The following is a 72,089-nucleotide window of genomic DNA, read 5'->3' on the forward strand; positions in this document are numbered from 1 at the left end:
GCGTTCTTCTTCACCAGGTTAAGAGGTTCAAATGAGTTATTGAAGGTACTCATTTGATCACTCTTATGTTCTTGGAAAGACACAAAATCCAACTTTTGTCTTGGAATTTTGACTTTCCTTTGTGTGAGCCTTGAAAACACACTTTTCTTCTTTGGTGTGTCTTCCTCAGATGAGTGGAAAATTCCACTTTCCCGCCCCTTTGCTGTAATGGTGAAAGCGGGTTCATCATCATCCTCATCATCATTCATGTGAACTACCCTCTTAGGGTGGGATAGCCTCTCAAATACAGATAGTCTTGGTGAGTCCTTGACATCAGCATCCTCGCCAGTTGCAGGAATAATCACATTGGGGCGACGCCCTTTGGATGGAAGCCGCTGGACCCTGCTGTGGTCTCCTCTCAAGGTTTGGGTCTCCTTAGGAACCCTGCACCGACTCGAGATATGGTGCCAAAGGTCACCAGCCTCCCGCAGCTCCAAAGTGTTGAATGTGCAGCTAAGCGCTTGCACCCTCGGCCTTCGCCAAGGAAAATTGTGAGTTTTGGACTTCCAGATGTGGTTGAGTTTTTTTGAGTGCCATTTGTTCTTCGCTTTCCCGCAAAAACAAAAAAAGAAACATGATTAGATTTCTTTCATAGAATGTAGAACAATGCCTTTTACTTGTACTTTGGCCTCAAAGATGGGAGGAGGAATGGGTCCCCACCGGGCGTGACAGAATTTGTGGGATCGAAAATATGCATCCGGCATCATGAAAAGACACCGCATCAATATATCGAAGCACAAATGTCATATTTGTTTTTTGTGTGGGTTCTTTTCATTCCTAATAGGGGCAAGCCCCTATTATTAATTACCCCTAGATTAGAAATCTTAGGAACCTCCGATTAAGGGCAAAAAGTACAAGTAAAGGGACAAGAGAATTTTTTTGAATTTATTATATAAACATATTTATCACTTATATATATACATATAGATATATGTATTATTTTTTTAATTATTTTTTTATATTTTTTTATCACTGCCGCCTGTGCCTTTGTCACTCGCATTAGCGTGCCTCTATAGGTGTCTTGAAATAAATATTTCATACCCGCCTTTTAAATGAGTCATCGCCGTCAGTACTTTTTATCATCGCATTGCATGCTTTGTCGACCCATATTTGTTATGTGCATGATGGGGTCTTTTTTTATGGTGAGTACGTACACGCTTACATGCATGCATGTAACACTTCTTCCATTTTTTTTTATAACCTCAAATCCATCATTTTGGTATCCATAAAAGTAGATCCAAAAAGAATTTTTTTCATAGAGCACGGGTCATAACTTTAGTAGCATTCTTCAATAAGCTAGTCGGGTGAGGAAGAACCATGAGGTACGAGATGCGCTTCTCCCACGAAATACAATATTTTAAATCAATCCATATATCACCAACAAATATAGTTTTAGAATGTGCACCTTCTATTTCTCTAACCATCTAAAGAGATGCTAGATTTTATTGTCACTCACCATACTCTCCAGTGATTGCTTCAACTTCATGTTCTTTCTAATTGATGGAGGCCATATAGCATGCCTCTCATCATTTTTATATGTTTGGTGAGGGATGGGCACATCCAACAAGCATGCATGTAATGCCCTTTTTATTTACCGGATAAGAGGTTTGTTTCTTCAATATTCATATACTGATATTCACATATAATTGTGAGAAGAGTGAATGTAGGTGGTAGCTCATATATGTTCTCAACTACCTTTATCGCATCAAACCGCAGACTTTTGCATATACATTATTTTAAAATCAAACATTATGCATGTTCATCTGCTTGCATATTGTATTGAGTGCATGCTTGGATTTTTTTTATTATTTATTTTATTTTTTTATTTTTATTTGTTTTTACGTGAGTATGCACGTGCATGCATCTCATCAATCCTTTTTTTAAAAACAAAGTGAGCCCATATGCTATTTTTTTGTATAAATTTTTTTGCCATGCACTTATGCATTTTTTTTATCCTCTTTTTTTAATATGCACTTTGGATATGTACGTGCATATAATGATGATTTGTTTTTATTTTTATTTTTATATCATGCATGCATGGCATGCTTCTCATTCTTTCTCTCCAATTATAAAGCTTGTGCCTTCTTAATTTTCTCCATGACCTGGGACAGCCTTTCAATCAATTTTTTTCCTTTTTTTTTATTTTATTATTTATTTATTTATTTTCATTTCAGTTCATGCACGTATGCTTTGCATGATTCTCGTGCATGATAAGTTTTTTTATTATTATTATTATTATTATTTTAATTTTATTATTATTATTTTTTTAAATTTATATATAATGACAACGGATGCACTACATGTTCCATCCATAGATGCTTCTTATCTTGGAAATTTCAAGTGCATTTTTTTATGTTTTTTTATTTATATATATATATTTTTTTGCAAATGTCTCTTGCATGGTGTGGGACCCCTTTTTATTAAAGTTTTTTTTTTAAAAAAAAAACACGTATGCATGCTGCTTCTTCTTTTGCCACCATGTAATTATTTTCCCTCCATTTTTCATGCTTGCATAGTTGGGACCCTTTTGAATGTTTTTAATCAAGTGAATCATGCACGTGAATTCATATGGATGGTAGTGTGTATATGCTTGCATACATGCATGTAGTGCATGTTATGCATAGCCATAAAGACCACAGTTTGTGCATGAATGCGACTGACTATGAAATGAACTTTTTTGTAAACAAAGATTCATTAATGCCATGACATTGCAAATCTTAACAGAAATTAAAATGGGCATTATCAATAATCACAATATTCATATCTATATCATCTCAAGCAAATAGGAGTGGCACATGAGAAAAATTGTATATGAATATGTCTATTGTTCATGTTCATCAATATTTGCAAGAAGACATCTTTAATTTGTCTGCTTTCTCTTATGGCCATTCATCACCGCTCATTATCATCACTTTCTTTTGAAATTTCATGAGATCTTAATCACTACAATCTTCTTATTCAACCATCACATCATATAGTGTTAATTATTTCCTCACACTCATCCAAGTACTCATGTAATAGCGTGTGTATATATGAGAAAACAGTGTATATGATTTATCATTCTCTGTTTAGTTGCAACTCAGCAAACTCCACATTAGCATGAGGTTGACAGGCACTAACCCACACAACTGATGTTGGCTTCATTAATTAGTATGCTCTTCATCATATTTTATTCTTCATCTAATCAACTAGCACGATCGCACCTCTACCAAAGACGATCACACTCCTATATATATTTTTTTGGAATGTTTTTGCCTCATTCTTTCACTTCAAATCAGTATCTTCTAATTTCACCTGCTGGTACACTTGATATTGCAGTAGTCGCACCCATGAGGCTTGGCAATAGTGTTCCATCATCGAGTTTATCAGCTAGCAGTGCACAGGCTCTAACAACAGCTCCTTGGCTTTGAATAACTTGTGTTGGAGGGTGGCGTTCATACAGGCAAGGATCCTGTTCCTTTACAACGAAGTAAAGGAATCCATCATCCTCATCTTGGTTGTAGATTCTCTCTGCTTCTTCGTTTCTTCGCTTCTACAGCCCGGGACTTGAGCAAGGTCGACAACGGAAAGAATTGAATCAACAAGTATAGCTATAGATTGGCCGATCTTAAGCGCTTTCAAAGAGAGCTGATGGAGATAATCGGAGACGATGACGGAGATAATTTCATCACTAGCGAGCAGGCGTCCCTTGAACATCTTCAAGGAAGTAGAACCAACGCCCTCAATTGCGGGGCCTCGTGACATGGATCCGATTGCTTTTCAAAGATTCCTCCTCCATCTCTAGAAGAGGTAGTGGCAGTGACGGCAACGAGTGGCGGTGGCGGCATGCTTGGCGGCATTATCTCAGCCATCCAAGCATGCCGCGGTGGTGAACAGCGGCAACGGCGTCAGCGGCGACGAGCATCAGATGGCAAACAGTCCAAACAGCGGATACCGGACATGGTTGGCCGGACATGGTTGGCGGCATTATTTCAGCCATTCAACCATGTCCGCGACCTCCTTAACAGGCAGCAACGGCGACGGCAGCGGCGGTGGCAACGGCATCAAGCGGCGGCGAGCATCAGCGCTGGGAATTCTTCTCCCTCTTTTTATCTATACATTATATATATATATATATACGGGAGGATGGAGGAGGAGATAAAAAAAACCTTAGAGTCTTTCACTTTTTCCTTTTTTAGATTTTTCCTTCTTCCTCTTTCAGATTCCCTTTTTTTTTTTTACTTTTTTCCTCCCTTTCTTCTTTTCCCGATCTCCTCCCACCTTTTTAAAAAAAGAAAAAAACGGATCTTATCTTTCTTCCACCAACCCCTCCATCAAATCACAACAAAGGGGTGAGGATAAAAATTTTTTTAAATTTTTTTAATAATATTTCTTTTTATTTTTATTTTTATTTTTATTTTTATTATTTTTTTATTATTTTTATTTTTATTATTATTATTATTATTTTTTTAAATTTAAATTTGAATTATAATTTCAAATTAAAAAAAATTTAAATTTCGAATTTTTCTATTTTTCTATTATTATTATTTTTAAAAAAAATTAAATTTCGAATTTTTATTTATTATTATTTTTTTAAATTTAAAAAAATTTAACTTTCGAATTTTTTTATTATTATTATTTTTTTATTTAAATTTCGAATTTTTATTTATTATTTTTAAATTTAAAAAAATTTAAATTTCGAATTTTTTTATTATTATTTTTTTAAAATTTAAATTTCGAATTTTTATTTATTATTTCATTATTCGCATTTTTATTTATTATCTTATTAATATTTTTTTATTCTTATATAAAAAAATTCACTCTACCCTCGAGATACGTACTCGGTGCTTCGTGATTTGCATTTCTCCCATTGCCTCGAGATCCGCTCTCATGCCTCATAAAATTTAGGATTGCCTCGAGATGTGTGTTTGGGCTATCCAAGATTTGAGATTGCCTCAAGATAGGGGTTCTCGTGGGTAATCTTGTAATTTTTCACATTTATGCCCTCGAGATATGTTCTCAAGGGTAATTTTTGTAATTTGCATTTTGTATTTAACTTGGAATTTGCATTCTAGTCCAAAAACAATCAAATAATCAATTAAGATTAAGATTAGGACATTTAAATTTTAATTCTAAATATATCTAGGATATATTAGAATTAAATTGGAATTTGGTTTCCATTAGGACATTGAGTTTTATTAGGACATGCGTTATATTATTTATATAAACAGTGAGTGTGTGTAAATACTTAATCCCTCGCTCTCCCTATTCACGCCTCATTTAATGACTACCGGTGTTAGAAATGTTAAAGACGCCCTCAATAGCGAGTTAAGAGTCCTTCGGTCCACAGTCAACACTATAATTTCTAAGTGAATGCATGAAAGAGTTCAAGAGAAAACACATTTTTTTTTTATCCTTTTTTTCATTCATTTTTTTGTTTTTCGCTTTTCGAGTCCGCCTAACGACTCGCACAAAAATATCTTATAATCATTCGTAAGGATGCACATGCCGATTAGGGCACAAGAGCCACCCAACCTACTTGATTATAGTCTACATAGACGCATTCATGCTAAATTAGCAGAGGAATACTGACATAGACTCATTTTTTTTTCTCATTTTTTTTTTACATGTCTCCGGAGCACTTTCATGCAAAACTTCACTTAGGGATAAAGTAAAATGAAAAAAAGGACCAAAAGCTCTTAAAAGACCATTGAGGGATGAATTTACCACTCTAACACTTTAAATCAAAGTAGTGGGTTAGCCGGGGCAAACAAGGTAGAAGTACTATGTCAAAGCTGTGAAGAAAACACTAGAAATAAAACATGACTTCCTTATAGCACAAATAACACTACAACTCATTACTATCATTCATTCAAGCCAGGAGGTTCTTAACAATAAATCATAGCTATCACCGGTGAAGTAAGCATGCAAATAGCCCATCCCCACACCTAGAATTGTACATTGCCCTCAATGTACACTAATCAGCAGAACATGGTGTATAATTCATAATAATTAAATCAAGCATGAAAGGGAAGGGTAAAGAGACTGCCCCATTTTGTTGATGAAGATTGTGCAATACATGCATGAACAAGGGGTAGGTTCAATTCAATTCTTAAGGGGTGGTGAGAATGAAGCTCATGTCCTGATAATCCTGCAAATGTCAAAAAAAAAGTATAGTTCATCTCACCAATGAATATGTAGGGAGAACACACAAACAAAAACTCTAAAAAGCAACATTCAAAAGTTACTGTAGCACATACTGAAATTTGGCAAGAATTTCCCCAGATTTTGAAGCCCAAAAATTTACAAACCATGGATAAAAATTTAAATAAATTAAGGATCAAACAACCATACAACATTCCTCATGGTTTAAAGTAAGATATGCATGCACAATCAAGAAGAAAAGGCAAGGTTGCTCCAAAACAAAAACTAAGGCTTCAAAGCTTGAATCGATGAAGATCGGTGAAATAGATGGTAAAACTTCAATTAATCCACAAGATCTAAGTTGGAAGAGGTAGGAGAGGAGTGAAGAGGAAGAAAAATGAAGAAAAATGGTGAAAGAATGAAAGAAAACGGACGAAAAATGAGTGAGATCAAGGGAGAGAAAGGTGGCTACTTAAAGTCGGAAATTTCAGCCCCGAAAGCCATACGGGCTCCATGCGGGCGCATGGAGCCCATGAGGATTTCTGTCCTTCTCTAGCCCATGAGGTCAGAAGTCTCATCGAGTTGCCCTCACGGGTGCATGGCACCCGTGAGGCCCCTGGGGAGCAGAAAAATGGTCCATACGGGCCATATACAGCCCGTATGGACCTGGAAAAATAAAATTTTGGCATGGCTCCCATGTAACTTAGAACAAAACTAGTTTACAACATCTATAACACGAAAACATGCATTGAAACACAACCAAACAATGCCAAAGCACTAGATAAGATTCACAAATATAAGACAAGCATGGATCATTCAACAAACAATAATACAAACACAACACAAACACAAGCTTTATGAATAAACTCAACAAACATGTAAAATACGAAAAATGAAACATGAATACTTTGAAACTTGGGTTGCCTCCCAAGAAGCGCTTGTTTTACGTCATTAGCTCGACGTACTTTTTTCTTACCTCAAGGTGGATCAAATGGTGGGGACTTACCTCCAAGTCCAAGAGAAGTGCTCCAAGATGGGAAACTCATCGAGAGACATGAAAAGACACGGAATTTACCCTTCCCCTCGAAGAATAGCCGATCGATCTCCCATGGTGGTGATAGTGTGCAATTCATCCCCAATTTCTGTTTCTTGTCCCTCTTGCACTAAATTTTTCTAGTGGTTGATTTCTTCTTATTATTCGGCCACGGAAATGCCCCCACATAGCCTACCTGCTTTACTTGTGTGGGAGATGGATTGTTCCCCTTGCACTCATCGCCATCCATTCCTTCCAAGAATTCATCCAAGTGGTTAATCGCCAAGACCTCCTCGCACACAATCGAGTAATAATCATATCGGTTTCATCAAGAAAATAGAGGGATCATCATGGTCCATGGTGTGTTTCATAGTAGCGGGAGTGTAAGAATGACTTCCTCATCCCCCACTCTCAATGTCATTCTTCCCCTTTACATCAATGAGGGCACCGGCGGTGTTAAGAAATGGTCGCCTCGAGGATCAATGGGACTTCAACATCATCATCCACATCAAGAATAACAAAAATCCACCGGGATAATAAGCTTGTCAACTCTAACTAACACATCCTCAACGACACCACGGGGCTTCTTTATGGACCGGTCTGCAAGTTGTATTGTCATCCTTGTAGGCCTCATGTCTTCCAATCCTAGTTTCAAAAACAGCTTGTAGGGCATTACATTGATGCTCGGCCCCTGAATCCGCCAAGGCCTTTTTCTTGCATGCCTTCCCCAATCACACATGGAATAATGAAACTCTCGGGATCAGTTAATTTCTTAGGGAGCTTCCTCTGAATCACCGCAGAGCAGTTCCCGTGGTAATGCAACTGCTTTCTAATTCCTCCAATTTTTCTCTTGTTAGTCGCTAGGGTCTTTCATAAACTTTGCATACTTGGGCATTTGAGTTAACTCTTCAACAAGAGGGATGTTTATGTGCAACCGCTTGAATACATTAAGGAATTTCTTGAATTGAGCCTCTTCTTTATCTTGCTTCAACCCTAGCCGGATAGGGAATGACCCGGCTTTGTACTCGCACCCTTGGAGTTGGCGCTGAAGGGTTTCCTCATCTTGCTTTTTCCTTTCTTCCTTCAACTTCACTCTCGGATGGCTTAGGGTCTTCCTGTATGGCTACCCCATTCTCTTTAGTGCTTGAGCCCTCCTCGGCTCGTGCTTCCACCTGTTTCCCACTCCTGAGAGTGACGGCTTTCAAATGCTCCCTCGGATTATTTTCAGTGTTACTAGGTAAGCTACCCAGTGGGCGCTCCGAATTTGCCCTAGCAAGTTGCCCAACCTGGTTTTCCAATGATTGAATGGAGGCCTGAACATTCCTCAAAACAGTGTTCACTTCAGCGAATTGATTGTTGATGTTCACAAATTTTGCCTCGGTACTGATCATAAATCTCGCTAACACATCTTCGATGAGTGAACTTCTTCTCGGGCTCTGAAGAGATTGAGGTGGAAGTCCCCGTGGGTCATGGGGCCGATGTTCTAGCAGTTAACCCCTAAGAAAAAAATTTGGGTGATTCCTCCACCCCGGATTATATGTGTTTCCATAAGGATTCCCCGGGCCTCGGGAGCTCCCCCAACATAATCAATCTGCTCTCAACTGGGGCATCCGAGGCTATTGAAATTGGCCACCGAGCAAAGAGCATGCCCGACCCCATAAGTCTCGCAAGACAAAAGCGCACTGACTTTGAGCTCGTACCCAACACAAACCGATCGAATCTCTTTGTTAGGGGCCTCAACCTTGGCAGCTAGCGCAGTGTTGTCATTTATCTCATAAATTCCAGCTGCCTTTAGGGGGTTTTTGCCTAGTAGACCAATGACACTCATTACTTGCCATGTTTTTCAATCAAGATTTCAGAGCATCCTCGGGGGCTTTACTACTCAATGACCACCCTCGCCGCAGAGATCGATGAGTCATGTCGGTTGCATAATTCGTGCCATTGCAAAAGCATCCGGATCCTCATCCACGAGGAAAAAGCCATGATGGGGACACTTGCGTAGGAGATCCTTGAATCTTTCATGTGCCTCAAAGAGTGTCTCGTAGTCCCCTTGTCGGAATGCGTAAAATCTCTTGCCTCAATCTAGCGGCTTTGCTTGGTGGGAAATACCTCGCAAGAAATTTGTCCACCATTTCCTTCCAAGTGGTGATCGACCCCGGTGCCAATGACGTGAGCCATCTATATGCTGCTCCCCTTAGACTGAAAGGGAATAATCTCAATCTTATCGCATCATCGGACACTGAGTTAATCTTGAAGGTGGAACAAATTTGGAGGAAGCGAGACAAATGCGCATGCGGGTCTTCATCAGCTAGCCCGTCAAATTGTATGGAATTTTGGACCATCCCAATTGTGCTTGCTTTAATTTCAAAGTTATTAGCCGGCACGGTGGGAGCATGCACACCGAATTCCTCACCAGTAAACTGAGGCCTTTCATAATCAGACAAGGTACGCCTTGGTTCTGCCATGACTGAAGGTTCACTAATCTCAACCCGTGTTCCTTGATGTTCTGAACTCTCAGCCACCTCTCTCAATCTTTGATGCAAGGTTCTCTCAATTTCGTCGACAGGTTCTACTAGATTTGTTTGATATGCACGTGTCATACGATGGTACCTTCCACAATATTGAAAGCCAATAATCAGGATATAAGTACGAGATAATAAAATAAAATAAGAACAAGTGAAATGGAAATATATGTACAAAAAGAAGCAGATGAACAAAATAAAAGAAACAATGGCTAAATCAATAAACTCTAAGTTTTCCGAGTATTCCTTGTGGGTCCCCGGCAACGGCGCCAAAAACTTGATGAGCGATCCGCAAGTGCACGGAGTCGTCAAGTAATACTCCTCGTGCGAGCACGAGAGGGTCGTATTCCCTGGGCCCAAGAATCTACTCTTACTTCCTCTTTGCGTATTGTCTAGCCGAATGATTCGAAGGGTTTCTCTAATCTATTACTTGAAATAAAAGAACTACAAATGGAGTCTATGATAAGGTAGGGGTATAAAAATCGGGGAAGGAAATGGTCACGGATGCGGATTCCCTAGGGGCTACTAAAGTGCAAAGGATGCTAAGAATGTCATGCAATTGAAGGTTTGGACCTAGAGATTTCCTAAATTAGATCAACCCGATGGTCACGGCAATTAATCCCTAATCGGGTATAAGTATTGACACGTAATTCCTTCCCGATCAAATCCTCATACGATTGCATTAACAAGTGGGGAAATCCCTAATTAGGGCCGGAACACAACTTGGTCTAGCCCCTAATGGTGGAGGGGTGCAGAATACCCGATGGTCACGGCGTATTCAGTACATGAATCCCTTCCAAACTTGTGTGTCTAGTACAAGGGCGATGGTCACGCTACCAAGTACAACCTAGCAGTTGGTTTACAGAGTTCTCATGTAAGCAACACATCAAATGCACCAAGAATGAATCACAAACACACAACAATGGCAATAGACAAAATTAAATCATCCAAATACACAAGTTCACCCCAAGGTTCACCGGCATCCGGTGACCTTGGGGTCTACTCGTCCATGCAAACAAATACAAGCAACAAGTCCATAAAAACAACTACAAATGGCATAAGAAAACTCCCTCAAACAATAGAAGTAGGAAGACAAGCCAAGCTAAGTGGAAATGCTTCCACGGACGCCGCCATGGGGGCGGCTTCCCTCGTCGTCTACAAACTCCCAAAGAAGAGATCGATGAAGATCTAGTCAAAACCGAGCTTCTCCCTTTGATTTCCCTTCTCCAAAACGTGTGATCTTACCTCCTAAAGACTGGTGCAAATCGGCTCCAAGAACTCTCCCAAAAACTCCTTCTCTTGTCCTAGAAAAATCAGTTTCATTTATATCCCGTCAGTCCATGCGGGCATCCATGCGGGCGCATGGAGCCCGTGAAGCTCACAGCCAAATGCCCAGAAAACATGCCGGTGCTACAGTACTCGGTTACAGTGTTTTGGCTACAGTGTTTTGCTGTAGTAACCGAGGGTTGTGAAATTCCAGCAAACCTCACGGGCACCTATGCGGGTGCATGGAGCCCGTGAAGCTCACAGCCAAATGCCCGCAGCATAAATAGTGATCAGCTACAGTAATGCTACAGTGCTGGGACCCCAAAAATGCCGTTTTCGGTGTCGAATTCATCCAATTTACATTTTTGAGCTACATTCGGCACATTTATGATCTGCAACACCAAAAGAACAAATTTATACTCAAACGGGCATCAATTCATCAAGATATACACAAATAATACAAGATCAATACGTATAAAATACATACATTTAGGCGTTTATCAGTGAACTCACTCAAAACAACCCAAGGTATACTCCTCAAAGTTCTAAGTACAACGGACTTATTTATCTACAAAAGTGACAGCAATTTCAAAGATGGTAGTATCTCCACACATCCTCTAAGGTAGCCCTTTCCAAAGCGGCCGCTAAGGTGGCTTTCACACTTTCGAGGTGGCCGCTAAGGTGGCTTTCACACTTTCGGAGTGGTAGCTTTCACTCATCCTATGAGATAGCTCTTTCTCTCATTAGGGCATAGCTAGTATCCGACTTATGAGAGTATCTTCATACTACTTAGGTGGTAGCTCTTTTCACAAGCACAAATAAACAATAAAACTTATGAGATAGCTTTTTTTTTTTTAACACAAGAAACAGCTATAACTAGTCTCTTTAACATCGAACATAAGTTTCCAATAGAGTTTAAAGAGTGAGTAGTGCACCGAGTGTAAATCGGGTAAAAATTCCTAGAAATTCAAGCAAGAACTAGAGCATGAAAGCATTCAATGTTAAAATTTCTCCTAAACTCAAGAATACAATCATTGCAACTAAGGTGAACCGCCATTGGCTATGTGAGCATATATCAATCAAGAACAATACAAAGGATGTGTGCACTATGAAACTCCCCCCACACTTAAGATGTACATTGTCCCCAATGTACACATGCAAGCTCACTCAAAATGTATATCATTCAAAAGCAAATGTGGGAGAAGCAATCAAAACAATACTCCCCTGACTCCTAGTGTTGCGTTTGATGAAGCTAATTCCATAGGAGTAGTGTTCCGACGGGTTGTGAAGCTCACACGGCCAAGTGCCTAAGCACCTTGGCCGTGCCCATGACTAAGTCTCAATTCCCATGATGACAAGACCATCTACATGCATACACGAGGGGGTTCAGTGAAGCTCAATAAAAGCAAAATAACTCAAGTATATATAAAAGATAGACAGTGAATACAACTCGAGATGCAAAATGAAAATAAACTCAGAAGGAGAATCCTTTCTGAGTGAACAAGTCTAAAAATAAAGATTGCAAAATAAGGAAAATGCAGAAAAAATAAAGTCAAATGTCGGTGTCACGCTCGGGTTCCGGTGCTGCTGCTGGTGAAGACGCACATGGTGGGTCCACCAGTGCCGGGGTAGAGGATGGGGGTGCAGTAGATGCCGAGGGTCTGGATCTCAATAGATCTCGTAGAAAGTCGAAACGGGCTATAAGATCTGTATACTGAGCTGACTGTATAACGCGGAGCTCCGCTACCTCGGTCCGAATCTCTCTCACAACGCTCTCAAGCCTCTCAATACGGTCATAAGCTCGAGGACCCTGTGTTGCGGGGGGTCTGGGACTCTGCCGGGAATCCTCCGCAGTATCTCCTCCGCTCCTGGCGATCTCTGGGGTAGCTGTAGCAACAATATAGACCCCTGGTCCACATCTCCGTACCAACCCCATCATCCTGATCGTCTCAAACGCAAGAGGGGTAGGCACAACTGTCCTCTCAGTACCACATAAAGCATCCCCCAAACCCATTCCCAAGATGAGCCTGGTGATGTAAGGGCTAGCAAATAATAAACCCACTCTCACAGACTGACCCTGGTGTCTCAGAATATCCGCTAATATGCACCCCAAGTGAATCGGCACGTTGCGGGCCATGGAGTATAAAAAGAACAAATCCTGCCTGGTCAGAGCAGCTGTGTTATTGGCTCGACCTGACACAGACCTGCTGATAACTGCGTGCAAATACCTGTAGCTCGACCGGGGATAGCCTAGTGGCCTTCAACATCCCTGGTTCATACTCCCCATGTCCACACAGAATCCTATACGCATGATGTGGAGTCACTGATACCGGAAAATTCGCAGGTAAATGTCCATACTCCACTGTACCTGTATATGTGACATCGTACAGGCCCATCTGAATCGAAAACTCAGTGACACTCATGGAAAATGGATGTCTGAATGCCCGAAACTATATAGCCTCCATAGTGTCAAATCTCCCATGCATCAAATGAAACTCAAACGAAGCTAAAACCTCAAGCGTCAATGCGCGGTAAGCTGGCTCACTGATCGTCAGTAGCCTCCTCCAACTTCCTACTGCTAGCATCTCATCAATCTCATTAGCTAGCTCGTCACCCCGCTGAATATCTCTCAGCACTTGCAAATCCGTGAAACAAGTTTGACCAAAACCAAGTGCTGAAAGTCTCTCAAATCGAGCTTGATGCTCGGGATTTGAGAATTCCATGTGTATTGGCTCGGGTGGGGTGATTCTGAGACGCTTTACTTCGTTGTTCTTCACGCAAGGTGCCATATCTGTAGTACAAAAAGAGGAAAACGATCAAAGAAATCTCTCAAACGATCGCAAGGTTTTTAAGGAAAAAATCGTGTCTCATAGAATTCTGTGCATCCACACGGGCGTGCGGAAAATACCCACGCCCGTGCGCTTCATTACAAGAGAGCCACAGGGGCGCACGCACGCCCCTGTGCACTCTCGGGAAAACACTACTTCGACTCTGACTGCTTTTGCACGAGCGTGTGAAAAATACCTACGCCCGTCTGTCCGACCCACAGGGGTAGTCGCACGCCCCTGTGGCTTCTCTGGACATCCGAGAAAAATACCAAGTGTTATACACGCCCGTGCAGAAATTCCGCACGGGCATGGACATTCACATGCCCAACTCACAGAGGCAGCCACACGCCCCTGTGTTTTCTCGGGATGGAAATTACCCACGCCCGTGTGTAATTCACAAGGTCGCCCACAGGGGCGAGTCCATGCCCCTGTGTGCTCTCGGGATAATCTGCCCAATTCTGCAGGAATTTACACACCCGTGCGGAAATTAACCACGGGCGCGTGACAGTCACATGGTCTTTCACAGGGGCAGCCGCACGTCCCTGTGCCTTCTCTGGATGAGCTCGCAATACAAATCCACGGGCGTGCGGAAATTCCACACGCCCGTCTGTCTTCACTGGATGCCTTAGAAAAATCTGCAGGCTCTGCAAAAAATTTCTGAACATGTTCACACACTCAGTGCCTGCCTAATATGCAGGTTTTACCAATGAAAAACATGGAATAAAGCTCAAACAACATAACTTCGCCAATTCCACATAGAAACACACGATTAATATTCAAAGTTCACAAGGAAATCTCAGCACAAACATTTAAAAAATTAAGACACCAACACTTAACAATTTATTCATGCAAAACACTACATTATTCAACTAAGAAAAACAGTAACCACTTGGGTTGCCTCCCAAGAAGCGCTTGTTTAATGTCACTAAGCTTGACGTACCTTATCTTACCTCACGGGGGTTCATAAATGAAAGTTGCCCTCTAATCCATGGCTTGAAAGCATGATGTGCAAAGTCTCTTGAGGGTAGAAGGTGAATTATCAAGCTTCGGACCACCTAACAATGATTCATCCAACTTCTTCGGTTCACGTACGTCTCCAACAACTTTGGAGTGTTTTCGGTGGTGTCTCCTAGCCCTCTTCATTTTCTAGAGCACTTTCTTCAAGATCCCCAGGGTAGATGGTGCTTCTTCTGTCGAACCAAGCATCATTACTTCTTCATAATCCTCCTCTTGGTCGAACAAACCTTTATACGGATCCGGATTGAACATCTCCTGCATGTATTCATCAACAATTTCATCAGTAGTGTCTAGAAAAGATAAAGTATCATCGAAATCAAGAGAATGCCACATGGCTTCAACAAGGCGGTATGTGAGCTTGTCATCTTCAACTCTCAATGTAAGCTCTCCGCCGTCCATGTCAATCAATGCTTTGGAAGTCCGCAAGAACGGTCTCCCAAGTATCAAGGGTACATCCACATCCTCATCGACATCTAGTACTACAAAGTCAACCGGAAAAATGTACTTGTCCACCTTGACAAGTACGTCTTCAATGATGCTTCTCGGATGTCGCACTGTTCGGTCGGCTAGTTGCAAAGTCATCCGAGTAGGCCTAGGCTCGCCCAAGCCTAGCTTTTTAAAGAAAGTGTATGGCATGACGTTAATACTAGCCCCTGAATCCGCCAATACCATTTCCTCACCTAAATTGCCAATATTGCACGGAATGATGAAGTTTCCCGGGTCTTTCTTCTTGTTCGGTATGTTCTTTTGCAACACCGCCGAGCATGAAGCATCTAGAATCACTAAAGCACTTTCCTCCAACTTCCTCTTGTTAGTCAACAAGTCTTTCAAGAACTTCGCATACTTTGGCATTTGGGCCAATGCCTCAACAAAAGGAATATTGATGTGGAGTTGCTTGAACAAACTCAGGAACTTCTTGTACTGTTCATCCCCTTGGTCATTTTTCAATCTAGAGGGATAAGGGATTCTTGGCTTGAAAGGTGGGGCTGCCACCTCTTTCTCTTTGCTTGTCCCCACTTCTACCTCTATAACCTCGGGTGTGTGTTCTTTTGGCTTCTCACTCGAAAGCCTGCCTTCAACCTCATGACCACTTCTCAAAGTGATCGCCTTCACGTGCTCTCTAGGATTGGTCTCTGTATTGCTCGGCAAGCTTCCATGTGGCCTTTCAGAGAGAGACTTCGCAATTTGCCCCACCTGATTTTCTAGGTTATGCAAAGAGGCGGTGTGGTTACGAAGTGTAGACTCGACTGATTCAAACCTTGTATTTGCTGATTGTATAAATCTAGTCAAGTGCTTCTCTAGGTCACTCATTCGGGTTTCCAAACCTGAAACTCTGTTTTCGACCTGAGGGGCTTGTTGTTGTTGGAAACCCGGTGGCCCCATGGCCTTCTGTGGACCTTGATTACTCCATGAGAAATTGGGATGATTCTTCCAACCTGGATTGTAGGTATTGCTATATGGGTTTCCTTGAGTTCTCATGCCATTACCTACAAAATCAACATTCTCCACCGAAGAACCATCAATAATAGAGATCGGGCAATCCGAGGGAGCATGTCCTCCACCACACCCGTTGCAATTAATCACGGTCGCCACTCTATTTGAAGTTAGAAGATCTAACTTCTTACTCAAACTCTCCACTTGAGCCGCCAATGAAGTTACCGCATCTATCTTATGGAGACCGGCCACTTTCTTCTTCTCCCTAGCATTCCATTGGTAGCAGTTTAACCCCATTTCTTCAATCAACTGACGGGCCTCATCGGGGGTCTTGCTACCTAAGGTACCTCCTGCTGTCGCATCCAAGAGTTACCTTGTAATCGGGTTCAAACCATTGTAAAAGGTTTGAACAATCATCCACTCCGGGAATCCGTGTTGCGAGCACTTCCTCAGGAGCTCCTTGAACCTTTCCCATATAAAAGTAAAGCAATGAAATACAACTCGAGACCAAATAAAAGATAAACTCAGAAGAAGAATCCTTTCTGAGTATACAAGTCCAAGAGATAGTGCAAAACTAAAATATGAAAACATAAAGAAACTAAAACAAAAATGCATCATGCGTTGGTGTCGTTGACGGTCGGCTCTACTGCTACTGTTGCTGGTGGAGATAGGTCAAATGGTGCTGGCAGATCTGGTGATGGTGAAGTCACATCATGCTAAAGTATCTACTGTAGGAGGGGTCCACCATCTCATAACAAACGGTGAAGTCACGTCATGCTTAAGTAGCTGTTGTAGGATGTCAAGACGCGCCATCACCACTATATGGTTCATAGCCTGTGTAGTGCGAACCTCAGCCAAGTCTGCCTGTAGTACCCCTACCGCACTATCAAGCCTCTCAAATCAGTCATGGGCTCGAGTCGAGGAAAAAATCTGCACTGGATATGGCTCCTGTGCCGCATGTGGAGCCTCGGTCTCTGTCTGCTCAGGCTGAGGATCCCGCGCTAACTGAAACCCTTCAGCCGTGTCACCACCACCCTCAGCTATCTCTAGATCAGGTATAATCAGTACATGCATTCCCGGCCCATACCTGCGCAGCATCCCCATCTGTCTAATCGTCTCTACACCCAAGGGAACAGGTATGGTCGTCTTCTCAGTCTCCCTAATAGCGTCTCGTAGACCATTTCTAATGATGAGCCTAGTGATGTACGGGTCAGAGAAAAGAACACCGATCCTGGCATACTGACCCTAATGTCTCAGGTACTGTGCTAGTATGTGGCCAAGATGAATCAGCTGGCTCTGTACCATGGAATACAAGTAGAGAAGCTCCTGTCGGCTTAGAACACCTATACTATCACCGTGTCTGTTTACTGATCGGCTGTAGCTCGGTTGAGACAAACAAGTAGCCTTCAACACCCCCGGCTCATACTGACCACGGCCACATAATCTGTAGGAAGCTACTCGTACTCATCTGTGGTAGTAAAGTCTTCATCGTATAACCCCAACTAAATCGAGAACTGTGTGACACTCATACTATAATGATGCCTGAATACTCTAAACTGTATGGCGTTACCACTATCAAAATTGGAGTACGATCTGTCAAACTCAAATGATGCCAATACTTCTAGTATCAGCATACGGATGGCAGGATCAAGGATAGTGAGCAATCTGCGCCAACTACCCACAGCTAGCATCTCCTCAACCTCATTTGCCATATCGTCGGCCAACTGTATCTCTCACATAGCACTCGAATCCGGGAACTCCGTCTAACCGAACTTAAGCTTCGACAACCTCTCAAAGAGGACCTAGTGCTCGGGGATAGCGAATCCCAGATTCTCTGGCTTAGGGGATGGCTCACGCGGGAGCTTGTTAGCTTGCTTTTTCGACCGAGGTGCCATATCGACGAGATAAAGTTGACAAACCTTGAAAGCAGCCAAGAAACTCAATTAAAACTTCCCTAATCGATGGTGGGAAGTCGGGAGGGTGTGAGAGAGAGTTCTCTGAGTGCTGGGGAGTGTGATAATGAAAAAGGTTTGATAGACTTATAAAGGAAATCGCAGCCTTCTTGAGTTCTGTACATCCACACGGGCGTGTGGAAATTACCCCCACCCGTGTGTCTCCACAGGAGGGCTTCACAGGGGCAAACGCACGCCCCTATGTGCTCTCGGGATAACACTCTGAACCTCTGAACACAACCACATGGGCATGCGAAAATTACCCACACCCGTGTGCCTAACCCACAGGGACAGACGCACGTCCCTGTGGCTTCTCTATCCAACTGAGAAAACTCTCTAAGTATAACACATGCCCGTGCAGAAATTCCACATGAGTGTGGACCTTCACAGGACCAGCTCACAGGGGCACTCACACGCTCCTGTGTATTCTCGTGATGGAGGAGAAGTCTTCTGTAGAGATCTACACGGCCGTGTGAAAATTACCCACTCCCGTGTGTTTGTCACAGCATCATCCTTAGGGGCGAGTCCACGTCCTTCTGTCTTCTTGGGAAAAATCTCTAAATCTCTGCAGGAAGACACACGCCAGTGCGAAAATTACCCACGGGCATGTGATTATCGCAAGGTCATTCACAGGGGCGAGTCCATGCCCCTGTGTCCCCTTGGGATGAGCTCTCAGTAAAGACGCACGGCCATGTGGAAATTCCCACACTGCCGTGTGTTTTCCCTTGATGACTTAGAAAAATTACAGGCTCTGCAGAACATCTCTAAATGTGTATACACACTCAGTGCCTGCCTTGCATATAACATATACCAGGGAAAAACACAAGGAAACTCGCTCAAACGACCAATAACTTGGCCAAACACATTTAAGCACACGATAACACCAAATAATCCACAAGAAAATCATAGTAGAAGCATCTATAAATCAAGACACCAACACTTAAAACCTTATTCATGCAAACACTAAACTAAACACAAGAAAAATAGTAAAGACTTGGTTTGCCTCCCAAGAAGCGCTTGTTTAATGTCACTTACCTTGACGTACCTCGCCTTACCTCACGAGGGCTCATAGATGAAGTTTTCCCTCTTACCCATCACTTGGAAGCATGATGAACATAGTCTTTTGAAGGTAGAGGGGGAGTTGTCGAGCTTGTTACTGCCCAAGGGTTTATCACCCTTGTTCTGTTCTTACACATCCCCAATAGCTTTGGGGCGTTTCTTATGGCATCTCCTTGCCCGCTTCATCTTCCAAACCACCTTCTTCACTATCCCCCGGGTAGATGGTACTTTCTCCTTTAGACCAAGAGCTAATACTTCTTCTTCCTCCACTTCTTGGTCTAGCAACCCCTCGTACGGGTCAAGATTCAACATTTTCTGCACATATTCATCGATTAGTTCATCAGTAGTGTCAAGAAAGTAGAGAGTATCATCAAAGTCAAGAGAATGTCGCATGGCTTTGGCGAGGTGGTAGGTTAACTTGTCGTCGACCACCCTCAGTGTCAACTCCCCACCATCCATGTTGATCAGTACCTTGGAAGTGGGCAAGAAAGGCCTCCCAAGTATTAAAGGAACATCTGCATCCTCATCGATGTCCAACACTACGAAGTCTACAGGAAATATATACTTGTCAACTTTGACAAGCATGTGTTCAATGATGCCACTCAGATGTCTCACCGTTCGGTCTACCAATTTTAATGTTATCCGAGTGGGACTAGGCTCTCCCAAGCCTAGCTTCTGAAAGAGTGAATATGACATGACGTTGATACTGGCCCCTGAATCCACCAATGTTATTTCTTCATCCAAATTGCCAATGTTGCACGGGATGATGAAGCTTCCGGGGTCTTTCTTCTTGTTTGGCATATTCTTTTGCAACACCGCCGAGCAAGAGGTATCTAGAATCATGACACGCGTCCGAATATGCATGTAAACTGCAAGTGCACGGGTGTCGAAGTAATAATTACCCCGGTGAGTGGGTAGTCGAATCCACAGGGAACAGGGCTACTAGTACTAACTTCTTCTCTGCTTTCTAACCTAATGATAAATGGAAAGGTGTGGTGATCTAATGTGCGAAGAAATGAATACCGGAGATGAATATGCAAGTGTTAAATGGATGGAGATCTCAATCAGTAAAAGTGGGGTATACGGGCAATGCTCCCCCTAGGATTCAGGTATTAGGTACCGAATAAGCAAAGTGTTTCTATGATGAGTAAGTTAAGTCATGGAAATCCAAATATAATCGGATCCGGCCTCCCGATCACCGATACTAGTCCCCTACGAGGTCCTGGTGGAGAAATCGCTCAATCTCAACACCTCACACCACATATGACTGCAAAGCACTCTAGGGATTCCAAGAGGTGTATCCGATTCCTAAAGATTGATCCAACCCTAATTCCCGGCGAAGGATCCTAACCCCCTATAAGGTCCCGGTGGAGAAATCTCTCAATCTCATGCCTCACACCAAATATGGTTGCATAGAGCTTAGGGAACGGAGATAGAATACACTCAATCGGAAGGGAGAGGGAGCACTCCACTATCTCATGACTCACCTTCTCAACCCTCTTTAACCTTGAAGTTCTAACTCTAATGGAGACCTCTCTCACATCAAAGTAACAAATCACGCAAATCCAATCAACCACAAGGATTAATTAAACAAGCAAGCAATGAGAATACAAGATTAAAACTTAATCAAACTCGGATTAAATAGAAACACTAAGCAAATCCACAAAAGATGAGAATCCTAGGGTTCACAAGCCCAAATACCCTCTAGGGTTTTAGCTCTCCATGGAGCAACATACAAAACACACCATCAATGAATGAAAGTACATTAAAACCATAGAAATAAACCCCCTTATATATGAACTGATGGCCTTGATGGAGAGCTTCGACATCTTGAAGGACCCACTCCGAAGCTAGGTTCACCGGTGGCTTCCTTGATGCTATGACGGAGGAGGAATCAATCAAAGTTGGTGACGAAGCGTCTCCAAAGCCGCAAAGACCTCCTCTCCAAACCCTAGCCGTCTCACCCCTCAAGAGCCGCACAAAAGATGAGAAAGAATAGGGTAAAACGGCTATTTATAGACCTTAGATCGCGTCTGTCACGTGCCCTCACGCGCCCGTGTGGATTTTCCACGCGCCAGCGTGGGCTGCAAGAATTTCCACGCGGGCGCGTGGAATTGCTACAGTACTTTTCACAAAACGCGATCCGAACACTCTTCTCTTAAGGCCACATGTCCGGGCACACGTCCATGTTGTAGGCTATAAAACTTTTCTTCATCGACGTATATTTGAGAGGTCTTGCAATCTTCACAAAAGAGAAGGAATATGAAGATGTGCCTGCCTTTGTGCCCTTCCAAATAGTGAATTGACTTGAATCTTCTTGGAAGTTGGCACACATCTCCACATTTATGAACTGCTCTCGTGTCTTGGTCCTTGAATTGAACAAGAACTCCCAACATTGTGTCTTTATAGCCTATCTTTGCTTCCTTTTAACTCTTCAAGGCATTCACAACCTATATGCATAAAAGAACACCAAATACACAATATGAGACATAAACCACAGTAAAAATGATGCTTAATGCATGTAAAACATATATAAAAATATGTCTACTCAAGCACTTATCAAATTACCAATACACTCTCTTCCAACTTCCTCTTATTGGTCAAAAGATCTTTCAAGAACTTAGCATACCGAGGCATTTGAGACAACGCCTCTACAAAAGGAATATTGATGTGCAATTGCTTGGATAAACCCAAGAACTTCTTGTATTGCTCATTATTTTGGTCGTTCTTCAATCTTGAAGGATAAGGGATTCTTGGCTTCTATGGTGGGGGTACCACCTCCTTCTCTTTGTTTGCTCTTTCCTCAATCTCCATGACCTCGGGTGCTGCAACATTGGGCTTCTCACTAGGAAGCCTACCCTCGACCTCATGACCACTTCTCAAAGTGATCGCCTTCACATGTTCTTGTGGATTGGTCTCAATGTTACTTGGCAAGCTTCCTTGTGGTCTCTCCGATAGAGACTTCGCAATTTGCTCCACTTCATTCTCTAAATTATGCAGGGAAGCGGTGTGGTTACGAAGTGTAGCTTCGACCGACTGAAAACGTGTATTCGATTATTGAACAAATCTGGTCAAAGCTTTCTCTAGATTGGTCATTCAGGTTTCCAAGCCTGAAACTCTATTTTCCATATTTGGGGCTTGTTGTTGTTGGAAACCCCGATGGTGCCATGGCCTTTTGCTGCCCTTGGTTACTCCATGAGAAATTGGGGTGGTTCCTCCACCCTTGGTTGTAGGTGTTGCTATAAGGATTATATTGTACCCTTCCCGAGTTACCCACAAAATCTACTTGTTCAGTCGGGGCTGAAGTAGCAATCGAGATAGGACAATCAGACAGCATATGTGAACCACCACAACCATCACAACTCATGATAGCGACCATCCTCGGTGAAGTCAATGTATCCAATTTCTTGCTCAATTCCTCTACTTGGGCTGCCAAGGATGTAACTGCATCGATCTCATGGAGTTCAACCACTTTCTTCCTTTCCCTCGCATTCCATTGGTAGCTATTCATGGCCATTTCTTCTACCAACTGTCAGGCTTCATCAGGGGTCTTGCTCCCCATTGTACCTCCTGCGGCGGCATCTAAAAGTTATCTTGTACTTGGATTCAACTCATTGTAAAAAGTTTGAATGATCATCCATTCGGGATATCCATGTTGTGGACACTTCCGTAAGAGATCCTTAAATCGCTCCCACGTCTCAAACAAGGATTAAAGCTCCATTTGAACAAATGACGATATCTCATTACGAAGCTTTGTCAACTTTCTCGGAGGGAAATATTTTGCAAGGAAAGCTTCGACCATATCATTCCAAGTTATGATGGATGCTTTTGGAAAGGAATGAAGCCACTGCTTGGCTCTTCCTTTGAGAAAGAATGGGAAAGCCCTCAATCTGATAGCATCATTGACAAGATCCCCTTGCATATATCCCGCAAGTGCACGGGTTTGTCGAAGTAATAATCCCGGGAGAGCGGGTATCGAATCCACAGGGAGTAGGGAGTAAAGACACTTAATTCGATTCTTAGCTATGTGGAATATCAATAATTATAAGTGTGACAATGATTCAATTCTCAACAATTAAAAGCAACAAGTAAGAGAGCAAAAGTAAGAAGGAGGTAAGGCAATCGATAAAGATGGGGTACTCGGATGATGCTTCACCTAGGATAATCGCTTCAAGTGCAAGAACTCTCTATTATGCTTCCTAATCAATGCAATGGTGAGTCGTGGAAATCCTTACATACATAGTCCCAAATCTAAGGTCAACTATGCCTAACTCTATTCATGTCCCGGAGGAGAGATTAAATAATCTCTCAACCTCGCACTCGAATAAAGTTGCAATGAGCTCTAGGGATTCCGGGTGATAAATCTCTTCCTAATTATAGACCTAACCCTTTGGTCCAGGTGGAAGGTCCCTAACCACAATTAAGCCCTAGATACTAAGATCCCCTCAACGCTTCACTCCGTTGCACGCGCAACTAAGCCCCAGCGGAGATTCATCCCTTAGACCATTCACTCTATTATGGCCGCAAAGAACTCGAGGAACGGAGGTAGAATCTATCATGTCGGAGGGGAAAGGGGACGCTTCTGTACCTCTCGACTCACCCTCTCAACCCTCTCCAACCTAGCTTTGTCTAACGCTCATAGTGTGTCACTCACTCACAAGGTTACCAACAAGAACTCTCAACCCTAGTGTCACTCTAGGGGAAATGTTCATACAATCAAGCATTCAAGGTTGGAACTCACAATAAACATCAATTTATTGAAAGCATAATAAAGAAGTTCAAAGAAACGAATACATCCTAGGGTTCACAATCACCCAAGTACCCACTAGGGGTTTAGCTCTCCATGGAGCTAAGTACAATCAAAGAAATCGAATGTAAAAGCAATGAATCCATAAAGAAACCCCCTCGATGATCGTGTCGATGGTCTTGTGGAGAGTCCTCTACTCGTCGCAAGAGATCCTTTGTCCGGCCTAGGATACACCTCGCTGGATCGATGCCGATGAAAGCTCTCCCAATAACCTTCTTCCAAACGACGCACTATGTCAGAGCCATAGAACCTCTCCAAAAACCTAGCCAATATCCCTCAAAACCCTAGCCGAAGCCCTCTCGCAAGTTGGGGAAAAGATGAAGAAAAGAATACCAAAATCGGGGCTGAATCGGCTTTAAATAGGGCTAGAATCGGGCGACTCCACGGGCGTGGATGGTACATGCGCCCGTACGGAATTTCCACACAGCCGTGGGTAATTTCCACACGCCCGTGTGGATTCTCTGTTTCTCTGATTTCTCGGCCGGCTGTGAACAGTGCTGCTACAATACATGCTACAGTGGTGCATTATGATCCACATTAGCCTATTTCCTTCATACTCGGCCTCACAACCCTACCTGCATAAAAGTAACATAAAAACACACATATTAGTGTAAAGACCTGAGAAAAGTAATGCTCAACATAAGGAATGAACACTTCGCATTCATATCGCACAAGCACTTATCAATCATCTAAACTCCGTTGATCTTCAGTATGTCACAAACTTCTAAGAAGTTTTCGATGTGATTGTTTGGATCCTCATCGGTCAAACTATTGAACTGAGCTGACTGCTGAATTATCTGGATGAATGCCAGTTTTAGCTCGAAATTTGGAGTTGTAATCGGGGGTCACATAATACTAGATTGTGTGCCCAAAACTGAGGGTCTGGCATAGTCAGAAAGTGTTCTCTGTTATTCATTCTGCTTTGCCATATTTTCTGACCTTCAACTTCTATTTCAGCTTGATTGGACGGTTCTTGTATAGGTTCTTTATTCCTTCTTTTGAGTGCAGGTTCAAGTTCAGGATCACCTTCAATGAATATCGAAGGGTTCCCTCGGGTCATAACCTGGAGCTGTACCAAAAGAAAGAAAACAAATCAGAATGATGATAGAATAAAGAGATGTGAAATAGAATGAATGAATGAACAGCTAAGATAGCAAAGCGCAAAGTATCTCTAAACGCCTACTCTCTGGAAACGGTGCCAAAACTTGACACACCGCTTGCGTGTGACCCTCAAGTGCACGGGTTTGTCGAACTAATAAATCCCAGGTGAGTGGGGTATCGTATCCACTGGAATAAGGAATAGAAACACCAAGATTACTACTTAACCTAGCGAAGATAAAACAATGATTGTGTGGATAAGATGTAATGTAGAAAAAATAAAAAAAATAAGAAAAAAAGACACAAATAAGTGAGAGAAAAGGCAATCGATAAGAAGTGGGGTACTCGGATATTGTTTCGCTTAGGATTTTTTCTTCAAGTGTAAAACCATCTATTATGCTTCCTAACTAATGCTCAATGAGTCATGGATATCCTAAGATACCTGGTCCCAAACTTAAGATCAACTGTGACTAACTTTACACTATAACCCAACAAAGAAATTGATTAGTCTCAACACCTCACACTATGCAAAGTTGCAAGAAGCTTTAGGGATTCCAAGTGATAAACCCTATTCCTATATATAAACCTAACCCATTGGTCAAGGCGAAAGGGCCCTAGTCACAATTAAGCCCCAGATACTTAAGTTCACTTCAACGCTTCACTCTGTCGCTCACGCAACTAAGCCCCAATGGAGTTCATCCTTTAGCACTTCACTCTATTGTGACTACAAAGAACTCTAGGAAATGGAGGTAGGATAAATTAAATCTGAAGGGAAAGGGGATGCTCCGCTTCTCGACTCAGCCTCTCGACCCTCTCTAATCTAGCTTTATCTAATCCTCGTGGTGTGTCACACATCCACAAAGATTACCAATATGAACTCTCAACCCTAGTGTCACTCTAAGGGAGAAATCATTCAACAAGTATTCAAGATTGGAACTCAATTTAAAACATCAATTAAGGAAAGCATGATAAAAGGTTAATGAAACAAATACATCCTAGGTATAACAAATCCAAGTATCCACTAGGTGTTTAGCTCTCTGATAAGTGTTTATGTGTTAAGAATGTGAAGTATTCTTTCCTGACAATGAGCATTACTTTTATCAGGTTTAAGTGTTAATACATGTGTATTTGTGTTCTTTTTTGAGTATTTAGGGTTGTGAAGCTGAATATTAAGAAAAGAAGCCAAAAGTAGATCGTGAACGCATTATTTGGTGAAATCTTGGAAGGAACAAACACGAAGACACAAGTAGGGCTCTAAGATACGTGAATGTGTGCCAACCTCCATGTAGTCAAGGCATTATAATGTGTTGGAGGGGCACGAAGGCAGTCACATTTGCGTATCCCGACTTGTGCATTGATAGCAAGATCTTCTCCAATGAGGACTTTGATTGAAGAAAAGTTGCGATCTACGGCATAAACGTGTGCCCGTTTATGTTGCCTCGATGAAAAGTGTGAAATTGGGAATGTTTTGGCGGAGCACTGTAGCAGGACACTGTAGCAAATCGATGTAGTAATATACTATAGCAGTTACTGTTTACAGCTGGCCAAAAATCAGGTTTCCAGAGAATCCACACAGCGTGTGAAAATTTCCCACGCCCATGTAGAAATTCCACAGGCCAGTGTGGAGAATCCACAGGGGCGTGTGGATCCCCGATTCCAACCCTATTTAAGCCGCGATTTAGCCCGATTTTAGAAGAATATTTTCAACCTTTTCTCCAACTTTTCTCTATATTTTTGGAGGCCATCGGCTAGGGTTTTGAGAAGCTTTTGGAAATTCTTTAGAGTGATTCTATGGATTCGGCACCGCGCTCCACAAATATTAGGGGAGCTTTCGTCGGCATCGATCCGGCGAGGTGTGCCCTAGGCCGGAGAAGGGGACCTTTAGAGAAGATGAGGCTACTCCACAAGTCCATCAACACGAATACTGAGGGGGTTTTCCTATGGATTACTTGTTTTACTTTTGATTTCAATATTAATTGTATCTTGCTCCATGGAGAGCTAAACCCCCTAGTGGGTACTTGGATTTTGTAAACCCTACCATGTTATTGTTTCTTTGACCTTTTATTATGTTTCCTTAATTGATGTTTTAATTGAGTTTCAATCTTGAATGCTTGTTGAATGATTTCTCCTTTAGAGTGATACTAGGGCTGAGAGTTCATCTTGGGATACACCATGAAGGTTAGACAAAGCTAGATTAGAGAGGGTTGAGAGGGTGAGTCGAGAGGTAGCGGAGTGTCCCCTTTCCCCTCTGGTGTGATTTACCCTACCTCCAATTCCTAGAGTTTTTTGCGGTTACAATAGAGTGAAGAACTAAAGGATGAACTCCGTTGGGGCTTAGTTGTACGAGCAACAGAATGAAGCGTTCAAGTGACTTTAGTTTCTGGGGCTTAATTGTAACTAGAGGTCTTTCGTCTGGACCAAAGGGTTAGATCTGTACATAAGAATAGTGTTTATCACTTGGAATCCCTAGAACTTCTTACAACTTTACACAGTGTGAGGTATTGAGACTGAGAGATCTCTCTACTGGGACATAGTATAGAGTTAGTCACGGTTGACCTTAGGTTTGGGACCGTGTGCTTTAGGATTTTCATAACTCATTAAGCATTAGTTAGGAAGTATAATAGAGTAGATCTTGCACTTGAAACATTAGTCCTAAGGGAAGCATTGTCCGAGTACCCCACTTCGATCGATTGTCTTTCCTCTCACTTACTTGTACCTCTCATTCTTGTTTTTTTATTTCTATTTAAACCACATCTTATCAACACAATCTTTATTCATCTTTACTTCGTTAAGTAACAATTTTGGTATTTTTATTCCCTACTCCCTGTGGATACGATACCCCACTCACTTGGGATTTATTACTTTGATAAACCCGTGCACTTGCAGATCACACGCAAGGGGCGTTGTCAATTTTTTGGAACCATTGCTGGGGAGTAGGCATTTAGAGATACTTTGCACTTTGTTATCTTAACCATTCATCATTCATTCTACTTTACATCTTCTTATTCTATCAACCTTCTGATTTGTTTTCTTTATTTTGGTGCAGCTTCAGGTTATGACCCAAGGGAACCCTTTGATATTAATTGAAGGTGATCCTAAACTTGAACGTATACTCAGAAGAAAGGGTAAAGAGCCTATGCAAGAACCGTCAAATCTAACTGAAGTGAAAGTTGAAGGGTTTGACAACATGGCAGAACAGAATGAACAATAGAGAACACTTTCTGATTACGCCAGACCGTCAGTATTAGGGACACAATCTAGCATTGTGCGGCCCTCGATTACAGCTCTGAACTTTGAGTTAAAGCTAGCATTTATCTGAATAATACAGTAGTTGGCGCAATTCAATGGTTTAGCCGATAAGGATCCAAACAACCATATTGAGAACTTCTTGGAAGTTTGTGACATGCTGAAGATCAATGGTATTACGGATGATGCTATAAGATTGAGGGCTTTCCCATTTTCTCTAAAAGGAAGAGTAAAGCAGTGGTTATATTCTTTACCACGAGCATCCATCACGACATGGAATTAAATGGTCGAACCCTTTCTTAAAAGGTACTTTCCTCGGGAGAAATCGGCAAAGCTTCGCAATGAGATATCATCCTTTGTTCAAATGGAGCTCGAGTCCTTGTTGGAGACTTGGGAGTGATTAAAGGACCTATTACGGAAGTATCCACAACATGGATTCCCCGAGTGGATAATCATTCAGACTTTTTACAATAGGTTGAATCCAAGTACAAGACAGCTTCTAGATGCCACTACAGGAGGTACAATGGGGAACAAGAACCCTGAAGAAGCCCAGCAGTTGGTAGAGGAAATGACCATGAATATCTACCAATGGAATGCAAGGGAAAAGAAGAAAGTGTCCGGACTCCATGTAATTAATGCTGTTACATCTTTAGCAACCCAAGTAGAGGCATTGAGCAAGAAATTGGATACATTGACTTCACCGAGGGTGGGCACTATCACAAGTTGTGATGGTTGTGGGGGTTCATATATGCCGTCTGATTGTCCTATTTCGATTGCTACTTCAGCCCCGACTGAACAAGTAGACTTTGTAGGCAATTCGGGAAGGGTACAAGGTAATTCTTATAGCAACACCTACAACCAAGTGTGAAGGAACCACCCCAATTTCTCATGGAGTAACTAAGGGCAGCCAAAGGCCGTAGCACCATCAGGTTTTCAACAACAACAAGCCCCGAACATGGAGAATATTGTTTCAGGCTTGGAAACCCAGATGGCCGACTTAGAGAAAGCCTTGACTAGATTTATGCAATCATTAGATACACAGTTCCAATCGGTGGAGGCTACACTTCGGAACCACACCGCTTCATTGCACAATTTAGAAAATCAAGTGGGGCAAATCGCAAAGTCTCTATCGGAGAGACCACAAGGAAACCTACCGAGTAATATCGAGACTAATCTGATAGAACATGTGAAGGCGATCACTTTGAGAAGTGGTTGTGAGGTTGAGGGTAGGTTTCCAAGTGAGAAGACCAATGTTGAAGCACCCGAGGTCATGGAGGTTGAGGAGAAAGCTAACAAAGAGAAGGAGGTGGCGCCCCAACCTTACAAGCTAAGAATTCCGTATCCTTCAAGATTGAAGAACGACCAAAATGATGAGCAATACAAGAAGTTCTTGGGTCTAGTCAAGCAATTGCACATCAATATTCCTTTTGTGGAGCCGTTGTCTCAAATGCCTCTGTATGCCAAGTTCTTGAAAGATCTTTTGACCAACAAGAGGAAGTTGGAGGAGAGTGCATCAGTGATTTTAGATGCCTCTTGTTTGGCGGTGTTGCAAAGGAATATGTCGAACAAGAAGAAAGACCCCGTAAGCTTTGTGATTCCATGTAACATTGGCAATTTGGGTGAAGAGATGGCATTGGCAGATTCAGGGGCTAGTATCAACGTCATGTCATGCTCATTCTTTCAGAAGCTAGGCTTGGGAGAGCCTAGGCCCACTCGACTGACATTGCAATTGGCGGACCGAACAGTGAGACATCCGAGGGGCATCATTGAAGACATACTTGTTAAGGTGGACAAGTACATATTTCCTATAGACTTCGTAGTGTTGGATGTCGATGAGGATGCAGATGTTCCTTTGATGCTTGGAAGGCCATTCTTGTGCACTTCCAAGGCACTTATCGACATGGACGGTGGAGAGTTGACACTGAGGGTTGGAGATGACAAGCTCACATACCGCCTTGCCGAAGCCATGCAACATTCTATCGACTTTGATGATACTCTTTATTTTCTTGACACTACCGATGAGCTAATCGATGAATATGTGAAGGAAATGTTGAATCCGGACCCGTACGAGGGGTTACTAGACCAAGAAGTGGAGAACGAAGAGGTGATGATGCTTGGTCTAGAGGAGATGATACCATCTACTCCGGGGATCGTGAAAAATATGCTCTGGAAGATAAAGCGAGCAAGGAGACGCCACAAGAAACACCCCAAGGTTGTTGGGGAAGCGCAAGAACGAAACAAGGGTGACGAACCCTTAAGTGGTAACAAGCTCGACAACTCTCCCTCTACCTTCAAAAGACTATATTCATCATCCTTCTAAGTCATGGGTAAGAGGAGAACCTTCATCTATAAACCCCAGTGAGGTAAGACAAGGTACGTCAAGCTAAGTGACGTTAAACAAGCGCTTCTTAGGACGCAACCCAAGTTTTTACTGTTTTCCTAGTTTTTAGTTAGTGTTTACATGAATAAGGCTTAAATGTGTATGGTGAAGTTTCTGGTCGTTTGAGCATGTTGTGCGTTTTTCTCTGGTATAAGTTGCATGATAAAAGTAGGCTCTAAGTGTATTTATATATTCAGGAATTTTCTGCAGAGCCTGCAGTCTTTCTAACTCATCCAGAGAAAACGCACGGGCGTGTAAAATTTTCATAGGCCCGTGGGTTTCTATTGAGAAGCTCGACCATAGAAGGCACAAGAGCGTGGACTCGCCCCTGTGAGCGACCTAGCGACGGTCACACACCCGTGTGTAATTTTCGCAAAGGCATGTATCTTCCTGCAGAGACTTAGAAATTTTTCCCGAGAAGACACAGGGTCGTGGACTCGCCCCTGTGGATGATCCTGAGCGATATACATGGTCGTGGGTAATTTCCACACGCCCGTGTGGATCTCTACAAAAGAGCTCTCTTCCATCCTGAGAATACACAGGGGCATGTGAATGCCCCTGTGAGCTGGCCTTGTGATGGTCCACGCCCGTGTGGAATTTCCGCACGGGCGTGTGAAGTATATAGAGAGTTTTCTTGGTTGGACAGAGAAGCCATAGGGGAGTGCGTCTGCCCCTGTGGGTCGGGCACACGGGCGTGGGTAATTTTCGCACGTCCATGTGACTGCGTTCAGAAACTTAGAGTGTTTTCCTAAGAGCACACAAGGGCGTGCATCTGCCCCTGTGGGTCTCTCCTGTAGAGGCACACGGGCGTGAGTAATTTTCACACGCCGGTGTGAATGTACAGAAACGCAAGGGCCGCGGATTTTATTTAAAATCCTTACGTTCTTCTTCATTCTCATCCTCCTAATCACTCATAGAACACTCCTAATCCCTCTCCCGACCTCGCAGCGTTGATTTAAGGAGATTTACTCGAGTTTTCGGGACGAATTCAAAGTTTTTAACTTCATCCCATCAGTAACCCTTAATTCTCTCTTTTCTTCATCGTATTTGATTTTAATCGATTAAAATGGTGAATGTTGCTTCGTTTCTACAATTAGAAGGGGGGTATTCATATTTAGAAAGGAATTAGAAGTGATTTGATGATGTATTTTTGAGTTTTTAACTTGCGGCCATGCATTTTTCACACCCTGAAGATCCACACGGGCGTGTGGATTTCTGCTGTATTATTCTGTGAACTTCTTTGATCGATTGTTTTTTAATTTTTACAAATATGACACCTCGGTCGAATAGGCAAGGTGAGAAATGTCCGCGTGAGTCATCACCTGAACCCGAACAGATGGAATTCGTGATTCCCGAGCATTAGGCTCGATTTCAAAGATTGGCAAAGATAAGGTTTGGACAGACACATTTTCCCGACATGGATGCAGTGAGAGAGGTTCAGGGGACATGTAACATAGTAGAAGAGATAGAGGAAATGCTTGCGGTAGGCGGATGTAGTTGGTTGCTAGCCATACGGTATCTTGGGATACATATATTGACGCTCAAGGTGTTATCATCATTCGAGTTTGACCACACTTATTCGAGCTTTGACAGCGTAGACACTATACAGTTTAGAGCACTCGGACAGCATAACAGCATGTCAGTTACCTAGTTCTCGATTAGACTGGGACTTTATGATGCGGGATTCACAGATACAGATGACTATGATCAGTTGCCTACGGATTACCCTGGCGTATTGACACTACAGCACGCATACAGAGCACTATGTGGATGAGGGGCAGTATGAGCCCGGGGTGTCTAAGGCCACATGTCTCTCCCAACCGAGTTACGGGTACATACACGCCGTTCTGAGCAGGTCAGTTAATGGTCATAGTGACAACCCGGTGTGCTCAGCCAATAAGAGCTGCTATATCTCTATTCGATGGTACAAAGCACACCGATACACCTGGGACACATCCTACCAGAGTATATACGATATCATGAGCAGTATGGCAGATTAGGAGTGATATTCTCGGGCCCCTACATCACGAGACTAGTTATGGATATGGGTTTCTTGGACGCAATTCGAGGAGCCGAGAAGGCGAGTATACTCCCCTGTGCATAGAAACGATGAGGTTGATGGGGATGGTTTATAGAGTATAGCCGGGAGTGTATGCTTTGATTACACCCACCCCAGAGATAGCCGAGGTTGAGAGTGATGATGCCAAGGGTTCTCAGCCTGCCCCCGAGCCTCAACCTACACTGATGGAGACCGAGGCACCTCCTACGGCACAAGAGCCACCCCCAGTATGTATGTTTTCACCTTCTCGAGCCTATAATCATTTTGAGAGGCTTGAGAGTGCTGTAGGGGTGCTTCGGACATAGATCGCGAGGTTCGGGTGACACAAGTTATGCAATACACAGAGTTTATAGCACGTTTTGATACTTTATAGCAAATCCTTGAGCGAGATGTTGCCTCCCCATTTGTTTTGAGGCCAAGGACCCCTCAGGCATCTCCGGCACCACTATCACCTGTCCCTGCACTAGTTGATCCATATAGTACATCATCGCCACCAGCATTAGCAGCAGCGGAGTCCCAACTAGACACCGACGCTTGATGCAACTTTCTTTTTCTTTATTTCTTTCTTGTTTCTATATTTGATTTTGTATTATTGCTAGACTTGCACTACTCAGAAACGATTTTCCTTATGAGTATGTTTTTTACTTTCATTTTGTTGTCTTTAGTTGTATTCATTGCCTTATCTTTTATATACTCGAGCTATTTTTGTTTTAATTGAGCTTTACTGAACCCCCTTGTGTATGCGTGCAGATGGTCTTGTCAGTATGGGAATTGAGAACTAGTCATGGACATGGCCAATGTGGGTCGTGTGTGCTCCACAACCTGTTGGAACTTTACTCCCAAGGATTTAGCTCCATCAAACGCAATATTAGATGACGAGGCTACTCCACAAGACCATCGACACGAATACTGAGGGGATTTTCCTATGGATTACTTGTTTTTACTTTCGATTTCATTATTGATTGTATCTTACTCCATGGAGAGCCAAACCCCCTAGAGGGTACTTCGATTTTGTAAACCCTAGGATGTTATTGTTTCTTTAACCTTTTATTATGCTTTTCTTAATTGATGTTTTAATTGAGTTTCAATCTTGAATGTTTATTGAATAATTTTTCCCTAAGAGTGACACTAGGGTTAAGAGTTCATATTGGTAACCTTTGTGGATGGGTGACACGCCACGAGGGTTAGACAAAGCTAGAATGGAGAGAGTTGAGAGGGTGAGTTGAGAGGTAGCAGAGCGCCACCTTTCTCCTCCGGTGTAATTTATCCTACCTCCAATTCCTAGAGTTCTTTGCGATTACAATAGAGTGAAGAACTAAAGGATGAACTCCGCTGGGCTTAGTTGCGCGAGCAACAGAGTGAAGCGTTGAAGTGACTCTAGTTTCTGTGGCTTAATTATGACTAGGGGTCTTTTGCCTGAACCAAAGGGTTAGATCTACACATAGAAATAGGGTTTATAACTTTAAATCCCTAGAATTCCTTGCAACTTTACACAATGTGAGGTGTTGAGACTGAGCGATTTCTCCACCGGGACATAGTATAGAGTTAGTCACGGTTAACCTTAGGTTTGGGATCGTGTGCTTTAGGATTTCCAAGACTCATTAAGCATTAGCTAGGAAGTATAATAGTAGGTCTTGCACTTGAAACATTAGTCCTAGGGGGAGCATTGTCCGAGTACCCCACTTCTATCGATTGTCTTTCCTCTCACTTACTTGTGCCTCTTCATACTTGTTTCTTTTATTTCTGTTTACATCACATCTTATCAACACAATCGTTATTTATCTTCACTTGGTTAAGTAGCAATTTTGGTATTTTTATTCCCTACTCCTTGTGGATACGATACCCCACTCACTTGGGATTTATTACTTGGACAAACCCGTGCACTTGTGGGTCACACGCAAGGGGCATTGTCACTCTCCATGGAGCAAGATACAATCAATAGTAAAATTGAAAGTAAAAACAAGTAATCCATAGGAAAACCCTCTTGGTAGTCGTGTCAATGGTCATGTGGAGTAGTCTCATCCTCTCCAAAGGTCCTCTCATCAAACCCAGGGCACACCTCGCCGGATCGGTGCCGACGAAAGCTCCCCTAATAGCTATCTTCCAAGAGAAATGCGGTGTCAAAGCCGTAGAACCACTCCAAAAGCATTGTCAATACCTCTCTAAACCCTAGCCACAAGCCTCTCAAGAGTTGGAGAAAATATGGGGAAAAGGATCCTCAGGTCGGGCTGAATCGTGGCTTTAAATAGGCTGCAATCGGGCATCCACATGGCCCTGTGGATGTTCCACACGCCCCTGTGGAAATTCCACACGGGCGTGTGGATTCTCTCGAATCCTAATTTTCTACGGGCTGTGAACAGTAACAGCTACAGTGTTTGCTACAGTATCTACTATAGTGCTTCGCCAAAATGCTCCCGATTCCACATTTTTCATCGAGGTAACATAAACTGGTACACGTTTATACCGTAGATCGCGTCGCTTCTTCAATAAACAGACTCACTGGTGAAGATCTTGCTATCATTGCACTAGTTAAAATACGCAAATGTGACTGCCTTTGTGCCTGTCCAAACCATGTGATTTCTTGAATACACGGAGGTTGGCACACATTCACGTATCTTTGAATCCAACTTCTGTCTTCGCGTTTGTTCCTTCCAAGATTTCATCAAATAGTGCATTCACGATCTACATTAGCTTTTTTTTTACATATTTGGCTCAACAACCCTACGTGCACCAAAGTAACACAAAAACACATGATTAGCGCTAAAAGTAATGCTCAACACAAGGAAAGAATACTTCGCATTCTTAACACACAAGTATTTATCAGTATATATTTAAGATTTTATATAATTTTTTAATAATTTTTTAGATAAATTTATATTTATAAATATATTTTTTATAATACTTTTTTTAATAGAATTAATTTTGGGAGTTTATATGAAATAGAAAAATTAAATAAGCTTTATAAACCCTTCGCCTCCTCCCTCTGTTCAACCCTTAGCATGATGGATTTCTAGGGTTTCTTCGTACTCTTCTTGAGAGACGTCCCTCGATGAAAGCTTCCCCTGTGACTACGCTCTCGGCCGCTTCCTTGCCCATTGCCCCACTCTCTGCTCTGATCCTAGACTCCTCTCGCTCGAAAGCTCACTTCTCAAGCTCTCATTGCTTCCGGCAAATCCTAATCAGTGTTGTTCCCTATAGCTTCGACACGGGTGGTGGTGGCCTCTTCCTCCTCGGTGGCAACCTCTGATATCATGGCGAGGGGTATTGGATCCATCGGTGCGGATGAGCTTCTCTGAAACATTTATGGCGATATGATGGTTGAAGGGAGAACGGTGGAGGAGATGTGGAGGGAAATGCCTGGTGGACGGAGGAGAGAAAATGGGGAGATGATGTTGAAGGATTTTTTAGCACTGGCTGGGGCGGTGAGGAAGGAGGATGTGAGGACTGTGACGGGATCGGTGTTTGGGTTGGATCCGATAGGTTTGGGGATTGAGAATCAGGTGCTAGGGTTTGGAAATGGGGTGAAGGAGGGTGGAGATTTGGGAAGGGTTGCAAAAGGAAGGAAGAGGTCAGCCATGGATCTGGTGGATCGGGTTGCCTTGCAGTGGCAGAAGCGAATGATCAAGAGCCAGGAATCGGGGGTGAGATCCAAAGAGAGGAAGCAGGTGAGGAACTGATGATTTAAATTTTAGTGTGATTTTTTTTTATTATTTAATAGAATTTTGGTAGGTGTATACTCTAGAGCTTGAAACATTAGTGACACAGTTAGAGGAGGAAAATGCCAGACTTTTGAAAGAACTAGTACTGATTTAATGAGCTTTAGCTTTTGTTCTTTCACCTGTTTATTGTGATTTATAATTGAGTGATCGATTTATATCCTAATTGATTCTAGATTAAGAGAAATAGGGAAGATTTAATTGTTAAGTTTGATGTTGATTTTTTAGTGTGGGATAGTTTTGATCATATTGTTGTGAATTTATATCCTAATTAATTCTAGATTAAGAGATATATGAAAAATATCGCAATTGTATCCTGATAAGTGCTTGAGTAGACATATTTTTATACATGTTTTACATGCATTGAGCATCATTTTTACTATGGTTTATGTCTCATATTGTGTATTTGGTGTTCTTTTATGCATATAGGTTGTGAATGCCTTCAAGAGTAAAAAGGAAGCAAAGATGGGCTATAAAGACATAATGTTGGGAGTTCTTATTCAATTCAAGGACCAAGACACGAGAGGAGTTCATAAACGTGGAGATGTGTGCCAACTTCCAAGAAGATTCAAGTCAATTCACTAGTTGGAAGGGCACAAAGGCAGCCACATCTTCATGTTCTTTCTTTTTGTGAAGATTGCAAGACCTCTCAAAGATACGTCGATGAAGAAAAGTTTTATAGCCTACCACATGGACGTGTGCCTGGACATGTGGCCTCAAGAGAAGAGTGTTTGGACCGCGTTTTGTGAAAAGTATTGTAGCACCTTCACTGTAGTAAAATTACTGTTCACGCGCCCGCGTGGAAATTCCACGCGCCCGCATGAAAATTCCTGCAGCCCACGCGGCCGCGTGGAAAATCCACACGGGCGCGTGAGGGCACGTGACAGACGCGATCTAAGGCCTATAAATAGCCGTTTTGCCCTATTCTTTCTCATCTTTTGTGCGGCTCTTGAGGGGTGAGACGGCTAGGGTTTAGAGATGAGGTCTTTGCGGCTTTGGAGGCGCTTCGTCACCAACTTTGATCGATTCCTCCTCCGTCATAGCATCAAGGAAGCCACCGGTGAACCTAACTTCGGAGTGGGTCCTTCAAGATGTCGAAGCTCTTCATCAAGGCCATCAGTTCATATATAAGGGGGTTTATTTCTATAGTTTTAATGTACTTTCATTCATTGATGGTGTGTTTTGTATGTTGCTCCATGGAGAGCTAAAACCCTAGAGGGTATTTGGACTTGTGAACCCTAGGATTCTCATCTTTTGTGGATTTGCTTAGTGTTTCTATTTAATCCGAGTTTGATTAAGTTTTAATCTTGTATTCTCATTGCTTGTTTGTTTAATTAATCCTTGTGGTTGATTGGATTTGCATGATTTGTTACTTTGATGTGAGAGAGGTCTCCATTAGAGTTAGAACTTCAAGATTGAAGAGGGTTGAGAGGGTGAGTCATGAGATAGTGGAGTGTCCCCTCTCCCTTCCGATTGAGTGTATTCTATCTCCGTTCCCTAAGCTCTATGCAACCATATTTGGTGTGAGGCGTGAGATTGAGAGATTTCTTCGCCGGGACCTTGTAGGGGGTTAGGATCCTTCGCCGGGAATTAGGGTTGGATCAATCTTTAGGAATCGGATACACCTCTTGGAATCCCTAGAGTGCTTTGCAATCATATGTGGTGTGAGGTGTTGAGATTGAGCAATTTCTCCACCGGGACCTCGTAGGGGACTAGTATCGGTGATCGGGAGGCCGGATCCGATTATATTTGGATTTCCACGACTTAACTTACTCATCATAGAAACACTTTGCTTATTCGGTACCTAATACCTGAATCCTAGAGGGAGCATTGCCCGAATACCCCACTTTTACTAATTGAGATCTCCATCCATTTAACCCTTGCATATTCGTCTCCGGTATTCACTTTTTCGCACATTAGATCACCACACCTTTCCATTTATCATTAGGTTAGAAAGCAGAGAAGAAGTTAGTACTAGTAACCCTATTCCCTGTGGATTCGACTACCCACTCACCGGGGTAATTATTACTTCGACACCCGTGCACTTGCACATACACGCATATTCGGACGCGTGTCATATCCATTTTGTTCTAAACTTATTCTATCAAACTTTTGTTTCCATAAACAGAACCAACCATATAGCAACAAATTAATTGAACTCCGTAACCACAATGCCATCCCATGAGATTCTGCTGGTTTATCTAATTTTCTTTCCACAAGATTCTATTTTATGCGTGTGTTTTTTTAATATGTATATCCCTCAAAATAAGTCACATTTAAAAATTATTCTTCTCATGCATTAAAAGTAAATATGATAAGTTTTAGGGATTTAGGTGCATAATTGACAAATGGTTGGGTTTTAACTTCAGGTTCTTATAAAATAAAATAAAGATAATTTTGAGAATTTTCAAAAAAGATAAACATGTACATCTTGTGCATGTCCAGGATGTTACTTTTTTCCTTGAGCAATGTTATACTAATAATCTTTTAGATGGTACTCTAGAGAAATCTCCATAAGATAATTTGTTTTGTTGTCTTAAGGTAAAATATGCTTTAAATATCTAAATTGTTTCCTGAAGGTCTTTGTGAATTAAAATATGATTACATTGAATATAGTTTGAATCCTATTTAATCATATGACTGCACTCATATGACAGACAGTCTACAAGTGATTTTATTCCTTGACAATTTAATACGCTTAATAAAACATATGACTCTTTTTAAGCTCAACTTCTCTAGAACTTGCTATAAGGAAAAATATAAAAGGCTAATCAGAAGGCAGATGAGAGATCTGAATCTAGCAGCATTTTTTTTAACATTATTATTATTGTAAGATCCTGAGGAAGGAAACTATAATTGCATAAGTGAACTTTGAAACCTCTTTAGTCATCAAATAAGTGCATAGTGAAATGTGACTTTGCTAATATGTGGGGCTGCCAAATCAAACAAGTATGGATTCCACTATAAATGTGTGCTTTATTTATTATACCAATGTTTTTTTAATAAGTTTGATTAATGTGTTATAGTTATGCCTGTACTAATCTGTGAGACAGCCAAACCAAACAAGAATGCCCTAGTTCTTCCAAGCATTGCCTTTCACTGTTAAAATATGGCTTGCTTATTAAACCAATGATTTGTTATTTGGTTTAGTTGCTTTGTAGTAATATGCATAAATGTGTGCTTTTATTGTCTTCTGAGGTAAAAAAGGGATTGGATATGTTTGAATTTAAGGTATTGTATAATATCATAAATTATTTGTGCATTCTAACGTATTTGTCATCATTAACAAGTTTGGCTCAAGTATTTGATATCGATTCACCTTGTATCTTGTTATTTATTATTTTTTTCACTGTCAGTTATAACTGGCGTTGAGGAATTCGTTTCTAATATATATATATATATATATATATTTTGTATTCAATTGATATAGGTTGCTTTTACTTGCAATATTAGCACAACCAGTGTGTCTCTTGAGGGTGATTTTTCCAGCCAGGTGGTCTCCTTACCAGTGGCGGCCGATGGCAAGCATTCTTCTACCATCATCTTAATTCTTACTGTGGTAATGTATTTCAATAGCATTCTTGGTTACTCACTCTTATCAAATCTTTTTGTCTCTAGGTTTTCAATTATTTTATCCCATGAACACATGTAGGCAGTCAAAAAGGTTGCCATGGTTAGAAAACCCTGGCCATAATCTCTCGGGCTTTGAAATTTAGGGATTTTATTTTGCTATGGTCTAAAAAATAATAATAAATAAATAAACCATTGAATATGACTGACCTAATGTCAAAACTTGGATGAATATTTTAGTGTCATTATCATTATTACCATTATTATTTTGGGCTCAGCTTGGGGTTTAACTAAGCAAATTGAGCATGGCTAAACTATGGTTGTTAATAATACTATATCGAGATGTTTTTAAGTATGTTTTCTAGCCTACTTTGTCTTAAGATATTTCTTGAAATTTATGTAGTTTAGAGCAAAGGTTGTCTAGGCTATTTTATTTATAACTGTCATGTTTCCCTTCTGTTTAAGCTTGCAGAGGTGGGGTGAATTGTTAAAGCAGCTTCATGTCCTAGCTGAGGCAAAGTCAAAACTTTCCCTCCATTAAAACAGATTGACATGAGAAGTAAATGACAAGGTTTATTATGTTTCTTTGAACATCTATAAATTTTTGCTATCTCTGTGCTGTGATTTTGCTCCAAGGTATATATATATATATATATATTATTCACTATATATACACCATTATTATTTTGTTTGCTTTGATAAATGATGCATTCATGCTTTGATATTGGCACTGTTTATGTGTAGTACCTATGATGTTTGATCTTCCTGGATATCAAGGTCTTCCCACATTGCTCTGCAGCCTATTGTCACTGACAAGGGTTAACTACTTTAGGGTATATATATTATTGTTCTAGTTATTCTTGTCCATTAATGCCCATCTTTTTTGTCTTAAATTATTTTCACTTGATTCAGCTCTGCAACATCTTCCTCGATTCTCCAATTGGCACTTGATGCTCATACTTAAATTGCTACGACAAATATAAATTAGATGACTACAGATCTGCCCAAGATATCCACACTTTCCTCGGGAAGGATCGGAGTGCATCATCAAACTTGTGAAACTAATGCACAATTAGGCAATCTGATTACATAGTTTTTCTTCATCCTTGAATTGTTTGTACAGTGTGATTTGTTGATCATCCTGAATGCATTTTGAAGCCCATTCATATTGCTAGAGATTCATATTCTGGAATGAGTTTTGGTATACTTTGTAGATAAAACTATTATTAATTTTAATGTTGATTTTGTTTTTAAATTTTTAGTTGTGTTTATAAGTATTCTATATGAATGTATGAATATTACAATTTTTTTTGTTGATTTTTAGTGTTATACATAACAGTTAATTATTGTATTTTAGGGTGAGAAAAATATATTAAAAAAAAACAATGGTCTGGCCAATCGTGGGTCTATAGCGACGGAAAAATCCACCGCTATAGGTCTTGAAAGGCATATAGCGGCGGATAATTAGTGGCAAATTTTATATCCGCCGCTATAAGTATTTAGTGGCAGATTTAACATCTATAGCGGCGATAAATCCGCCGCTATAGGGTATTTTTCTTGTAGTGGAGATTGTTGCACATTTATAAAATTCTCAACTAAGTCTTTTAAGAACCTGCAAGCAAAGTTGGATTGAAAATCTGCACTCTAATTGTTTGCATATATGCATGATAAGTAAATCCTCTCTTTCATCAGCCCATTTATGGTCTATACTTTTAAAACATTAATATGAAGGATGAACTGGCAATAGATTTCATTGTTACCCAAAAATTAAATTAAATTAAATTGTTTGATTTGCAGTACAATTTCAAAGGAAGGTTTGATCTAGTATGATTTATCAAGCTGATCAAGCAATATAATATGTATGCCATTCTTAGGATTGGGCCCTTCATTCAAGCAGAATGGAATTTCGTGTATCCCAATGAAGTTACTTAATTTTATTTCTTCTGTTTCTTCATTTTTATTAGCTTCAAATTATTGTTTTACTTTCTAAACTAAATTTAATGATTTTCTTATTTGCTCCAATGCTTTTTAGGGGCTTCCCATATTGGCTCAGAGAGGTAAAAAATATAACGTTTCGTACCGATAATGAGGCCTACAAGGTGATCAATCATCACAAAAGTCTTATTCATTGTGCTGATTTCAATTAATTTGTTACTAAGCAACTTAAAATGATGGTTTATATCGCCATGTTTGTACGTACAGTATCACATGCTGAAGTTCACAAAAATGATAGTGAAGATGATGAAAGATGAAATGTTGTTTGCTCCTGAAGGAGGTCCTATTATCATGTCACAAGTTGAGTTGTTATATTGTTTGAAATATTAGCTAATATATATATATATATATATATATATATATATATTGTAAGTCTTTTCATGGGAGGAAATTAATATTAAAACTTTTTTTTTTTAATGAATAGATAGAAAATGAATATGGAATGGTACAAGCTGCATTCAGACGAAACGGACAACGATATATTGAATGGGCAGCTAATATGGCGATGGGGCTAAATACATAAGTCCCATGGGTCATGTGCAAGCAAGGCACAGCTCCTGATCAAGTGGTGATTTGCTCAACTACTTAATAAGGACTTAAGAACTTTTGCATTAAAAATTAATTTTGTCCTACTTCATGATTTATCTTTTAGCCTTTCGAAAACTATTCTTAAGACTTTCATGACTATCAATAGTTATCAAATGATTTTAATAATTTGAACCAAGATGAAATGTCACAAATTTGGCAAGAATGTTTAGAATGAGTTTGTAATTATTTTTTTAAATTTTAATGCAGATCAGCGCTTGCAACGGAAGGAATTGCGGTGATACCCTCAAAGGACCTGGCAAAAACAAGCGTTACAAACCTACTCTATGGACTGAGAATGGGACAGCACAGTAGGTGTTTCTCACATACACTCGTTCTGGAATCCTACCATAAACAACTCCATTATAATCCAAATTAAATATGCTCTAAGATGTTACCCGAAATTAAGTTGATAAATTTAAAGATGATCAAAATCGCCTTATGGTTCTTGATACATACTTTATGTTTTGGTTTGGTCTTTGAACTGAATAATAGTCTGTTTTGTTTCTAAAATTAAGAAAATAATAAGAATAAAAAAACCTCCCAATGGCAATTTCTTTTCTTTGGTTCAAAGACCAAAAAAATTAATCAACGTAATGATACAAATTTGAGAACTAAAATACAATTTTAGTCTCAAAACTAATGACATCAAAATCATCACTTGAGCATTTTAGATATCGAGTATTTGGAGATCCACCATCTCAAAGATCTTGCATACTCAGTTGCTCGCTTCAAAGGGTGGCAACCTTGTGAATTATTAGATGGTACTGTTATTTTATTTTCTAATTCAAGTATAAAGTAGAAAAGTAATAACCTTGCCGTAATGAGTAATATTTTTCTATTTATAGTATCATGGTGGAACAAATTATGGAAGAACTGCTGCTGATTTTGTCACAACCGCATATTATGATGAACGGCCACTGGATGAATATGGTTAGATGTGCAAAAATCTTATCTTCCTTTATATGTCAACTATGTATTCTCTTTATTATGACGAAAATTATCAAACTTATGTTTTGGTTAATTAGGCTTACCAAAAGAGCTTAAGGGGGCGTTTGGCTGGATGTAGTTGAAAATGTAGTGGATTTGTATTTATAAATCTTTGTATTTGAAAATTCAGGAGAGTCAAATCCAGTGTTTGGTTGGATGTATTTGTAATACTGGATCACAGAATTTTGTGTTTGGTTGAAGGGATTTCTAAGTTTGGATTTGGAAAACATGTGTTTGATTTGATGTATTTTTTTTTTCTGGATTACATGTTATTATCACACATGGTGGGGTTACCCCTACCCTGATATTCTAACTAATTAATATATATCATAAAATCTATATATTTTTTTTATGTAAATATAAATTCAAATTTCAAATATTATAATTAATTAATATAATTATTATTATATACTTAATTTATTATAATAAAATATAATATATTAATTATTTATTTAAATAATTAATTTAATATAATATATCAATTATATATTATACTACTAATATATTAATTAAACTATAATATATTTTATTTAATATTTTATAAGATAGTCACTAGTTTTAATATTATCAAATATTATGAAAAATAGTTGTTGGAGTTCCAAATCATGGAGTTGGAGCTACACTCAATTTGGGTGTAGTTCCAAATTCACTCAAAATCATTGATAAAGTATTTCCAACTACAACATCTTTTTTAAATCCCCCAAACCAAACACATGATTTGGATAAATCATATAATTCCAACTCCCATGACTTTCAAATCCACCAAAACAAACACCCTCTAAATGAGGGCATTTGATTAGGAATGGGGTGGGGCGGGCGGGCGGGGTGGGGAATGGGATCCCGTCCCCATCCATCGCTCTCCACGGGCGGGCATTCCCGGTTAAAAATTTCCCGCGGGGAAAAATCCTCCCCAGCGGGGATCCCCCTACAGGGAATCTCCCCTGCCCCAAAACATTAATATAAAAAAATTTTTCATAAATAAGCTATAATATTTCTAATGCATTTATGTTACACATATGCTAAAAGATCTTATATACTGATTGAAAATAAAAAAATATAATGTATGATGAAATAAAAATAAAAAAATTCTCAACCAAAAGTTTTTTTTTTACAACATACACATCATATATAAAATAAAAATTCACACAAAATATTTCTCCTAACAAGTCATAATATAATGTTTGATGAAACAACAACATTAAGGTACAAATAACATAAAGTTTAAAACTAAATTAAAATTACAAATCCATTAAATAAAATTCATAATTCAAAAACTAGCATAATAATTTCATGCTTCCATCAATTTGTTTCTTCTTTCTCCAAGTCATTTATATTGAGAATCCAATTCCACTACCACTAACATCTTGACATGATAACTCCTCCTTCAATAATAAACAAAATTGTAAATATATAATAAGATTATAAATAATATCAAGATTAAAGATAAAATTTTATAAAAAATCATATTTACCTCATCATTCTCATCCTCCTCTTCATCAAATGTAGAACAAATAGCTTGAATTGTTGACCATAAACAAGAATCTTCAAAAATAAAGAAATACATAATAATAACTAAAAATATATAAATTTAAAAGAAATACCATATATGTTTTAATGAAATATATAAATTTAAATAGTTAATAAGTTGTATTAAATAATTGTGAGTTCCATAATAATAACTAAAAATATTAACAAATAAATATTTATTGATTATATATATATATATATATAATATTATGTTAATGTTGAAATAATCTTTAATAAATATATTAAAAATATATAATATATTTTTTTGGGGAATCCCCGCGGGGCACGAGGTTGGGAGACCATTCCCCGCCCCCGCCCCGCCCAGCTAGGCGGGGAGGAATTTTTCCCCGCTTCCCGCCCCGCGGGGGGATGTTTCGGGGAATCCCCGCCCCGTCGGGGCGGGGCCCCGCGGGAAACGGGGATTCCTCGCCCCACCCCCATTCCTACATTTGATGGATTTGCATCGTGCACTATCATTGTTTAGGAGGGCAATTACTCTGGGGCTCTATCTAGTCAAATATTAGGTAAACACATTCAGTTAAATTTTATTAAAATTATTTAAATTAGTACATAATGTATCTTTACTAATTAACATTATTGAAATATCAGTTTATGACTTTTCTTAATTAGTTGCATCTGGGTAAATTTTTATTTCAAATATAATTGGTAACTTGATACAGACATGGGTTTTTCAGGATCTTGAAAACAATGTTTGTGCTGCTTTCCTTATCAACAACCATTCGAGATTTGATAGAAATATAACTTTTAGAGGCTCGAAGTATTTTGTGTCTCATCCATCTATTAGTATACTTCCGGATTGCAAGACTGTGGTGTTCAACGTTCAAAGGGTATTGAGCCATCTTCTCCTAATTTATCAATTGAAAAAAATCATTTAAATATGGAAAATATATATATATATATGTATAAATAATTAATTAACTAAAAAGTTTATATATTTTTTCTCCACAAGAGTCTTTATATAAAAGTTCATGATTTTTAAAAACTTTTTTTTATTGTTTTTTTATAATTATTCTCGTCGTTTAAAATATATCTTAAGTAATAGATTTATACTTTTGTATTTATTTATGAAAATATAATAAAGGTTGGCTCTTGTCACTTTTTTTAAATATATATATATATATATATATGCATTAAAGATAATAAATATCTTAAACAGTGAAAAGATAGTTAATTAATAAAAATATAGTTATGATTATGAGCAAATATAACAAAATAAAATGTGATTTGTTTACTTAGAAGGACTATTAAGAGGAAAATCATATTGTAATATTCTTTTGTTAAACATGGAAAAGGTGAACGCCCAACACAATGCAAGGACAATCCATATATCAAAAGAAGCAAACAAGAATAAAGCATGGGTAATGCACAAAGAGGCTATACCATCTTTTCGTCGAACCCCAATCAAGTCAAAAACACCCTTGGAGCTCATAGACCTAACTAAAGACACCACAGATTATGCATGGTATACCACAAAGTGAGTATTTTCACACTAAATTAATCAAGTAACATCTTTCTTGATAGGTACTAGCAGAGGGTAGTCTTTAAATATTTCCTATGATAATAGCTTTCTAAATAAATAAAAGGGAAGCCCAAATATATATATATATACATTTAGATTTTGACTAACATTTGTTTAATTAGATGATGGGGTTTGAACTATTACCTCTAATGACTTTATTTATTTATTTATTACATTTTCCGTTTGGAAGAAGAGAACCTACCCAAGCGTAGTGATATTCGTCCTGTAATCCAAGTATCAAGCCTTGGTCATGCAATGCATCTTTTTGTCAATGGCAAATACATTGGTAAGCTTAGGTCTTGTAAGTTTGAATTTTCTTAGTTGATCTAACAGTACTAGCATTAGTATCATTTGGACTGACTTTATTTATTCTTCATAAAAATATTTATGATCTATAAGGTATATTTGGTTATGATAATTTCAATCTTATTCAAATCCAAATCTTTTTAACTAAACCAATTCTAAGATGTCTCGATGTTTACTTTCAACTATATGACATATCTATCCATAATTAGTTTCCAGCTTAGCAAAACCTATATTGCTTATTCTCATTTGATATCTATATTCCAGGAATTGGACATGGAAACAAGGTAGAGAAAGCATTTATTTTTCAAAGGCCTGTAAATCTTAAAATTGGAAGAAATCAAGTTGCAATTCTTGGAACGGTGGTGGGACTACCGGTATGAAATTGAAAGCGAGGAAATTATGCTAGTGATTTTATGTATTTAACTTTTTATAACTTATAATTTAATTATGAATTCTATCAAACCAAAGAAGTGTATTAGATCCATTTTTAATCGATTTAGAGTCACAAGTGCGGAAAGGAAGAAGTGTAGAGTGAAGGCCTGCCCAAAAGAAAGATTTGTTTCTTGGAGGCGATTAGAATAAAAAACCTCTTTGGCTTCCATTCAGGTAATTAGATTTAATGATTTTGGACCAGCAGCTAGAAGAATTTGAAGAAATTTTCCACCACCATTTTCCAGGAAGAGCTCGGTTAAATTCCTGAAGGTTGAGGATTCCCCAACCACCCATATTTCATGGTCTGTAAATTCTTTTCCAGGAGATCAGTCTGATTCCTCTAGATCCTAACTCTGGTCCTTTCCATAGGAAATCCCGTCAAATATGATCAATTTCTTTAATTACCCAAGCAGGTAGTTTGAATGCAAACATCCAATAAATTGGGACAGTTGATAGGATAAAGTTTGACACATCCCTTGCGTGTGACCCGCAAGTGCACAGGTTTGTTAAAGTAATAATACCCTGGTGAGTGGGTAGTCAATCCACAAGGAATAGTGATCAGAAACACAAAGATTGCTATAACTAACGTGAAGATGAATCAATAGTGGTGTGAACAAAATCAATATGGAGAGAACTAAAGAAAATAAGAAAGAGAGGCGCAATAAAATGAGAGGAAAAGCAATCGATAGATAGTGGGTCATTCGGACATTGCTCCCCCTAGGACTATTGTTCCAAGTGCAATACCAATTATTATACCTCCTAATTGATATCTAATGAGTCGTGAAGATCCTTAACACACGGTCCCAAAACTTAAGATCAACCATGACTAATCCTATACTATGGCCCAGTGGAGAAATCTCTCAGTCTTGACACCTCATACTGTGCTAGGTTGCTTTAGGCTCTAGGGATTCCAAGTAATAAATCCTATTCCTTAATATAGATCTAACTGTTTGGTCCAAGTGAAAGATCCCTAAACACAATTAAGCCCTAGATACTAAGGATTACTTCAACGCTTCACTCTGTTGCTTTCGCAACTAAACCCCAGCGGAGTTCGTCTCTTAGTACTTCACTCTATTATGACCGTAAAGAACTATTGGAACGTTGAGGAAGGGTAAATCACACGAAAGGGAAAGGGGGCGCTCTGCTACCTCTCGACTCACCCTCTCAGCCCTCTCCAATGTAGCATTATCTAACCCTCATGGTGTGTCACTCATCCACAAAGATTACCAAGATGGATTCTCAACTCTAGTGTTACTCTAAGGGAAAATCAACACATCAAGTATTCAATATTGGAACTCAATTAAAAACATAAATTAAGGAAAGCATAACAAAAGGTCAAAAAAATAAAATCAGCCTAGGGTTTACAAGTCTAAGCACTCACTAAGGGTTTAGCTCTCCATGAAGCAAAATACAATCAACAATGAAGTCAAAAGTAAAAAGATGCAATCCATAAATAAAATCCCTTTGGTATTCGTGTCGATGGTCTTGTGGAGTAGTCTCGGCCTCTTTAAAGATTTTCTCGTCAAGCCTAGGGCACACCTCGCCTAATCGATGCCGACGAAAGCTCCCCCAATAACTATCTTTCGACAGAACGTGGTGTTGAAGGCCGTTGAACCACTCCAAAAACCTTGCCAACGCCTTTCTAAACCCTAGCCACAGGCCTCTCCAAAGTTGGGGAAGGGATGGAGAAAAGATGGAAAAGAGAATCCCCAAATCGGTACAAGTTTCAGCTTTATAAAGGGCTGCAATCGGGAATCCACACGGGCGTGTGGAATTTCTACACGCTCGTGTGAATCTGCAGAAAGTCTGTTTTCGGTGGTCTGTAAACAGTCACTGCTATAGTAAATTGATACACTGATTTGCTACATTACTTGTTATAATACTTGATAAGTGCTTGTTTGTTAAAAATGTGAAGTGTTTTTTCCTTACGATGAGCATTACTTTTATCAGGTTTAAGTACTAATACATGTGTATTTATGTATTTTGCGCATTTAGGGTTGTGAAGCTGAATATTAAGAAAAGAAGCCAATAGTAGATCATGAACGCTTTACTTGGTGAAATCTTGGAAGAAACAAACACGAAGACACAAGTGGGGCTCTAAGATACGTGAATGTGTGCCAACTTCCACACAGTTAAGACATTACAATGAATTGGAGGGGCACAAAAGCAGTCACATTTGTGTATCCTGACTTGTGCATTGATAGCAAGATCTTCACCAATGAGGACGTTGCTTGAAGAAGAGTTGCGATCTATGGTATAAACATGTGCCCATTTATATTGCCTCGATGAAAAGTGTGGAATTGAGAGTGTTTTAGAAGAGCACCATAGCAGGTTACTGTAGCAAATCGCTGTAGAAATACACTGTAGCAGTTATTGTTAACAGCCAGCCAAAAATCAGGTTTCCAGAGAATCCACATGGGCGTGTGGAAATTTCCCAGGCCCTTGTAGAGAATCCATAAGGGCGTGTGGATGCTCGATTCAAGACCTATTTAAGCCACGATTCAGCCCGATTTTTAGAAGAATCTTTCACCTTTCTCTCCAACTTTTCTCTATTTTTTGAGAGGGCGTCGGCTAGGGTTTTGAGAGGCTTTTGGCAAGTCATTGAATTGGTCCTACGGATTCGACACCGCGCTTCTCTTAGAAGAAGATTATTGGGGGAGCTTTCGTCGACACCGATCTGACGAGGTGTGCCCTAGGCCGGACAAGGGGACCTTTGGAGAAGAAGAGGCTATTTTCGATTTCATTATTGATTGTATCTTGCTCCATGGAGAGCTAAACCCCTTAGTGGGTACTTGGATTTTGTTTCTTTGACCTTTTATTATGCCTTCCTTAATTGATGTTTTTAATTGAGTTTCAATCTTGAATGCTTGTTGAATGATTTTATCCCTTAGAGTGACACTAGGATTAAGAGTTCATCTTGGTAACCTTTGCGGATGGGTGACACGCTATGAGGGTTAGACAAACCTAGATTAGAGATGGTTGAGAGGGGTAGTCGAGATGTAGCGAAGTCTTTCAAGCATGATCTTCATTCATTTAAGCTTGGGTCATCAATCTTCCTCCATATCTATGCACTTGCCAAAGATAGCTTGTGCCCTTGAATAGATTATGTCTTCAAATAACTCCGCCCATAATTAGTTTTAGATCTTTCCTTCAAATTGCTTTGCTAATTATGGTCTTGAGAATCATGTTGGCTTTACCCTTGCCTTTGTGTCTTCAAATAGCTTTACACCAACTAAGCTCCATGCAATTTTCGGTCTCCAAGAGATGATCTTCATACTTACCAACAATATATTACTCATTTCTTTAGAATATTTTTCGCATGGTCTTCAAGAAATAAATCTCTCATGAGAAAAGAGTTTACTAAAGATAGATTTTATCATCTTGGATCTTACTGAAGATAGATTAAATCATACCTAAGATAAACTTGCTACTCAAGAGAGATTATTTCACCTTAATGCTCTTTCCAAAGATAGACTTTCAATATATGATTCATTAAGAGAAATTCTCCAAACATAAGCTCCTCCCATTATCTTCTAGCATTCATGCCTTTATTTTCTCTGCTTGCCACATCATCAAGTAGCTTTTGCCCTTTCATCATCCTTGTTATTTTATTGCCAAATCATTGCCAATTTAAGCTTCCAGACCTAACTATCTCCCCCTTTGGCATTATTTAACACAATCTTCTCTTTCAGACTTCTACCAGACTGACACTGGTTACAACACCTTGTTACAATATGTACTGAGACCTGGACATGACTCAACTGACTCTTACAAGACAAAGTTGTACAAAATATCATCTAGTTGCGGTACATAGAATAATTTTAACACAAATAAGAAAAACAACTTAGTGATTAACTGAACATAACAGTCAAGTAAAACTAAAAATAAAATGGTCTGCAGATATTTCTCCCCCTTTGTGGCAGATGATGGCAAAGTTGGTGTAAGAACTCACAAGAGGTTGTAACTTGGGTTGCAACTCCCCTAAGTTGTAACACTGATGGTTGATATAACTTTCCTTGCCATGACGGACTTTTTTCATAATTTTGCAAACAACATTAAGAACTAACATCAGATACATGGCTACTTGTTGAGCCCTTCCATCACGCACTAAATTTGACAAAGGCCTAGTACAACCCTTAAGTGTTCATATCTTGTAGCATCAAGAGGTTTGGTGAAAATATTGGCCTGTTGTTTCTCGGTTGCAACATGATCTATGATGATAGTCTGGCTTTCAACGAAGTCTCGCATGAAATGATGTCAAATATTAATATGTTTGATCTGAGAATGTTGAACTAGATTCTTGGAGATGTCAATCACACTTTTGTTGTTAGAGTATAGTCATCTACCCTTGTTGTAGGAAATAGTCTTCAATCATTTGCTTCATCCAAATTAATTAAGTGTAACAATTTTTCGTTGCTATATACTCGCCATCCGCAGTAGAAAGTGAGATGGAACTTTTGTTATTACTGTACCAGGTGACTAAGTTGTTGCCTTGATAAAAACATCCACCATAAGTGCTTTTTCGATCGTCTATATTTCCTGCCCAATCAGCATCATTGTAACTTGCCAAATGTCTATTTGAATTACTAGAATACCAAATTCTAAACTCTGCAATGCCACTAATGTAGCGAATGATACGTTTGATAGCTATTAAATGTGATTCCTTTGGTGATGTTTAATATCTTGCACAAACTCCAACACTGAAACAAATATCTGGTCTACTAGCTGTGGGATATAGCAATCTACCAATCATGCTTCTATAAAGACATGGGTTCACATCTTTCCCATGTTCATCTTTAGACAATTTTTCATTAATACTCATTGGTGTCCTAACATGTCTTGCATTTTCCAATAAAAATCTTTTCAACAGATTTCTTGCATACTTACTCTAAGAGATGAAAATATCATTCTTGCTTTGTTTAACCTGAAACCCAAGAAATAACTGAGTTCTTCCACCATGCTCATTTCAAACTCTTGTTGCATAAGTAACACAAACTCATCAACTTGTTTCTGAGATGTGGAGCCAAATACTATATCATCAACATATATTTGTGTAACCATGATATCTGATTTTATTTTCTTGATAAACAATGTTTTGTCTTTTGGTAGCCTGTTTCAAGTAGAAATTTTGTGAATCTTTTATTACAAGCTTATAGAGCTTGTTTTAATACATATAGAGATTTTTTTAATTTGAACACATGATCTTAATGCTGAATGACACACCCCTTTCATATGTGTACCGCAAGTGCACAGGTTGTCGAAGTAATAAAGTACTCTGGTGAGTGGGTAGTCATATCTACAGGGAATAGTGCTCAGAAGCACAAAAATTGCTATTTAATTATAGTGAAGATGATTTAAGAGTGGTGTAAACAATATCAATGCAAATAGAAATAAAGTAATGAAGAAAGACACGCAATAGAATAATAGGAGAGACAATCGATAGAAAATGGGCACCCAGACATTGTTCACCCTAGGACTATTGTTTTAAGTCCAAGACCAATTATTATGTCTCCTAACTGATGTCTAATGAGTCGTCAAAATCCTAAGACACACGGTCCCAAACCTAAGGTCAACCGTGGATAACCCTACACTATGCCCCAGCAGAAAGGATACTCTTGACTCCTCACACTGTGTGGGTTTGCAAAAAGCTCTAGGAACTCCAAGTGATAAACCATATTCCCTAATATAGATCTAACCCTTTGGTCCAGAAGAAAGACCACTAGTCACAATTAAGCCCGGCACTAAGGATTACCTCAACGCTTCACTCTGTTGCTTGCGCAACTAAGCCCCAGCGAAGTTCGTCTCTTAACGCTTCACTCTATTGTGACCGCAAAGAACTCTTGGAACATGAAGGTAGGAAAAATCACACCGGAAAGAAAAGGGGGCATTCCACTACCTCTCGACTCACCCTCTCGACCCTCTCCAACCCTGCTTTATCTAACCCTCACGGTGTACCACTCATCCACAAAGATTACAAAAATGGATTCTCAACCCTAGTGTCATCCTAAGGGAAAATCAACTCAACAAGCATTCAAGATCAGAACTCAATTAAGAATATCAATTAAAGAAACATAATAAAAGGTCAATGAAGTAAAATCATCCTAGGGGTTACAAGTCCAAGCGCCAACTAGGGGTTTCGCTCTCCATGGAGCAAAATACAATCACTAATGAAATCGAATGTAAAAGCATGCAATCCATAAGTAAAACCCCCTTGTAGTCCGTATCAATGGCCTTGTGGAGTATCCTCATCTTCTCCAAAAGTTCCCTTATCAAGCCTAGGGCACAACTCGCCGAATAAATGCCGACAAAAGCTCCCCCAATAACTATCTTCCGAAGGAATACGGTGATGAAGGCCATCGAACCACTCCAAGAACCTTGCCAAAGCCTCTCCAAACCCTAGCCACGAGAGCCTCTAAAGTTGGGGAAAAGATAGAAAAAAGATTTATTAAAATGTCTAAAATCGCAGCTTAAATAGGGTTGGAATTGGGCATCCACACGGGCGTGTGGAATTTCCACACGCCCGTGTGAATTTCCAGGATTCAGTGTTCTGCGAGCCATTAACAGTAACTGCTACAGTGATTTTACTACAGCAAACTGCTACATTACTTCGCTAAAATGCTCCCGAATCCACACTTTTCGTCTAGGCCACATGAATGGGCACACATCCATGTGGTAGATCGCGCTACGTCTTTAATAAAAGTCACATTGATGAAGATCTTACTAATAATGCACAAGTTGGAACACATGAGTGTGACTGCCCTTGTGCCCCTCCAATTTGTATGTTCGCTCGAGCACAATGGAGGTTGGCACACACTCATATGTCTTTGAGCACAACTTGTGTCTTTACATTTGTTCACTCCAAGATTTCATCAACAAAATGCATCCACAATTTACTTTTGGTTCCTTTGTTCTATAATTGTCTCTACAACCCTATATGCACAAAAGAACACAAATACACATGCATAAGCGATAAAATCTAAGAAAAGTAATGCTTAATGTAAGAAAAGAATACTTTGTATTACTAATACACAAGCACTTATCACTAAGAATCTTCAAAGCCTTTTGGTTGTTCTACATATACTTCTTTATTTAGAAACCCATTAAGAAATGCACTTTTGACATCCATTTGATATAGCTTGAAACCCATGCTGCATGCAATAGCCAATAATAGTCTGATGGATTCGAGACGGGCAACTGGTGCAAATGTTTCATCAAAATCAATTCCTTCTATTGGAGTGTACCCTTTTACAACCAATCTTGCTTTGTTTCTGGTAACATTGCCTTTATCATCAATTTTGTTCTTAAAAATACATTTTGTCCCAATGAAATTCACATCCTTTGGTCTTGGAACCAAAGTCCATACATCATTTTAAGCAAACTGATTTAATTCTTCCCACATAGCGATAATCCATTATTCAACTTTCAAGGCTTCTTTCATATTCTTTTGCTCAATGAGAGAGGTGTAACACATATATCCCACCAATTCCCGATAGTCTATCTTTTTACTGTTTCAAGTGTGTATTTCTTCATTAATGCTACCAATCACATCTTTTGTTGGATGGTTTTTCCTTACTGTTGAAGATGGTTTATAAGTGTAGACTTCCTAATAGTCTTCATCATATTCTGAATTAGTATCTTCTGTTGTATCTAGTGTTACAACATCAGTGGCATCTAGCTGCCTGGCTGTCTCTTGAGTAGTTTCAGGTGTTGCAGTAGGTGTTGTAACATCATCAACAACTAAAGCATTGCTTTGGTTATCATCTGATTCTTTTAAAAGATTATGAGGCTCCATATTAGTTGTTTGATCACAAAGATAATCAATAATGATATTGGTGTTCTCCATTATCTTCCTGGTACTTGAATTGAACACCCGATAAGCATGGTTATTTGTAGAATAATCCAAGAATATTCCTTCATCACTCTTCCTGTCAAACTTTGCAAGCTACTCTCTATCATTTAGAATATAACATTTGCTTCCAAAAACATGAAAGTAACTGAGATTTGGCTTCCTTTCTTTTCAAATTTCATATGGTCTCATTATAGTAGAAGGATGAAGATATACTCTATTGATGATATAACATGTTGTATTCACTATTTTTGCCCAAAATTTTGTGGAAAAATTCTTTAAATTTAACATAACCCTAGTCATTTCTTGAAAAGTATGATTCTTACATCTAACTACTCTATTTTGTTAAGGATTTTTTGGTGTTGAAAATTCATGATGTATCCCATGCTCTGTACTAAATTTTGCAAACTTAGTGTTTTCAAATTCCCTTCCATGATCACTTGTGATTCTTACAATTCTGCCAATCTAACAGTCCTTCTCATTTTGGAGTTTAGCGCATAGCTTCTTGACTGCTCTAAACGTTTATGATTTTTCCTTAAGAAACTCAACCTAAGTAAATCTGGAATAATCATCAATGAATACAAATATAATCTTCATCAAGTTCTTGTAATTTACATGCCTAAGTTTATGATGCCAAGTTTTTGTTATGTTACATGATATGTTGTAATATATTTGTAGTTTTGAAGCAGATAACAATTGTCTAAAGACCTTACATCTGTTAAACCACATTTGACAGCATCATCATAGACCATCCATCTATCCTTGGTGAATTTTACTATCATATTCTGATCACACAGTTGCCTTATGCTCATCAAGTTCACTTTTAGACTATCCACATGTAGAACATTCCTCAATTTTGGTAATCCTGGTAGCATTAAGGTTCCCTTTCCAATTAACTCACTCTTTTGACCATCACCAAATGTGACTTCCCCGACTGATCAGTTTTGTAGTCTTTTAGAAAACTTTTATTGTCTGTCATGTGTCTAAAGCAACTACTATCAAAGTACTAATCTTCTTTCAAGGGTTTCTTTGCAGATGTGTATGCTACTTCACATTTTAAGTCTATCTTTTTTATACACATCTTCCCAATTATTTTCTTCCTTTGTAAGTTTCTTTTAGAGTATTGTGATAGACCCACTTGTCTTCCTTCATCCAAGTCTCTTTTCAGTCTTAAACATTTTGGTCAAATATGACCACTGATTCCACAATAGTGACAGGTAGGAGTATATCTCTTAGTTTTTCATATCTCTCCAAGTGTTACAACAGATGTTCTAACATGATCTGCTAACTAACTAGGATATTCAATTATTTTGAAGACTTCATAGTTATTCTTTCATCAAGTTTTTCATTATTCTACATAATAAAGGATTCTGACTTGTTCTTTTTGGAACAATCATACTGAAAATGACCAATTATTCCGCACTCCCAACATTGCATTCTTTTAGAGTTCTTTTGATCTTTGTTATCACTTCTACTATTTTGGATTTGTTGCAATAATTTGTTGAGATCTTTTAAAAATAACACAATCTTGATTTCATTTGCATCTTCTTGTTACAACTCGTTTTGCATTCTGACTTCTACTTTCAGTGCTCGATCTTCCGTTTTTCTTTCTACTTTTAATGCTTCTTCTATGGCTGCCACTTTTGTTTCAAATCTCTTAGGTAAGGATCTAAGAGTCTTCCGTACTAGTTTCTCATCTGAGTATCTCTTATCTAGTTGGAAAGATTGATTTTCTATGTCCATCAATTTAGTGTTGAACATGGCAATAGTCTCATCTTCTTCCATCTTGAGGTTCTCAAACCTGGTAGTTAGCATTTGAAGTTTTAAGATTTGGAAAAGAGTTGTACCTTTATTCATTTTTTGAAAGATATCCCAAGCTTCCTTTATCGATTCACATGTTGCAACATATTTGAACTGATTTTCATCAACTCCTCCAAAGATAGCATTGAGTGCATTCCCATTTGCATTAGCTTGCTTGCATCTTTTATGCTCCATTACACTTCTTCTTCTTTTTTACTTCATTCTTCTAGAGATCTACTTCAAACAGAGGAGACCAATCTTCTTCCTTCGCGGTCCATGCACTCTCATCAAGGAATTTGATGAAGGCCTTCATACATGCCTTCCAATAAGGATAATTGGAATCGTTGAGTAGTGGTGGTCATGAGACAAAAGCTCCTTCTCTTGTAGCCATCTGCAAAACTTGGTTGGATCTCACCGACTCTGAAACCAAAACAATTAATGACGATCAAGCTCTGATACCACTTGTTCATTCCAGAGGAGTAATTGTGTGATATTTTTTCTCTTAACATCATAAGGAATGAATTTACACACAATCAATCATGTAAGCGAAAAGAGACACACAAATTGGTTACCCAGTTCGGCACAACCTTGCCTATATTTGGGGGGCCAAGGCTGGAGAAAATAATCCACTAAAAGAGGAGAAGGAAAAAAGAGTGACAACACTCACTCCCTCTCACACAGCAAAGAATAACCCTCTCTAGATTGCCTGCTGCCCACTCTCCTCAACCCACGCACAAGGGTCTCTCACTCATTGCTCATCCTAAATCTCAAAGCAGGGTATCTCTTACATGGACATCCCTATATCCCAACAAAGCTTCCTCTTTTAGACTCTCCACGGCTTTCTAACTTGGACATCTTCCAAAGTTAGACATTCCAACTCTAGTTACAACAGAGCTTGCAACACGGCCCACCTAATAATCCTGACTGAGTTCCAGCTCCCATTGCAACATGACTTGTGACACCTCCAACCCTCCCAGTTGCTCTAGTTCATGTCGACATAGTCCACTCCTCCTGAGCTCCTGCTACCAGTAACTAGTCTTCTTCCTCACATCATATCAGCAGGTCCTACTCGCGAGGGTCGCACACACCTAGGTGCGAATCCATCTCACCAAAGATGGTCTTCAAAAGATCTCCCCGATCTTCTTTCTAAACTTGGTCCAAGTTTGGGTTTCACAAAATCTTCAACCTTGATCTTCATTCATCCAAGATCGGTCTTCAATATAATGTTACTAAAATTAATCTCCTCCCATCTGAGTTTAGCTCCTCAATATCTTCCAAGCATGATCTTCATTCAAGCTTGAATCATTAATCTTCCTCCAAATCTATGCACTTGCCAAAGATAGTTTGTGTCTTTGTATAGATTATGTCTTCAAATAAAGATAGATTTTACTAAAGAAATAAATCTCTCATGAGAAAAGAGTTTACTAAAGATAGATTTTATCATCTTGGATCTTACCCAAAATAGATTAAATAATATCTAAGATAAACTTACTATTTAAGAGAGATTATTTCACCTTGATGCTCTTTCCAAATATAGATTTTCAATATATGATTCATTGAGAGAAATTCTCCAAACATAAGCCTCTTCCCATGATCTTCTAGCCTTCATGCATTTATTTTCTCTTCTTCATATTTTGCTTGTCTTTTAGCAGGTGTTTATATATTTTAATACTACTTAGGGTATCTTTGCGTTCTGGATGCAAATTTTCAGGTCTTGGGTCAAAAGAAGAAGTATTGGAGTGAAATCGGCATAAAAAAAACCAAGTTGCAAATAGCTAGGCCAAGCACGGGCTATTCACTACCGTGCTTTTGAGCCGTGCAGAATACTGGACTCCAAGAAATATTCATAGGATGAAGAGCATGGTTTCTATTCCCAGACACTGTTATTCTTATGGAAGCACGGCCCATGCACGGGCATGCTTTTGGGTCATGCACTCTACTGTCTCGCAGAAACATTATTGATGTTGAACCCTAGACCTAGCCGCAAAGAACACGGATAAAAAGCATGCTCCTTTTTAAGTCCCTAAGTTAAGGTTTTAAAGGGAGTTCAGCTTGGGGATTTGGGGCCCACTTTGGGGCTACCTTCACCACCATCCTTCTGGAGATAAGAGCAACGATTGAGCAGCATGATTCGGAGTGGAGCTTTGCTATCGGGTTGTTCCTAGGAGCGCAATTGGATCGATTGAGAAGTAATAGGGAGCCTATGGATCTCTATTTAATTACTTTCTTTGTCATTTTCATATTGTGTAAACCTATGAGGGCTAACCATCTCTAGTGCCCGGATTCATGAACCTATGTGTTAATTTATAGTTTGATTTACTATCTTGCAATAACTATGGAGTTCTATTATTATCTATGTTAAAGTTGTGTCATATAACTAGATGTGCATAATTTGTGTAGATGCGATTGTAGATCTTGGCGTGTATTGATTGTCATAGTTGTAATCGCCATAAGTGATTGCAAAACTAGACGTGCATGATTCTCGTAGATATAGTTGCAGATCCTGACGTATGTGATTGTCATAGATATGATATTGCTTGTGAGCACACATAGAATTCATAGGATGTACCAGATAGCCATTGTAGGAGAATCGCTACTTATTTCACTAGGGAATTGATCTAGGCTGCTACTCCCCATCATTGCTATTTACTTACACTTTACTACTTCATACCACCCGTGCACTTGCGGATACGCAAGGGGCGTATCAACAAGCTCAATAGAAAAACATTTGCCAAGGCAATTGGCAAAGTATTTAATTCACACAGATGTCTCAAACCCTCATTGAACGCCTTCCCTAAAAGGTAGCTTTTACTATATTGCCTTTATTGATGATTTCAGTAGAACGTGTTGAATTTTTTTTTTTAAATCAAAAGTAGCGCAAGTTTTTTGGAAGCTCAAGGTAAGAGTTGAGAATGAAAATGGCTGCAAGATGCAGACTGTGAGATCTAACAATGCGAAGGAATACACTTCAACATATTTCAACAAGTTTTGTAAACATGCTGGCATAGAACATTAGCTTACAACCCCTTACACTTCACAACAAAATGGAGTTATTAAGAGGAGAAATATGTACATCATGGAAATGTCAAGATGTATGCTCCATGATAAGAAATTGCCAAAGAAGCTTTGGGCAGAGGCAACAAATACGACAATTTTCCTTTAAAACATGCTTCCAACAAAGGCAATAAAAGATCAAACACTGTTTCAGGTCTGGTATGGATACAAACCATCACTAAAGTTTCTTAAAATATTTGGTTATTTGTGCTTCACTTATGTTCCATAGAGCAAACGTGATAAGCTAGATAAAAAAGCTTCACCAAGCCTTTTTCTAGGCTATAGCATTGTCAGCAAGGCCTATAAAATTTTCCAGCCACAAACTTGAAATATTGTTGTTAGCAGGGATTTTCACTTTATAGAGGATGAAGAGTGGAACTGGATAATGCAAAGAAGAAGGGTCAAACTATGATAGAGTTGAAACTCAAGTTTCTTGGTTAAAGTATTAAAGAAAAAGAAGACCTGCAGAATAAAAACTATGGATGATATTCTGGTGAGAGAAACTAGGCTACTCTCTGACATTTATGAAAGGTGCAACCTTGCTATGTGTGAACCTACAGATTATGAATAAGCAAAAAAGAGATCAAAGATGGATAGCTGCAATAAAGGAGGAGCTATTCATGATAGAGAAAAACAAGACATGGACTCTAGTTAGAAGGCCTCAAAATTGAAAGGTGATTGAAGTTAAGTGGGTATATAATACTAAGCTAAATACTGATGACTCTATCAATAAGCACAAGGCAAGACTCATGGTGAAAGGCTATGCTCTAGTTTTTGGTGTAGACTACTCAAATACCTTCACACTAGTTGTTCATTTGGACACCATAAGGCTTTTGTTTGCTGTAGCTGCTCGAATGAATTGGAGAGTACATCAACTTAATGTAAAATCAACATTTTTAAATGGTGTTTTGTAGGAAGAAATTTATGTTGAATAGCCCAAAGGTTTTGTGAATAAAGGAGAAGATGCCAAGGTGTTTCTTCTCAAGAAGGCTTCTTATGGGTTGAAACAAGCTCTATGAGCTTAGTACAGCATGATCGATGATCATTTACTGAGCTTAGGTTTTAAAAAAAGCTTGTTTGCGGCCACTCTTTATGTTAAATGTTAGATCAATGACGTTCTAACAGTTTCTCTTTATGTTGATGATCTTTTAGTAACAAGAAATGATGCATGGCTAGGTGAAGAGTTCAAACATGAAATGATGAAGGCTTTTGAGATGACAGATCTTGGGTTGATGACTTTCTTTCTTGGTATGGAAATTAAGCAGGCTAAGCATGAAGTCTTCATCTGATAGAAGAAGTATGCCAAGGAGATTTTGAATAAGTTTAAGCTTGAAGAATGCAAGGAAGTAAGAAATCCTATAAATCAAAAGGAGAAGTTGTGTAAGGAAGATGGTGCTAATAAAGTTGATGAGGGATACTATAGAAGTTTGATTGGCTGCTTGATGTATCTTATAGCAATAAGGCCTGACATTGTAAATGTTGTAAGCATCTTACCTAGGTTTATGAACTGTGCAAGCGAATTGCATCTCAAGGCTGCCAAGAGAGTGATTCGATATAACAAAGGCACAAGTGATTTTGGTGTCAAACTCATGAGAAGCAAGGAGTTCAAGCTGGTTGGTTTCTATGATAGTGACTGGGGAGGTTCCATTGATGATATGAGAAGTACTTCAGGCTACTATTTTATTCTCAAATCTGGTGTTTTCTCATGGAGCTCAAAGAAACAAGAAATGGTGGCTCAATCCATAGTTGAAGCGGAATTTGTTGCTACAATAGCTGTTGTTAATCAAGCTTTGTAGCAAAGGAAGATTTTAATGGATCTTAATCTAGAGCAGAAAGTAAGCAATGATATTTTTGTTGACAATCAAGCTACCATTGCTATTTCCCGCAATCCTTTGTTTCATGGGAAAACTAAGCATTTCAACATCAAGTTGTTCTTCGTAAGAGAAGCGCATTTACAAGATTTTGTGGCAGGTTTACTACAAATATGAAGATCAACTGGCAGACTCGTTTACAAAGACACTTGATCAAAGCAGCATGTTCGAGTTTCTAAGGCAGGAAGTTGGTGTTCACAGCTCCTAAAGCAAGGAGGAGTGTTAAGAACATGCTTTAGGATTGAAACATGTCCACGTGTGGTACATGTGCTTTATTTTACTTTGTTTTTCAGTTATAAAATTATTGCCTAGTTATTAGGAAGCAATTAAGTTGTATCTTTGATGTTGTTGGTTGTCGCCTATTTGTAGGATCATGTTGTTAGTGGTCAATTTTCTTTTCTTTAAGTTTAAAAATTGTCCTATTTTTGTTTTATATACTACTCTGAATATCGAAGTATAGTAGAATTTCTTCACAAATCTTATGCTTCTTTCTGTCAATATCTCCAACAAAATGTAATAGCTGGCCTCATGGCCAATTACTGGTTTTTATGGTCAAACGATCGGCCAAGTTGGCCCGAATTTGACTACCTCAATATTATCAATGGTAATGTCTATAGTTGTCCTTATCAAAGAACTAAATATAGTTATACAATTTATTTGATAATAGTATCCTTATCATTACTTTCTAAAAATGATTATGCAACTTTCTGGAAAAGAACTAGGTCCATGCTCTGTGTTTATCAAACAATCTTTAAATTTGTAATAAAGTGACTATAAAGAAATAAAAATATAATTAATTTTAATCAAAATTATTGTTGTTGAAACTATCAATTAAAAAATTCTATCAATGTATAAAATTCATTTCAACCATTTGTAGCTAAACTAGAGTTAAAGGAAAACACTGAATCATTAATAGATGTACTTGGCCAAAATCAAAATGGAGTCTTATCTAAGATACACTTGTGCACAAAATCAAAATGGAGTTTTATCTAAGATACACTTGTGCACGATCTCATTTGATCTAGGTGTAATGTCTCCTTGAAAACGCTATGGCATGCATAATGGGCTTTTATTTTATTTTATTTTATTATTAATTTATTTTAAAACAATAACGGATAAACGACAGATAGTAGTTGAATTTGGGAACAAGATGGAATACAAACGACCATATTGCAGGGGCAATAAACTACTATGACATATTTAGACTAATGTGCCACCATGAGTTTAGCACTGCCTTTGGTTTTCATATTACGGAATATTTTCTCGGAAAAATAACGCACTGTATCATCACAACCATGCTACTGTTAAAAGTAATTATATTTAAAAATTACAACAAAAAAAAAATGTGACCGTGGACCACATCCCTTAATCATATAATTAAAAAATAAAAAATATTTTAAAAAAATGACATGGTACATCTATGTATGATATCACTTTAAAAATTTTAATTTTTTTACTTTTTTCAAAAATTAAAGGGTAACAAAAACCATATAAAATAATCTAATGAAACCACTGAGATAAAAAGGCTACAAAAAATATATATTAATGAAATTAAAAGATTAAAATTAAAATACATCATTATTTAGTGGAACAGTAAAGTTTAGATACAATTCATGACCAAAAGTGTATTTTCACTTTCAAGTACACTTTCTAAAACTAATAGTATGCTACTATTGTCTCAATAAATATAAGATCTGTCAATTTATATCAATGTTGTCACAAAAAAAAATTTTAACACAAAAGTCACTTAATTTTTCTTCAGTTACACGTGTGGCCATAATAGCCTATTTTAAGATGGTTTTCGGTGAGTTTGCTGATTTGTCATTGATGTGGCACTGACATGATACTAACATGACATCGGAAACCGCTTTAAAATAGGACATTATTGCCACACTTGCAACCGGAGAAAAGCCAAATAGCTTTTGTGTTAAAAAAAAATTTGTGACCACAATATTAAAAAACGCAAACATTTGTGGCCATAAAGGGAATAAACCCATTTGTCACCATTATAACAATCGCGCAATTAAGATATTTTAACTTATATGTGAGTAGTTAAAACTTCAACTTTTTTTCTTAAAGTGGAGCTGAAACGTAAATAGTGTGGATGTATGCGGCAGCTTGTCTACATTAGTGGAAAAAAAATTGAAAAATATATATATATATCTATGCCATGCAGTGTTTAAATTTGTAATAAAGTGACCATGAAAGAACTGAAAATATAATTAGTTCGAACCGAAATTACTATTGTTGCACCTAAAATTAGGAAGTTCAAATAATTCATTAAAAAACACATCAATCATCTTTGACCAAACTAGAGTAATAGTTATGCATGGGAGGCTCCAGTCAAAACGGTGTGCACCATGTCAGTGATATGTGAACTTAATACCATTTTCTTCACAATGGTTAAAGCAGAATCAATGACTGAATCCTGTGCATCATCTTCCAAACGTTCAAAGTTTTATAATGAGTAAATTTTTTGGGTGAGTACCAAACTTTGCTCCGTTTTCAGTTTGTATCAATTTGAGCACAAAATTTTAATTTTATTTCTCCGGAGGGGCATTTGGGGAATTCCGGTCACAAATTAATGATGTGGCAGCCAGAATGGTGACATGGACTCCATGGCGCTTCGTCAGCTCATTGCTAACTCACCGACTTATACACGTGGGCTTCTATCCCTCCACGTGACGGCCACATTAGCAAGGGCTTTTCTCCCTCTTCCCCTCCCCCCTCCCCGATCGTCTCATCATCCTTCCTGGCTTCTCCTCCCCTCCCGACCACTGGTCAAGCCCTAACAATTGTCCGTTCTTCCCCTTTTTCTCCATCTCTGTTCCTCCCAACCACCGCCCGTGCCATATCAACCAACCCCTCTTCCATCGTTTTCGTCATCTCTGCCTATCTCGAGCTCGGTCGTAGCCCTAACAGTCACCCCAGATTGACGATCCATTTATAAATACCATAACTCGCACTAGGTAGGAGAAGAATGAGGAAAAGTTCAGAATGGAGAAGAAACACACTAAGGGGAAGGAACAGCCTAGTGTAATTGATTCAAGTTTTGCATCTAGAGAAAATATAACTCCGTTAATTCAGCAACTTCAGAAGCACAAACAATCTTCATTTGACATTACAAATTGTAGTTGTGAATTATGTATGTTTGACAACACCCCTTTCGTATGTCCCGCAAATGCACGGGTTTGTCGAAGTAATAAAATCCCAGGTGAGTGGGTATCGTATCCATAGGGAGTAGGGAGTAAAAATACTTCAATTGTTTCTTAACTAAGAGAAATATGAATAGTGATTTGTGTGACAAGATGTAATGCAAACAAAAGTAAAAGAGACAAGAGAGAGAGCACAAGTAAAAGAGAGGTAAGGCAATCGATATAAATGGGGTACTAGGATATTGATCCGCCTAGGACAATCGTTTCAAGTGAAAAAACCCTCTATTATGCTTCCTAACTAATGCATTAATGAGTCATGGAGATCCTTTAATACATGGTCCTAAATCTAAGGTCAACCATGCCTAACCCTATACATGTCTCGGAGGAGAAATTGAACAATCTCTCAACCTCGCACTCGTATAGAATTGCAATGAATTCTAGGGATTCCAAGTGATAAATCCTCTTTCTATATGTAGACCTAACCCTTTGGTCCAGGCGGAAGGTCCCTAGCCACAATTAAGCCCTAGATGCTAAAATCACTTCAACGCTTCACTCCATTGCACTCACAACTAAGCCCCAGCGGAAGGTCATCCCTTACCCCATTTACTCTACTATGACAGCAAAGAACTCGAGGAATTGGAGGTAGAATAAATCACACCGGAGGGGAAAGTGAACGCTCCGCTACCTCCTCTCAACCCTCTCCAATCTAGCTTTGTCTAACTCTCCTGGTGTGTCACTCACTCACAAGGGTTACCAACAAGAACTCTCAACCCTAATGTCACTCTAAGGGAGTATTCATACAATTAATGCATTCAAGATTGGAACTCAATAAAAACATCAATTAATGAAAGCATAATACAAGGTTCAATGAAACGAATACATCCTAGGGTTCACAATCTAAGTACCTACTAGAGGGTTTAGCTCTCTATGGAGCTAATTACAATCAATGAAATCGAATATAAAAGCAATAAATCCATAGAAAACCCCCTCGATAGTCGTGACAATGGTCTTGTGGAGAGTCCTCTACTCATCCAAAGGCCCATTTGTCCGGCCTAGGATACATCTCGCCGGATCGGTGCCGACGAAAATTCTCCCACTAACCTTCTTTCAAACGGAGCGCGATGTCAGAGCCGTAGAACCTCTCCCAATCCCTAGCTAATACCTCTCAAAACCCTAGCCGCAGCCCTCTCTCAAGTTGGGGAAAAGATGAAAAAAAGAATACTGAAATCGGGTCTGAAATCGGCTAATAAAGGGCTGGAATCGGGAATCCACACGCCCCTGTGGATATTCCACACAGGCTTGTGGAATTAACACACGGGCGTGTGGAATTTCCACACGCCCGTGTGGCTTCTCTGGCCAACTCCTTCTTCGGCCGGCTATGAATAGTACCTGCTACAATGTTTGCTACATTACCTGTCCGAAACACTCCCTAAACCATGCTTTCATCAAGGTAACGTAAACGGGCACACGTTTACGTCGTAAATCGCTTTGCTTCTTCAATGAACGGCCGCATTGGTGGAGATCTTGTTACACATGCACAAGCCAGAATACTTAGAATGTGACTGCCTTTGTGCCCCTCCAAATCATTGTGGTAGCTTGAATACAAGAAGGTTGGCACACATTCTAGCATCTTGAACCCGACTTATGTCTTCGCGTTTGAACCTTCTCAAGATTTCCTCCAAATGGTACACTCATGATCTACATTGGCTTCTTTCTCTAAGATTCGGCTTCACAAACCTATATACATGAAAGTAACATAAATATACACATATTAGTGTTAAAACCCGATAAAAGTAATGCTCATCATAAGGAAAAAACACTTCGCATTCTTATCACACAAGCACTTATCAATGTTCAAATGTTCTCAATACCAAATTAAGAATTTTAAATTGACTACACATCAGTAATTCACCAAATCCACAATCCACAAACAATACATATCTAAAAAAACCAAAAACAACAATTGAGGAAGACAACCTGTTGTCACTAATGGAATCATTAACTGTTACAAATTTCATACATATCTTAATATATATATATAGCATTGTTTGAAACATCACAAAATTGAATTTCCTGAGTTCATATTTCCAGACTTCACATATTCAGATTTCACATTTTACATATTTAGCATTTTTAAAACATCATAAAATTGGATTTCCTGAGTTCACATTTCCAGACTTGACATATTTAGATTTCACATCTACATATTTAGTATTTTTGAAACATCACAAAATTGGATTTCCTGAATTCACATTTCTACATATTTAGCATTGTTTGAAGCATCACAAAATTTGATTTCTAGACAAATTTTTTTCTGAGTTTCTTGTTTATGCTGTGCTTCCGGAGGGATCCACATTTTCCTCTTTTTTCCTGCATCTCCTCCTTTATCTAAGCCTTCTGACGGCTTCTCCTTTATTCGTAACCTTAGCCCAGGGATTCTCAATTTTCTTTGGTCATTGTTGCTGGCTATTGTATTTTTGCCCTTTTCCTTTGGTACATGTTGCTCTTCTAAATTTGTTGTTTTTCCCTTAAGCCCTCTTGTCATAAGTTTCCATCTTGTCTCCTTTCCTTGACCAGTGCTTGATAAGATGTGCATATTTTGATCTATTGATGATCTACAGTGAAATGATGTACAAGTATTTTATATATTAGCCAGTACATTGTTGTCAATGAGGCTTATTAACATTAAGTAAACCTGGTATACGGGCTCTGTTTCATTGTGTGCAGGTGTTCCATGATCTTCATTGCAATGGTCTCTTACTATGAGGTCAACCTGAGATAGGTTTCAATGGTAGACATGGAGTGTAAATTATCTAATTGAAATTCAACCACGTCGAAGGGAAAAAAAAAAAGAACAATACTTGCTGAAAATGCTCTTGCAGGACATTGGGATCATTGTTTGTACCCTGTTTAAAAAAAATACAATCCATTTAATTCAGATAGTTAAAAGGAAAAAAGATAAGATGGTATAGTTATTCGCAACTCACATCATTATCTTGGATTGATACAACAGCTTCTGTTGTACTCGCTGTGTCTTCAGGTTGTTGATCACCCTATAAATCATAACCATTATTAGCATCTAGAGAGTATGGCTATACATATATATCTACAACATGTTAACATACCAAACAAAAATTATCTACCTTTGACCTATGGAATCTTTTATTGTGGCCTATTACACCACAGATACTGCATTTAATTTTTCAGACCAACCCTAGAAACTCTTCCCTTGTTTAATCCAGCCTCTTCTCCTTCTTCTCTCCTTCTAAGCTTTGTCTTCCTCCCCCTTTTTATGTTCACAGGATCAGGTGGAATCATGGGTTCTTCATCGCTTTATGGCCAACAGTCTCTGCCTTGTGTGGGTTTTATAATATTCCTATATGTTGCTAGAAACTTTGACACATGATAACATTCATCTAAATGATTCTCAGGTCTTTCTTTATTATAGTAGATTGCTGAAATTGCATGACAACAAGGAATTCCCGTTAACTGCCATTTGCTACATGTGCATGTCATCTGTTCATTGTCCACCACAAATTGCCCATCAGGGCCCAAGACTTGGTATTGCTGGCCCCTTGACCAAGTTGTGTTGTAAGCCCAAATTAAGGTCTTTGCTCGCTCTAATTTTTTTACAATCTTAGGGCAATGAGTTGTATCACATTTTGCCATGGAATCCCTTTTTTTGTATCCTGATCATCAGCCTTGTTCTAATTAACTCATTCATAGTAATTATCCCCCTGGTTCTAGCTTCTAATATTATGCTGTTAAAACACTCACATAGGTTATTCAAGAGCATGTCACACTTGAGTTGGGTCTTGAAATGTGACCTTGTCCAATGGTGATGACCTATTTTCTTTAAGTAGTCACATGCTTAGGGGGACATTGTATTTAGAACATCCATTTCCTTATTAAATGAAGGTACGTATAAAGCCCTATTACAATTCCATAAGCGATCTTTAAGGGTTTTTCCTCTAACTTTTTTTTTTTTGAAGTTATTGTGTATGTGTCAAACACAAAACCTGTGTTCACTATTAGGGAACATCTCTTATATTGCAGGTATTAAGCCCTAAAGGACAGACAACACCCACACAAACAAAGGAAAACACAGAACAAAAAAAAACACAATATTGTTAGGATTTCAACACAAACATTAAAATTCAACTTAATTGGCACATATGAAACAACTTATACCTTTTGCCTATCTGTCATGAAGGCCCAATGATGGCTGTTGGTGATTTGCAAATCCTCGGCAAGCATAGTTAGGAACCATTGCCAATTATCACAGTTCTCTTTTTCAACTCTAGCCCAAGCTATGGGATAGATAATCATTTGCATCTATCCCAACAGCAGTTAGGAGCTGGCCTCCAAATAATCCTTTTAGGAAGAGCCATCCAACAAGAGGATTTTCCTGTAACCTGCTAGAAAACCTGCCCTTAATGGGGCCAGACATACATACATTCCTTCAAATTTCCTTTCACAACATTTAAATACCACAGTCGATGTTGGATGTACTCGTAACAACTCCAGTCTATAATGGAACAATCCTTTAATTTGTTCATATTCATCACCATCAAGCAAGCTGTGAATAAATAAAAAGCATAAGTAAAAAAAAAAATAGCATGCATAGTAAGGTATACTTTAGTATGCTAGATAAAGTACCTGCTAGCAATTGCCTTTGCCCTCCAAGCTTTCAACCGACTGACATCAACCTGTTGGTTCATCTTAACTGCCTGGATAATACCCGCAATGCTCCAAGTGGGATCAGCCCGGAATTGCTCTAGATAATTCAATGCAATCCATTCTGCATTGACATGCCGTATATTGTGGTCTCTGGCGTATTCGTGTTTGAGATAACCAGACTTAATCTGAATGGTGTCCTTATCATTTACCATAGGAGAAATCCATAGATAAAATGGCAGCCCTTTTTGCAAATTGCTTTACACCTTTTACTATTGTTTAGCCTGAAATTCATAACCACTCTGTGCTTAATTCCATATTCTCTAACAGCTTCTTTAAATTGCTTGAAGCTTCTAAACTTCATCCCAATCTTGAAATATGGATCTTTCATGTATGTTTCTTCTCTAAACTCTACATACCTAGGCTTGATAGGACCAACCAAATCTTCATCTGTTGATGAACCAGATTGGAGTTCCTCAGATTCACAATATTCACTTTCAACCTCATTGACATGTGCAGGTCTATCAATAGGTTCTTGTACACCTGATGCACCAATGTCTTTAGGTTCTCCATCAGTGTCACCACCTCCTGTTTTTGCACCAATTTCACAAGTTTCTTCATTAGCCTCACATACATGTGCATCCATATTGTCTGCATCCACATCATATTCTTCACTACTGAAATTGAAGTCTGAATCAGACAACTCACTGCACTCTTCTTCTGCACCTCCTCCATCACTCTCTTGATTGTCTTCCTCTCCTCCTGAGTCATATAACCCACCAACATCTACAACTGAATTATTTATCTTAACTACATGTTCTGAAAGTATATTAATCTCAACTGGTGCCCTAGTGCTTGGTTCTAGCATTTGCTTGACATTGACATAAATGTTTACAACCTTACAGAAGTCAATATTCCTGGTCATTGACAATGCGTCCAGGTCAGTCACTATCTCTTTCATGCCTACATTGTCACTCATTAGATCCAACCACCACAACTGGCACCCTTTTACATCCAAATTGAATTGTTTTGCCATATTTAAAATTTCCAACCTGGACATCTTGTCAGGGCAGCAATAATTAACAAAACCTAGTTTTTTGTCAGCCCATCTCATCCTTTCACCTATTGTGTAATGGAATTCTATGGTAAAATACTCTGACTTGGGCTCTGTCATTAAATTGCCGATGGTGATCATTAATACATAGCACACCATATTAAGTTAGCAAAGAACACCATACTGTTATATGATATTAACGTTTAATAAAAATGGCGAACATATAAAAAAATTGCATGAAAAACAAAAACTATTAAATAGCTGCATGAAAACCAGTAAAACGGTGAAAAAAAAACATAAATGGATGGATTATCAATTCAGATCTAATGAATTTTTATTATATTGCTTCAAAAAGAGTAATCGGGTGGATTTTACTATGGTCTAAGGTTACACACAACAAGCTTTTATTTGGAAATTAAAATTGCCTCAAAACCCTAACATTAACCCTAACATTGCTTCAAAACCCTGACATTATTTCAAAACAAGAACATAGCTTGAAAACCCTAACATTGTTTCAAAACAAGAAACATTTAACTATACATAAATCAAAGCCTACCGTAAATTGGTTCACCAGCATCCACTGGTCTAATAATCCAGTCGACCTCCATGGCTTCTTGGGTTTTTGCACAGAATAGCACCTCGATCTTCTGAAATCCCTAGTGTAGACGTGTCGACCTTCAAGAGATCAAACACTAAGGAAGGAGGAAAAAGGAGTGGCTGTTAGGCTCGAGCTATGGTCGGGAGGGACAGAAATGAAGAAAAGGGGGAAGAGGGTATGGCTGTTAGGGCACGGCGGCGGTCAGGATATAAAGAGATGAAGAAATAAGGGAAGAGAAGAAAAAACGGTGGTTATTAGGGCTCAGCCTATGGTCGGGGAAGGGAAAAGTGGTCGTGAGGGGAGGAGAAGTCGAGAAGGATGATGAAACGATCAGGGAGGGGGGGAGAGGGGAAGAAAAGCCCTTGCTGACGTGGCCGCCACATGGAGGGATAGAAGCCCACGTGTATAAGTCGCTGAGTTGGCAATGAGCTGACGAAGCGCCAGGGAGTCCATGTCACCATTCCGGTTACCACATCATTAATTTGTGACCGGAATTCCCCAAATGCCCCG

At 39.3% G+C, this 72,089-nt stretch overlaps 1 protein-coding gene, 1 non-coding gene and 1 pseudogene across 8 annotated transcripts; all 3 read left to right on the forward strand.

Moving 5' to 3' along the window:
* The first annotated feature begins 22,920 nt into the window (after positions 1-22,920).
* Positions 22,921-23,027, forward strand: LOC120250911. Its single transcript, XR_005533241.1, has one exon. It is a non-coding gene; the product is annotated as a small nucleolar RNA R71 (small nucleolar RNA).
* A 12,816-nt stretch (positions 23,028-35,843) lies between these two features.
* Positions 35,844-42,031, forward strand: LOC120283269 (bZIP transcription factor 12-like). 7 transcript variants are annotated; one of them, XR_005543239.1, is made up of 5 exons: positions 35,844-36,528; positions 40,010-40,138; positions 40,622-40,720; positions 40,894-40,982; positions 41,062-41,386. XR_005543239.1 is itself a non-coding variant. In XM_039289904.1 (4 exons), the coding sequence occupies exons 1-3, from the start codon at positions 36,175-36,177 to the stop codon at positions 40,688-40,690; spliced, it is 552 nt and encodes a 183-aa protein (XP_039145838.1). In that variant the 5' UTR covers positions 35,844-36,174; the 3' UTR covers positions 40,691-40,720; positions 41,947-42,031. The 7 variants fall into 7 exon arrangements, 4 of the variants coding, with proteins under 4 accessions (XP_039145838.1, XP_039145841.1, XP_039145837.1 ...); XR_005543238.1 differs by having other exon boundaries at positions 40,894-40,967; XR_005543240.1 differs by having other exon boundaries at positions 40,622-40,708.
* On the forward strand, positions 40,899-47,912 carry LOC120284091 (annotated as a pseudogene).
* The last annotated feature ends 24,177 nt before the right edge of the window (positions 47,913-72,089 follow it).

Source organism: Dioscorea cayenensis, chromosome 19, assembly GCF_009730915.1.
Source record: "Dioscorea cayenensis subsp. rotundata cultivar TDr96_F1 chromosome 19, TDr96_F1_v2_PseudoChromosome.rev07_lg8_w22 25.fasta, whole genome shotgun sequence".
In the NCBI taxonomy this organism is placed as follows: Eukaryota; Viridiplantae; Streptophyta; class Magnoliopsida; order Dioscoreales; family Dioscoreaceae; genus Dioscorea; species Dioscorea cayenensis.

What these genes read in the sequence shown, in the direction of transcription:
- LOC120283269 (XM_039289904.1), top strand. Translation starts at nt 36,175, where the DNA reads ATGATGGTTGAAGGGAGAACGGTGGAGGAGATGTGGAGGGAAATGCCT. An exon ending in GATCCAAAGAGAGGAAGCAG is followed by an intron (nt 36,529 to 40,009) that starts GTGAGGAACTGA and finishes CAATTGATATAG; the next exon opens with GTTGCTTTTACTTGCAATAT. An exon ending in TCATCTTAATTCTTACTGTG is followed by an intron (nt 40,139 to 40,621) that starts GTAATGTATTTC and finishes TTAAGCTTGCAG; the next exon opens with AGGTGGGGTGAATTGTTAAA.